The sequence below is a fragment of the Micropterus salmoides genome, unplaced genomic scaffold, assembly GCF_014851395.1.
Source record: "Micropterus salmoides isolate LMB-PRFRI ecotype aquatic unplaced genomic scaffold, ASM1485139v1 Ms_hic_scaffold_17, whole genome shotgun sequence".
Lineage (NCBI taxonomy): Eukaryota > Metazoa > Chordata > Actinopteri > Centrarchiformes > Centrarchidae > Micropterus > Micropterus salmoides.
The window spans coordinates 15,176,088-15,248,176 of record NW_024040817.1 but is presented as its reverse complement, the minus strand read 5'-3'; the positions used below and the strand labels follow the sequence as shown (position 1 = coordinate 15,248,176).

Below are 72,089 nucleotides of genomic sequence, written 5' to 3'. Positions count from 1 at the left end.
GCTGCAGGGCATTAACGCCCCTAACGGAGCGAGTGTGTTTAAACATCAGTTTACTTATTTGAACATGAAGAATCAATTTCTTTAGTAATCTGAAAGATTAGTCTAGGTTTTTAAAACTTATGTTTAAATGTGACTACATTTAGGCTAACAATGTCATAAATGAATAAAGACTTAAGCACTGTGCTCCACAAGTGTATTCCTGTCAGTGTGAAACACCTTTTAGACGCTCATGTCATTCATTGAACAGTTAACTGAATGAATAAAACATGAAAAAAATCCAAGTAATTAAAAAATGAATTTGGTTTCTCACAGTTTTCTTAGGGAGTGAGGGGTGTGTTAGCAGAACCTGACTTCAGTATTTTTTTCGGGCTACAGCCCTGTTGGTGATCCACCCTACTCTTCTGCCACTGGTATAGCAATTCAAAAGTATTAAGGATTAAAATTAAGGTCCAAAGCTTGATTATAATTTCTTCAGGAAAACAAAGCAAGAGAAATAAAGTGACTGTCTAAATGACTACCTTGTGAGTCAGTTAAGTTCACTTAACAACTGCCTCTGTGATGTCAAAAAATTTCCTTTAGCTGAACTCAAACAAAACAGAGATCCTTGACCTTGGGTCCCAGAGTCTAGCAAAACAAAGTCTGCCATCTGCTGTTTCCCGAGTGGATCATATGAAGCCTTTTGCAAGGAAAGTTGGCATCTGGCTTGACAGTAATTTAACCTATGACCGGCGCACCACAAAGCTTGTGCAATCATATTTTTACAATATTAGAAATATATCAAAAATATATCCATCTTTTACCATTTTACACACCTTCATCTCATTACGCCTGGATTATTGCAACAGCCTTTTTACGTGCCTGAACCAAAAATCTCTTTATCGATTCCAGAACTCAGCTGCCAGGCTTTTATCCAGAACCCAGGAACGGCGTCACATCACTCCTGTTTTAGCCTCCTTACTCTGGCTCCCAGAATGTCTTAGAATAGATCTAAAGATTTTACTGATTACTTAGGGCTGAAAAAAGGGGACAGAGTCTTTGCCATCAAGGTCCCGAGGTGCTGGAACAATCTACTCAAGGAAATCAGGTTGGCTGAGTCAGTGATCTCCTTTAAGTCAATTCTTAAAACATACTTTTATCGGAGAGAATTTCTTGAGTTTTAATTGCCTTTGAAGTGTCTTTTACTTGCTTAAATGTTTTTCTTGTTTTTTTATTATTTTCTTTTAAAAACAGATGGTTTTATGACTTATAATTATTATTATTATTATAAGGCTAAAAGCATGGACAACCCTGTTGTCATGCTGTGCACTTTTTGGTCCTGTGCTGTTTTCGTGGTTTGGGCCAGGCCTAGGCAAGATTACCAAATGTGTGCAACTTCCAGGACCCCAGACCCTTAGGGGCTGCAAAAGCCCCAGGTTTACTTCATCAACTGAAGAAGGGCTCACAGTTCATTTTTGCCCTGCAGCCCATTCTAAATTTATGGGGAAAAATGTCCTTTCCTGTTTCAACATGCCACTGTACACAAATCAAGGTCCATAAAGACATGATTTTGTGTTTGGTGTGGTAGAACTTGACTGGCCTGCACAGAGCCCTCATCTCAACCCATCAAACAACTTTGGGATGAATTGGACCATAGACTGCGAGCCAGGCCTTATTGCCCAACTTGTGGCCGACCTCACCAGTCCCTGCAGCCAAGTCCCTCAAAATCGTGTCCCAAAATCAGAGAAGTGGAGGCTGTTAAAGCAGCATATTAATACCTGTGGTTTTAGATTAAGGTGTCTAACAATCATGTAACGGTCTAATATTTGGGTTTCCACATATCTATAAAATTTGGATTTAAGCAGTTTGTGACAGATAGTTCGTATGCAGGGTAATGAGAATCTTACCTGATAATGGATAGATCTGTGCTGTATGTGGGAGAAAATGGGGGACTGTCAGATAATAACAATACTGAAAGAAATATACTTTTTCTACAATTGATTTGTGGCTATGAACTGTATGTTATAGATTTCTTTGTTTCCTGTTACTTTTCTCTTGCTTTATGCAACCTAGGTCACAGAGACTACAATTTAGCTGTGCTGTGTCTTTGAAGAAACTAAATTCAAGTGATTTCTACATATTTTGGGTTAATCTGACACTTTACTCTAACTGGCATCTCCAAAGCTGTGTGAAACAAATGTCTGAGCTAAGGGGGCAAAAGATCAAAGTTAGATAGCAGTGTCTTGTTCCAAACACTTCAAATTAATACCAAATTCAAACGGTCACAAAATCCTTCCTTCCCATTCAATTGTTTGACACTTAGCTTTGGGAAATAATAGGGTGTTTAACATTATGCTATACAAACGCTAGCCTAAAACTCATATTTAATTTGAAAACATGGATTACCAACTGGCAAAGTGGGCAACTGCCCTGGACCCCAGAAGTTACAGACTTATCCTGATTTGATTAAAATTGTGCCACAAAACCACATTGTTAACTCACATGCTAAGGGCTTTAAGGTGTGCCCCCCATACTGACCTTGAGGCCCTGTCTTGAAGAGTGTGTTTGTGTCAAATTTTATTGTAATACCTTCATTATCTTAATTTGGTGCTGTGCTAATATAGAGTCTCACAAAAGTTATTTTGAGGGGACAGCAAATTTACAAGGTACAAGGTAAACAAGCTGTACACGCACTACTTTACATTGTAGCAAACTGTAATTTCTTCAGTATTGTCACATGAAAATATATAACTCACTTTTGTGAGATACTGTATCTAAGCCCTGGTTTAGTATTTCAGCATAGAAAGCAGAAGAAATATTGTTAACGTGAATTCCTATCTCAGTCAAACAATTATCCTGCAAACCTCCAAAGAAATAGCTCAGTTATTGACTTCTTCCATAAAATTAGCGCTGTTTCATGATAAATATACCTTCAATGTGATGTTTTGGTCAACAGGGGCGCTAACTGTGCAGCTTCATCAGGTACTGGGGGCGCGTCTGCAAAGTGGGAAGCGGTTTTCAATTTCAAACCCAAACAGTCCGTGGAACGCGCCATTGGACTGTGGGATAACGTTCAAACCAAATAGTTACCGCGTTTAGTTGTAGAATTTGTAACGCAATTAAAACCGAAACCAGACCGGCATTACTGGCCGAGGTTACAATCCACAGAATCCGCGAAATAAGTCGCTCACCGCGTCTTCGCTCCAGTTTTCTGCGCCCGGTTAATTTGGATGACAAACCGACGCTTGGCTTGTTTGTTGCAGGTGTTTACTAATTCGCATACGGTAACTTACCACATTGAAACTAACACTGTGTTTTAGCTAACGTTACACATCTGACATAGCAAGCCATTTCTGCAAGAAACATGCCGAGGTCCAACAGGCAAAGAGAATACAAACCTGGAGATCTTGTATTTGCTAAAATGAAGGGGTATCCACACTGGCCTGCGAGGGTAAGCACCTGACGTTCAATATCTTGTTTCCAGCTTTAGATTTGGTATTCATTTCAGTCTGGCTTGCTCCTATCACTTGTTTACCTGTGAGGCCTAACAGCAGTTAGCGTTAGCTACCATGAGTTAGCCTAAATTGGTCGTGTTAGCTAACGTTAACGTCACCCAGCATCCAAACTCAGCTAACGTTAGCCAACTGTAGACAGTTTCACATTTCTTTCGGGTGATTCATCGAGAAAACAGACACCACAGCACCCCGGCTCGGTTAACTATTTATTAATGTTTTTGCTAGCTGCTCTTTGCCTCCGACGTTGCTATTCATGTGCCGCTTTAGTCTCCCGGGGGGCCTGTTAGGTTTGGCTAACGTTAACTTAAAGCTTTTCGGACCGTTAAAAATAGCAGTCGGGTAATTTCGGCTACAGATTATCGGTCATGTCGTACATAACGTCTGTCCAGAAGCATCTTGACGTTAACGTTGGGCTACCTGAGGACTCAGACACGAAGCCATGTTGTAAATTAAGTTAGCTAAGTTAACGCTACGTGGTGAAGTTTTTTTTTTTCTTTATGAACTGTTGCATTAACGCTACAGACTACATGGCTGCTTGTGTAGTAACGTTACAGCCATATGCTAAGTAAACAAATGCTTGCCTGCACACACTTGTTGCGTTACGTTAACAGTGTTTCAGTCCGTTATGTTTAAATACTTCCATTACGCTTAAATGTGGTCCAAGCAAATAAAAGAAGTGGTGTAAGACCACAACGTGATGTCTACCCAGTCCATAAACACACATTAGCGTAATATTTTTGTCAGCGTTTCCTAATCATTCAGCATGAGAGGAAAGGAGAACTTTTGGCTCCAACAGGTTCCGTTTCCCTCTAAAACGCGGCGTAACTCAGGGTTTTATAAGAATAAATTGGAGATAAAAATAACCAAAATAGGATTGCGCTTTACTACACTAGAGACAAAACAGAAAAATGTGGAAACAAGTAACCCCTAACCGCAACTAGCTTGCACAGTTCAAAAGGAAACACTGTATTGCTGTTTCTGTTACAAACCAATTTGTCTCAGTCTTATCAGCCATGCACCATGGCAGGCTGCAGGTCCTGCCCCACCTATCCTGACAGAGTGGCCCTATCTGGGAATGCCAAAAGGCCTGTCTGGTAGAGGCAAACGGACGCCACGCTCAGCCCTCAAAATAGTGCTTTCCTGTGTCTTGATGTGCTCTTTTTTTTTAAAAAAAACACAAGTTAGCGCCAAACTGCACTGCAAGGATGTTAAACATGAGAAATGACAAGTGGAGTGGCCCCTGTTCTCAGTGGGCTCATTAGGAGTTCAAATTGAAGTGCATTTTGCAGTAGCTGGTTAGTAAATACCTCAGGTGACTGTCCATTGCTATAAGCCTTATTTAGCAGTAAGACCCATACTGTTGAAACAGTTAATTCATTAGTCCATTCAGGGTTTTTTTAAATGAAGTAATTGACATTTATCAAGATAAATCTTTTCTGATTCAAGCCTCTAAAACATGAAGATATGCTGCTCTTTCATCATTGTAAATTAAGTATTTTTGTTTTTTTGAACTGTTGATCTGACTGAATGACTTGAATATGAGCAATCTGACCTTGAGACATTGTTAATAATGATGAAATTCAAAAATGGCTTGCACAGCTGCTGCTGATTGATCTGGTGTAAGATCTGTCTGTTTTAGAAAACATTCACATTGTCGCTATCTGTATGTATGTTCCTGCTCTGAATCTTTTGTTGTTGTTGGGTTGTAACTTTGATCTTGTGCTCCTGCGTTTGCTACTTCATAACAGAATTTGTTGCATGTATTTTCTGATAGCGTCCTTTCTTAAGAAGAGGTTTTATTAATTTGCAGATTGACGAGTTACCTGAAGGAGCTGTGAAGTCCCCCTCAAACAAGTACCAGGTGTTCTTTTTTGGGACTCATGAGACGTGAGTAATGTGTGTTAATCTTATTACTTAATAGTGGTAGAAGCTCAGAGCAATTGAGAATATTAAAACAAACATCCAAAGTGAATTAATTTCTGACAATTAGGAAATGCAAGTTTTTAATCAGTATTTATTTTTGGTTAATCACATAATTTAATGTAGTACATATAAATGTCCAGAAAAAGACCATGTGTATGCACAAATGACAAAGACCCGGCTAGAAAATGTAAACACCCAGCTTTTAAAGGGATAGCAAGTGATTGTAATCCAGTACACTTCTTGCGTATTTTTTCAGTCTACATACACTGTGGGTCCCCTTATATGGAAGTCGCGGTATTGCGCCGCCATGTTTCTACAGTAGGCTAAACAGACAACTGCTCTTCAGACCGCGTTTCGTCACTATGTTGAATACGTACGAAGAAGTAGTAGTAGTCGTCTGGTTTATTAGAAGTAAGAAGAGAAGTGAAATTTGTACAGCAGAGTACCACACATTATTTAGCACAAGAGCTTCTCCTCCGTGCTTGCAAAGGGAGCGGTGGCTGGAGTAGTATGTAGCTGCAATACCGGAGGCTGCAGATTCAAGACAGCAATCCTAGGACCGGAACTGCATTTGTAGGACTCTAGTTTACTTTGATACTGCCAGCTCTTGACAGCCCCCTGAAGCCAATTACCCTTACCATCACAGGGTGTGTGCCTAAACCTAAGTTATTGATTATATGCATGTCAACCGGTAAACCCTACAGCTGCGCACATGGCTGACGCGCTAGCAGACAGAGTTAACCTCCTTCATGTTGCTGTGCATTATCACCACCAATCCACTAGATGGCGCTGTCGCAAAAGAACTACAGTCCTAGAACTGCAGTCCCAGAATTGTGGGGGTCCTGAAATTGCAGCTATATAATATTGGATGGCTGAGGAGCAATTGTTGACCCCCACTACTAGATGCCACTAAAGCTTACACACTGAACCTTTAATAGACCATAATATTTAAAACCGTTCATTTTGAAATATAAAATAACGATTGATATGGGGGGGGGGGGGGGGATTATTGAAATGTAACAGTTTTGGTTTTCATTGTTTTATATTGAATTGGCCTCTAATGTGCCTTTTCTAGCTTCCACCTCAGACACAACTTTTTTCAGTTTCTTCAGTCGTGAAATTCGTTAGCTTTTTTTCCTTTAGTGGCCAGGGGCTGGTTTCGTGGAGTAGTGGCAGTATGCTGATTGCAAATGGCAGGCACGTGCCTGTCAATTTATGATCATGATTTACTGACATACGCATGGAGGTAATAACAAAATTGGCCACTGGGCAAGTGTCATGAATCCACTTATTTTATATGCAAAGTAAGAACATTCTACACACACATTAGTGAATGAGGCCAATTGTCCCCAGATGATGCATCATGAGGTGTTGGGTGACCTTTGACGACTTGTCACATAAATTTTAGTTTATGGCTACGTTCAGACTGAAGGCCAAAGTGACCTAAATCCGATTTATATTTTTTTTGCCCATATGTGACTCGGATCTGATCTTTTTATGACGATGTGAACAGGCCAAGTCACATGGAATCTGATCTTTTCCAGTTCGGAATTGGGCCACTTCCATATGTGGTCCAAATCTGATACAGATCGGATCTTTTTAAATGCGACCTGAGTGTGGACACTCAGATTCCCATTCTTACCCCTGAAATCCACCAGACCGCAAGCTCTCTTCTGAGTTATGTGCATGCTATTTGTCCGAGCGGACGCAGTGCGGGGGGAGAGAGAGAGAGTGTGAGATGTGGGGCAGTTGCCCAGCGCCAGAAACCGTAAAGAAAAGAACAGAAAGTTGTGAACTCCAGTCGGGAGAAATGTGACCCGTGAGGACAATGGAAAAACAGTAGTCTCCCGCGAGCTAACCAGATGTATGTTGCTCCTTGTTTACTTCTGTAGCCTGCTACAGCGTGCTGCGTGTGACGTCATGTTATTCTTTTGCGCATGCAGGTCACTTTCAGGCCACGGACAGTATACACTGGGGTCTGATATGGGCCACATTTAAACACTAATGTGAACTGTCAAACAAAAAAACAAAAATCGGATTTGGGGAAAAAACTCGGAATTGAACATTAAGGCCTGCAGTGTGAACGTAGCCTATGTGATATGTATCTGATCTATTGTCAAGCCAAAATTCGAATTTGCACACAAGAAATATCTAAGTCTAATTCAAGCTTTGCCTTTACGTACTCCACTGCTGGTAACGCTCTAAGAATACCAAAGGTCTGAGTATGCTGTTAGTCCTGTGAAACAAAAATAATTACAATAATTAATCTTGATTTTATCTTGATCTACTTGATAAAATTTGAGTTTCTGTTGATCAAGTAATTACGGAAATAGTAATTTCATAATTAGAATGTGTTGTCATTTATCAAAATGTCAAAATAGACACTGCTACTTCTCTTGGTGCTGCACAATAGTTGCCCACTACCCCAAATTAGGATGGGTTAAATGCAAAGACGAACAAATTTCCTGTCTGGGATCAATAACGTATAAGACACAAAAGATAATGCCACACTAACACCTCAGCTAGAAACAAATTATTAAATTGATATGTCAATGGATGTACACAACTTAGAGATATAGTTTATGTTAATATCTCTTATGTTTGCTCCCCACAGGGCATTCCTGGGGCCCAAGGATTTGTTCCCGTATGATGAACATAAGGAAAAGTTTGGAAAAGCAAACAAGAGGAAAGGCTTCGCTGAGGGACTGTGGGAGATTGAAAACAACCCCACTGTCACGCACGAAGGCTACGAGGTGTGTGTATTTCTAAGATGGTGGTTGGTTGGTTTTATTCCCAGGGGAGGTAAATGAAATAGGTGCACAAAAGAAACTGTAATGAAGTGATGCCAGAAATGGCAGCTACAGAAAACCTCTCTTGTTCTCAATTCAGCTTCTTTTGCTGAATTGCTTTTCAACAGGCAGCACAACTAATCACATGATATTTTAGACCAGTCATGCATTGTGGAAAAACTTAAAGCCATTTTCCCTACAAAAGTCCTCTTGTCTGTATCAACCTGGTGAAATTAGTTTCTGCACCAAATACGTTACTCTGAGTTTTCAACCTGATATTTTTGGCTTCGAAGTAACTGGCACCATCCTCTTGTAAGCATTCAACATTAGAATGGATGTTATGCTAAATAAGAAAGCTACCTTGTTTTACCAATTAAAGACAACATTTAGACTTTGGGGTGTGCACTGTGTGTGTTGTTACTCAAATAATTTTGTTGTCTCTCACTAATGTCTCCATATCTGCCTTTAGTCATCGAAGAAGGACAACGCGTCAGAGGGAGCAGGGGAAACGGGTAGTTCGGAGAAAGCAGATGCAGAGGGCAGCAGTGATGAGGATGAAGGGACCCTGGTCATTGACGAGAAGAACGAGAGGGGAGGAACTAAGCGAAAAGCAGAGGAGTCCACAGAGGTGAGATTTACCCGTCGAGTCTGTCAACAATAGTCAAGCGCTTCATAATTAGTTTATAGTAAACAGCATTGACACTTGTCAAACCTTTTTGTAAGGCATCTCCCAAGCGGCCGAAGGACACAGAGGCGGAAGGGGACTCTAAAGTAGACATCAACAAGTCCAACACAGAGGCCAAGCTCAATGATGTGGCTGGACCTAAGGCAACTGCTCCCTCCTCACAGAGCGAGTCAAAACCAGAGGCCCAGGAAAACGCTCCAACAGCAGAAAAGGTGAGACGTGCTCGTTAGTAGTGTTTGTTTTGGGTGGTTTTACCCGGGAAACATCCTATTTTGATTTAATATGAGTTTGGGCCATTCTGCTGTTTCTGCAGGTTTTAACCGCAAATATGCCTAATATGATTTGCAAAATATTCTGTTAAGTGTGGATATTTTGAGGACCATGCAAAAAGTAAATGGATAAAATAGTGTGTGTTTATATGTGTATGTATATGTATACATACATACATACATACATACATACATACATACATACATACATACATACATACATGTGTTGTCTGGAATAATTGCTCTCCACTCTACTTTTCTCTGCAGCCTGTGACAGACAGCGCTTAACGTCAACTCACAGAAGAAAACCAAGAACCTTTTGACGCTTTTCTCTGAAATTCAAGCATCACCATGATTACCTGCAGGATGCCAGATTTCAGCTGTTTAATAATAGAATTCAAAAAAAAAAAAAACCAACAAAAAAAAGCGTTTGTATTGAGAGACAAACAAATCCTCATTTGCCATTTTTGGGATATCATATATCCTAGAAACAAAAAGTTTGCTAATCTGATTTCAAACAATTGAAATGAGCACTTTAAGGCTCGTTTATAAATGGGATTTTGGTGTGTATATATTTTTTATTTCTAAGTGCAATTACATAATTACAAAGACTGAATGCTAGGTGTCAAACTTTTTTTTTTTTTCAGTTTAGAGGGATTAAACACTGAATATATATAGTAAATTAAAAAAAAAAAGGAGAATGTTTAAACCACACAAAAAAGATTAAAACTCCTATTTGATGGTTTTAAAACAGATATTGTACAGAAATAAGAACAAATTTTCACCCATGCTCTCAGCTGTAGTTTATAAAGTAAATGTTTTACTTCCATTTGTGTCACCTAGCTTCTCTGCCTCATCTTAAATCATATATTCATCCATTGGATACATGAGGAGTTGCACTTTCAGAATGTTTTTATTTTTTTTATTTTTTTTTGCCCCATTAATCATTGTCTAGTTCACTGTAAGACATTTTTATGCAACACAGGTTTTGTTGCTTTGGTGTAGTGTATGCTTCATTGCAGGTGACCAAATTACGTGATTTCATTTCACCAGACTAAATATGTAAAGCCCATTTCAGAACTATTTTAGGATCAAAACAGTTACTTGGTAAACCCCTCTGCAACTTTCTTTAGCTGACCACGCATTATAGAAAGTAGAAAGACATTCCTGATTGTTGTCAGAGCTCAGTCTTGAAACTTTGTCGGGCTGGAGCTGTGGCAATTATGGGGGTAAAAGTTTGTCACCACATTTTTTTGCATAAATTATCTGGCAAACTATCAAAAACATCAACTCTTAGTTTCCTGTTTATTATATTTTCTTAATTAGCTCACCTGATTGCTGCCATTGCTTGATACTGGAGATGTAATTGTGAAGCGTTCAGTAATTGGTTGTACCAAATATGTTTAATTTTTTCAGGTCTGAAATATATTGCTGACATTGTTAATGCCAACATCTATGATCTTAAGAAATTGAGAAGTGAAGTGAGGAGAATCTTCAAAGTAAACTCTCTACTGGAATATGATTCTGTTTTACTTTTAATAGTATTATTTTGGCTGTGAAACAAAGTTGTGATGTTTTTAAAGATGTGTTTTTGTTTAGACAACATGTTGTTCAAAATGTGGTGTTACTATTTTTCCACTGTAGGTAATTTTTAAGGTTCCAAGTTTTTACAAATGCTAGACCTGTCACCATGTTACTTGGATGTCATTGTCATCGCTTCAGTGTTCTTTCCTATACTTGGCAAAACGAGCCCACAGTTAATCAAATGACGAACCTAAGGGAAATCTCAGCTTTTAAAAAGTGAAAATAACTGCGACTGCTGCGTCTAAGTTGGCTTATAGCCACCTGCGCTGCACCACTGATTTCAAACTACAACGGTGGCCCACTCAAATCTTGAAGTCCATGGGTATAATTTGGCATTAAAGTGTGATTCTTGGTTTGGCTTTCTCTGTTGCTTTCGGAAGCTGTCATTCATCTTAATCTGCTGCTTAGTTTACTGTTGTAGTTGCCGGTCCATTTAATAAAAATGTTGAATACAAAAAAAAACTTGATTTTGTCATGTTTATATTCAGTAAACTCTACTTGTTTATAGTAGATTAGACACTTCCTCAGTCTGGAAAGCACCTCAACAATCTGATCTTAGTCATTGTGTTATTTTTAACCAACACACGTGTTATATTTTTTATATATATATATATATATATATAAACCATCCAACCAGACCTAATTAATCATTTCACATTAAATCTTTCACTGTTACAAATGTATGAAACTCACTATGGCACCTTTTTGTGTGTGTGTGTGTGCACTTCTCACAAATAATTCCATCCCAGAAGAGCCTCGCTGCACAGTTTGGGGCTTTAGGCTGTGATAGCTGAAGTAGTTGTGGTGTTATGTAACATGTCCTGACAGCTTTGAATTTGTCATGGGGTTTGATTGAGTATGTGTTCTTTAAATACGCTGTTTAGGAGGGGACATAATGTTTAAAGTCCACGTTCATTTGTCCTTTTCATAATATCCATGAGCTTCTGGACTAAAATGTTTTCAAAGTATTGATTTGTAAATGTTCTCTGTGGCTGCTGGAACATCTGGTTCATAAGATTAATGACTGCTTCAGCGTGCTTACATGTATGATTGCAGGTTTTCAGAAACCAGCCTCTTGTCTCGTGGTATATGGGTGCTATAAATATCTCTGAGCCTTGCCGCAGTATTACTACAGAATGGCTTGCAATAACTCACCCACTGTATCTGCTTTCATGGATGCTCATAACATGAAATAAGGGCCCATTTCAACAGTCAACCATTGAACTGTAGTGGTAAACACATTTAGTTTTGAAAATAGTTTTACTCAGCACTTTTCCATAACATCTTAAATCCAGACAGAATGTCACAGTTGCAAATGAGCATGAAAATCTATATTTTTGCTAAAAATATATTTCCATTATATTTATCATCAAAACCAGAAAAAGAAAAAATTGGTTGAACAAGTAATTTTGCAAAGGGTGGCACGGTGGTGCAGTGGTTAGCACTGTCACCTCACAGCAAGAAGGTTGCGGGTTCACACCCCCAGTTGCCCCGGCCTTTCTGTTCAGCTGGGATTGGCTCCAGCCCCCCTATACGCAGGATAAGTGGTAATTAGAAATGAGGTTGCAATACTGGTTGGACACATGCCATAGACTCTCCGCCCCTCACTGCCCCATTTCCATAAACAGCCAACCAGTAGAAATTGTTGACAGTTTCAGGTACCTATGGACAATAAACTTTTTGTTTTGATCACCGCTTCTCCTGTATCGTAGCATTACTACCTGCTATTTCACCATGCTCTCTCTCACCAATAGGAATAAGTTTCTTAAAATCACTAACACTTCCTGCAAAATAATAGGTCTTTCCACTCCCAACCTGCCAGGCCTCATTAATACTGCCACTGCTCTCAGAGCAACTACCATAGTACAAAATCCAGCCACCCTCTTAACTCATGCTTCACCCTTCTCCCATCTGGCTGTAGATACAGACAGCTGCTCTACAAAAAGGCACGCTTTGGGGAAAGTTTTGTACCCTACGCTATAAGAGCGTTAAACTTACAGACAAGTTAATGATGTCACTCCTGTGTTATATGTGTAGGTATGTGTATACATTGTTTGTATATGTGTGCTATGGGTAGTTTGTGTGTGTAGTATTCATGTTGAAGGTGCTCTTTGTACAGACTGAAAACACATTTCCTCCACTGAGAACAATAAAGAATGAATCTGAATCTGAATACAGCTCACCTGGGTGATATTAAATGAAGGACAAATGTTACTCCTGTAAACACATGATTCATTGATTCAGTAATCTGTACATTGTTAATCAATGAAATCTGAGCTGATACGAAGTGGTTATATTGTACCTTGTATTAAAGGACAGTGTTTTGTTTTTAAAGGTAAGAATTTCGCAAGACAGACCTAAATTCCATTCATTTTCCCATTGATGCTATACGTGTTATTAGCTTTTCCTAGTAATTATTGCTGCCCTTACTAATATGCATTGTCAGTTGTCAATCTCATGCTGTATTGAGGCTTTCTTGATGCTTTAATGTTGTCCTCAAATGTAAGTCGCTTTGGATAAAAGCGTCTGCCAAATGAGTAAATGTAAATGTAAATTCCAAAATAATGTATCTTTGGCATGATCTTACTAAGACCCCTCTTATTTCATTTTGACTCAATGATATGTAGACTTACTATAAATCATTTGTGCTTTGAATACACTGAAGTACACAGATAAAACAGAGAGGTCATCTTGCAGTCAATGCCAGCATCCTGCCCTGAAAAGCAATAAATGCGCATGCGTGCAGCTAGGCCACACCCTCCTGTCCACTAGGGGGCACTGCTTGCTGATGTTGGTGTCGGTGCTATTACATGTGACATTGACAACAGAGGGTAGGAATTTTTCTGCATGATATGTTCTTAACTCGTTTTTTTGTTAAACATAAAAACTTCAGCTACGGTTTACTTGACAAGAGAGATAGTAATAAGATTTTGTTGTGTTAAACGTTAGCATGTGTTGAGACAGAGTAGTGTCATGAAGGGAGACTAGCCACCTTTTAAGCTAATATGCTAACCTTGATCAATTTTGTCCCTGCAGCACAATGAGGCTGACCGCTCTCCTGTCGATGGCAGCCAGGGTTGTGGTGCCCAAAGATTTCCGCTACGGCACCAACAGACCGTGGACTCCTGCTTCTAAGAGACTGAATCCTCCGGGGAAGAAGAGGAGAAAGGTGTTTGTGGAGCCTTTAGCACCAGAGGACTGGTGTTTGCTCAGAGGGGACACAGTGAGTAACTCTCACGACTTAGGAAATTCAGCTGAAGTCCCAAATCCTCATAAGCAAGTCAGTTGTGAGCATATGAATCGTTAAGGTCACGTAATGTTGACATTATAATGATAAAGGATTTGGGCATTTTTCCTTCAACGCTGTGGTAAAGGTTCAGTGTGTAAGTTTTAGTGGCATATAGTGGTAAGGATTGCGAATTGCAACAAATGGCTCACTGTGCATTCAGTTGCTCCTAGGATTAAATAAGTACTTTAAAAAACTGAACTTTGTTCTCCATGAGGTTCTACATTATATGAATTTAAGATCTAAATCCAACAACAAAAAGGCTGCGAAAACTGTCAACATATAGGTGTGGTGCTCTATTTGTCCAAATTTCACATCTTACTTCTAACTAACCAGACGACTACTACTACTACTACTACTACTTCTTCCATCTTGTTCGTATGTATTGAAGTAGGTTGAAGTTCAGGTAGTGATGAAACGTGCTCTGTAGAGTAGTTTGTCCATTTGGGCTACTGTAGAAACATGGGGGCGCAACATGTAAGTGGACCTGCGGTGTATGTAGATGGCTCATTCTAAGGTAATAAACAGTTCATTATGTAAGGTCTTTATACACCACTGGAAACAGTTATGGATATTATGTTGCATTTCTGTCAATAGAGCCTCAGAAATATTACACGCCGGACCTTCTAAGTGTTTTTACATAGCCGAGACCACATTTATTTACGGCATAGACCTTTTATAATTAAATATTTTGTGAATATGACAGCACTGTTCTGAGATTGGGCCATGTGTGTCTTTTAGTTTAAAGTCAAGTCTTTAGATGGTCAAACAGGTCTACAGTTCTGAGAACTTTTGTGACTCAGTATACCATTGAAACAAAACAGGATATCGGTTAAAATGCAGAGGTCAGAAGAACATAGTATATAAAGATCTTAGGCTAATTTTTCAGGAACTAATGGGACTTAGCCAGCTGTCAAACATTTTGTGAGACTTCCACTTGGACCAAGCACAACAGCTGAAAGGAATTGTTTTTGTTTTTTTGAAAAATTAGCACAGTACATACATTGACAAACTCACAATTGAACTTTAGTAAAGATGTAAATGCTGACCCAACTTTAATGGAATATTCTGAAAGAGTTTTTCCGCCATTGATAGCACAATAATTTTGGCAAATCCACAAGTATGCTAATATCCATCCAGCCATCGTCAACCACTTATCCTGCATACAGGGTCGCGGGGGTTCTGGAGCCAATCCCAGCTGACTATGCTAATATCATTAAAAGTACTATGTTTTCCATAAATGCTGCAAGACGATCACTCCTCCCTTTTTTAATGTGTTAGTACAACTTCAGTTATGTATCTGTTTGTCATGTTTTTCGTCAGGCTGAGATTCTCGCAGGGAAGGACAAAGGAAAGCAAGGAAAAGTGATCCAAGTCTTCAGACACAGGAACTGGGTTATGCTGGAGGGGCTGAACACAGTAAGGAAGTGATATTTCTCTAAGAGGAAACCAGATGGACATGCTTTTAGGACATTTTGTTATACATTTCATATACCTACTAATTCAATCATTTGACAAACTCACTGTTGTCTAAAAAGAAAATTATAAGCAGTTTCAACAGTTAGCAGTACATTACATCTGTTCTTTCTACGTAGAGTGCTGGTACTTCAACATACACTTAAACAAACTCTGGACATAGAGAGATAATGTTGCCAATCATCTAATTTCACCAAAAAGTTAACAGGGATGTTTTCATGGTCGTTAAATTGTGCCAGTGTAAAACACCATGAATATATACACTGCTCAAAAAATAATAAAGGGAACACTAAAATAACACATCCTAGATCTGAATGAATGAAATAATCTCATTAAATACTCCTTTCTTTACATAGTTGAATGTGCTGACAACAAAATCACACAAAAATTATCAATGGAAATCAAATTTATCAACCCATGGAGGTCTGGATTTGGAGTCACACTCAAAATCAAAGTGGAAAACCACACTACAGGCCGATCCAACTTTGATGTAATGTCCTTAAAACAAGTCAAAATATGGCTCAGTAGTGTGTGTGGCCTCCACGTGCCTGTATGACCTCCCTACAACACCTGGGCATGCACCTGATGAGGTGGCGGATGGTCTCCTGAGGGATCTCCTCCCAGACCTGGACTAAAGCATCCGCCAACTCCTGGACAGTCTGTGGTGCAACGTGGCGTTTGTGGATGGAGCGAGACATGATGTCTCAGATGTGCTCACTTGGATTCAGGTCTGGGGAACGGGCGGGCCAGTCCATAGCATCAATGCCTTCCTCTTGCAGGAACTGCTGACACACTCCAGCCACATGAGGTCTTGCATTGTGTTGCATTAGGAGGAACTCAGGGCAAACCGCACCAGCATATGGTCTTACAAGGGGTCTGAGGATCTCATCCCGGTACCTAATGGCAGTCAGGCTACCTCTGGCGAGCACATGGAGGGCTGTGCAGCCCCCCAAAGAAATGCCACCCCACACCATTACTGACCCACCGCCAAACCGGTCATGCTGGACGATGTTGCAGGCAGCAGAACGTTCTCCACGGCGTCTCCAGACTCTGTCACATGCTCACTGTGAACCTGCTTTCATCTGTGAAGAGCACAGGGCGCCAGTGGCAAATTTGCCAATCTTGGTGTTCTCTGGCAAATGCCAAACGTCCTGCACGGTGTTGGGCTGTAAGCACAACCCCCACCTGTGGACGTCGGGCCCTCATACCACCCTCCTGGAGTCTATTTTTGACCGTTTGAGCAGACACATGCACATTTGTGGCCTGCTGGAGGTCATTTTGCAGGGCTCTGGCAGTGCTCCTCCTGCTCCTCCTTGCACAAAGGCGGGGGTAGCGGTCCTGCTGCTGGGTTGTTGCCCTCCTACGGCCTCCTCCACGTCTCCTGATGTACTGGCCTGTCTCCTGGTAGCGCCTCCATGCTCTGGACACTACGCTGACAGACACAGCAAACCTTCTTGCCACAGCTCGCATTGATGTGCCATCCTGGATGAGCTGCACTACCTGAGCCACTTGTGTGGGTTGTAGACTCCGTCTCATGCTACCACTAGAGTGAAAGCACCGCCAGCATTCAAAAGTGACCAAAACATCAGTCAGGAAGCATAGGAACTGAGAAGTGGTCTGTGGTCACCACCTGCAGAACCACTCCTTTATTGGGGATGTCTTGCTAATTGCCTATAATTTCCATCTGTTGTCTATTCCATTTGCACAATAGCATATGAAATTGTTTGTCAATCATTGTTGCTTCCTAAGTGGCCAGTTTGATTTCACAGGAGTGTGAATGACTTGGAGTTACATTGTGTTGTTTAAGTGTTCCCTTTTATTTTTTTGAGCAGTGTATTTTAGCTCCACCAGATGGAGCCAGTGTCTCCGGTCAGGGTGCAAAGTTGCTGACGAAGAGCACCATAAAAAGCCATTTGGCCACCACCTGTTTGGTGTTTAAAGTCAGAGAACTGTGAACAATTGTTTTCTGTATTAGCATCACAGGTATGTTGGAAAAACCGGGGATTACCGTGGGACCTACATTGCCAGTGAGGCTCCTATTTTGCTCCGTGATGTCGCCCTCATTGACCCCTCAGACAGGTACAGTAAACCTGGCTAGTCTGCAAGATTAAAATTGTGGCTATGCATGGACCTTAACAATAGCTGAACCACAGGTTGGCAGTCATAACAAAGATCCTGGTGTTATTCTGAAAAATAAATTCTAATAAAAAACACTTAAGTGTGACCAACAGAGTTTTGTTTAAACAGTCTGCTTGGGAGATTAAAAAATGTTTAACCAAGTTAGCGAAGAAAATAATCTGTGTACTAAAACGCTTTATCAAATTTTATTGTAAATATTTGTGCTGATATTTACAACTGCATCTGTAATGATTGTTGCTCTAATTTATGTGTGGTTTTTATTCACACTACCTTTGGATATAAATGCCATAAAATAACAATCTTTAAACTACTACAGATATCACTCTGTAAAATAGTTATTAATTGAAGATAAATAGTTATTAATTGAAGATAAATGCAAATGATCTTTGGTTTCCTAGCAGACTAATTGTGAAATGCTGATATTGATCTTCTAGGAAGCCCACTGAGGTAGAGTGGAGATACACAGAGCAGGGCGAGAGAGTCCGAGTTTCTCTCAGGACTGGTCGAATCATCCCGAAACCTGTTGTGGAGCGACGAGATGGCATCGTGCCACAGCAGTGGAAAGGTGAGTGTGTCTTTGTGTTTTGATTTGAGGATGATTCTTTTCAGTATTCAGTTTATTTCATGTGTAGCTGAGTCAGCACATTAAACTGTCTGCCATTCATTTTTCCACCCTGTGCAGATTCAGTGATGCGCTTTGATTGTTTCACAGTGGAAGAAACACATTGCTTTCTCAGCTAGAAGACACGTGGGAAGTGCAAACATTTACCAATGCTGAACAACCTTCCAACTTAACTGTGCTCCCTAAAATAGCTAGATGTACGACATGGTGTCCGACCACATCTGAGGGCAAAGGAGTTGATAGTTTTTTCAAACGCCACACTCATAGAGAGGGGCGAGACATGATTAATTGTTCAAATAGGGAAAATGGTGCACACTTTTGGTTTCTCAAAAAGTGACTGAAATTGTCAAAAAAAATTAAAACAAAACTTGAGGCAGAAGTTTAAAATATTTTTGCGAATTAGGAAAAATTTGTTTCGGACTGATTTGGTTTGATTGTATTACAGAGGAAGAAACATTGTGGATTGCTTACACATCATTCCTGTTTTATGTTAAATATTTTCCTTTATGTTGAGAGTTAAGATATTTCCCGATGATTTGTGGCCCGTCCAACATGGTCGTTGCCTAAAGCAGATACATAGTCATTGTTAAAATTGTCTAATGGTATGGTGCCTGTTCAAATTTATGCTGTTTCATGTTTATACTATTCAAGTTGTATACATTTATGCACGTGCTTCACTTTTACGTCTGACCTCACAGATGGTCCCAAAGACACCAGTCCAGAAGACACTCTAGAAAAGACCTATGTACCATCTCTGAAAACCCTGGAGGAGGAAGTCATGGAGAAACTGGGTATACAGGAGAACAAGAGGCACCGAAGGTCCTACTGGTACTGAGAAGGGAAATCGGAGACACTCGGGCCCAATTGTGCTATCCGGTTTTCACAGGGATTCTGAAGACACCATGGTGGGATGGGAGTCCAGCTGAATGACAAATCAAAAAGAGACTGTGTGAGGATGGCATGAGTTTGGCTTATGGACTGTAAAATACTGGTGCAACATGCATATTACTAAGAAACATTTATTTTTTATTGCAAACATGTCAAGGCGGGGAAACAGATGTGCAACAAAGCTGATAACAGACCTGCAACTTAAATGTTTCCTGAATGGATGCAGATTCAGTTATTTTCTGTTTATTTGTAATTTTGTGAATAAATGTCACTAGTAAACAAATACAATGGCTTATATTTTGTTGTCTACTGGAGTGTAAGTTCATATTACAGTAGAGGAACTTGATATTCTCGACAGTACTGTTAAACCACAGGGTATGAGATAAAACTGGTCTTATCAATATTTTTATATTAATAAATGAGAAGACCATATGTAATGTGAAAGGGGTTCCTTGTACTGATATCCCCCCCAGAGAATTATTATCTGACTGTGCACTTCAGTTCAACTGAGCGGTTTAGCCTCTTCTTAGCTTGTTATTGTTATTGTAATTTGTTATTATTGCACTTAGAAACATCAGGTGGCCACAAACACAACTCCAAATGAATTATAATGTTGGCCTTTGTCTGCTTGATGCTACTGTTTGCTAACATGTTTCCCATATCAAGTGGCCAAAAAAAATCAATTAATGCAGGTTTAGGTTTCCAAAACTTAGGGTTTGGCTTTGATGTATTAGCATCAACATACAGTAACTTGGGACGTGAAAATCAAATTCTCCAGACATTTCCCACACCAAGCAAATACTTGAAAAAACACTCACTGAGCAGGAATGAAACATCAAGTAGATAAGAAGCTACGGAAAGCAGCATTTCAGCTAAGATAACCATATGAAGTAAGCTTGTATTTGGGCAAACACGAGAACAGTAATGACTGCCATAAATTACTTGAAACATGCTTGGAAAGATATCATTATTCTTGGTATTGGCAGGGTTAATAATAGTAATCATTGCAGCCTGTTTGGATTATTCATAAGGCTGAAAATAGTCGTATTATTTTACAGAAGCCCAGACATCCTGCTCTCAAAACCCTAAACCCTTTAGACAAATTAGACTTTCTTTCCTATGTGTCTGGGATAGTGGGGAGGGAAATTGGGAGGAGATGACACAGACTGGATAGTTTCAACAAAGTTCTCACTCACCTCATTTGACTTTTTATTCACTGGCAGGGCGTGTTAGTCAGGTGACGTGGGACTGTTTTTGGATTAGGTTTTAAATATGACCTCACCAATGAATTTATGATCGAGTTAGTTCATCTTTATGATATAAAGTTACAAAAATATCATACAGTCAATTCAAAACAAACTCGTAGTATATTTAGTTAGATATCAAAGTGATATCTGACTAAATATACTATGAGTGTATTCCCCAGTTTCTTCTCATCTTTACATTACCATCTTTTGGAATCAGTTGTGATCAAAATGCTCTTCAAATAGTTACCTACACTACTTCTTGCTTAGGTGCATAGCTCTCCTGTAAGTGACCTACAGGGCCAGTTCATTCTCCCAAAATCAATCCCAGTTGTAACCAAAGCAAAAAATTTCATTTTCAGATCATTTTAATAGAAAACACATGCCTTTCTCCTGTAAGGTAAATTGTGAGGGTGAAATTAAGATTAGATTTAAAGGTTCAGTGTTTAAAATTTAAGACGTCCTATTGACAGAAATGCAATATAATATACATAACTATGTTTTCCGTGGTGTATAAGGACCTGATGTAATGAACCGTTATGTTTTTATTACCTTAGAATAAGCCATTTCTATCTACATACACCGCGGGTCCTCTTAGCCATGTTTCTACTGCAGCTCGAATGGACAAACTGCTCTTCAGAGCACGTTTCGTCACTACGTTAAATACATACGACGATTATTATTATTTAGCACAAGAGCAGACAGAGCGTGTCGGACACCGTAGCTTCTCCTGCGCACTTGGAATAATCAGAATCTTTTTTTCCTCCTTAAATCTTTATTGCAATTAGAGAAATAACGTGTACATGGGTATATAGAAGAAAGAAGTATATAGAACTTTGATTTGTGCAGACTCACATATTGCATATACATATTTTGCAAACATGTTGGTTTAATATGGTTATAACAGTTAGTTTGCTGTCCATGTAGGGGGAACTAGATGTCTGCGTGTTGTTTATATGCTCTGATGATGCTAATCCAACACATCTGTGTAGTAGCGTCCATGTTGATTCCACATTCCGACTTTAGAGCACATGAACACACACTGAAGTCGGAAGAACGACTTGTCAACTCGGGAAATGGGACCATCTGAGGAGCATGTGAATTCACCGTGAGCTGCTGGTTGCAATTCGTAACCCTCACCACTAGATGCCACTAAAACTTACACACTGAACCTTTAAATTATATTAATTAATTAATATGTTCATACTCACTTTTGGAAATATAGGTATATTGAACAGAGCCATTGTTAATATTTTTAGTTACAGCTGACCTTTTCCTGCTAAAACAAAAAATCTAAATGTCTGCTGTGAAAAAAGTCTGTTGAAATGTTAAGCGACATTTTTATATTCACGTAAGTCACTCTCTCCAGCTGGTCTCTTAAGTTTTCCTCACTTGTCCCCCGACATCTTAAAATTGCATTGTCTTGCCATGGTGTATGACTTTTGACAGTAAACTGTCTTCAACAACCTCACCTTGCTAGCTGAGTTTGGCTGTTCCTCACCCAGTTTTATTACTCCTACAACACTGTTTCAGTGATTGTGTTTCAATCTACATGTTGAATTGGTGATATGTGTTATAGTTGTTTACTTGACGATATGCCTGCAAAATCCCTTACTTTGTGCAAGTGAACCTGGAATAATTTATGCTGTTTTGAAGGCAAAGGGTTGATTAAGATATTTCTGATATTTCACTCACTTTGCATTTTGTTAACTGATAAATATAATCTATAGTCATCAATTTTAAAGCATTCTTACTTTACAGCATTTTTCCTCACTTTTGCACAGTACTGTACATATGCAGGGTTTTGTGGCCCTCAAAACACCTTCACACAAACTAACATGATCCCCTGGTACCTGATATGAACTGCAACGGTGTTCAGTTGGGAGGACACCAAGGTTAAAATATGTTTTATTAGCTTCAGTAATTTACTGCAATGACCATAGTGCTAGTACCTAAAATATTAACAAAAAGTAGTGCTTTATTAGTCACAAAATTGCATGGCAGGGTTAATGTGACCATAAATAATTTGTCAGGCACAGGCTTTTTTCACGGCAGACATTTTGACTTGTCATAGCAGGGAAAGCACAGGTGTTCCTAATAACATTAACACTGGCTCTGTTGTATTCAAGTGTCTGAGTAAGACATGGCAGTGTGACAGTGAGACAGCATGCACAATGTCAAGCAGCTAAATGGAATTCAGCCATCATTAATGTATTATTTCGACCTGGGCTTTACCTACTGTGTCAAAATTTCCTCTGTGAAAAAGGCCTATTTGGAGCCGCACGTCGCCTTTATTTTGCCTCGGGGGTTTGGAGACTTTAACAACCTGAGGAGCATTTGTATTCTGTAATTACAGAACATATATGACTTCAAATATAATGGATAGATCAGTATCAGAATTATATCCTGAGTGGGGTGTAGAGAAGGTTTTTAAACCACATTTATTACATCATGTAGGGAGATGAAATGTACTGAAAATATAAATAATCAGTTACATCTCAAATAATACAGAAATATTTTACAGTCTTTTCTTTTTTTGTGTGATTGGTCAATCATTTCTTTGACAAACTGTGTTGCAGTGGGGGATTTGGACTTGTGACCTCAGTACTTCTAAAATCCTGGCTGTAGCCTTGATTACATTGTATTTTTCACTTTTAAGAGTTGCCATAGCAACACTCCAATTAAAAAAAAACTTATGAAAGCCCTTTGTAGCTATGAATATCATGTTTGATCTGTATCTATCAAATGAATGCTCAGTCTTCTTTAAGCTCACCCTCAGCTGTGCATCTATCTGCGATATTGGAGGGAGGCGGCCTATGAAGCGAATAAAATCAAATTTTCCTGGCTGGTTAACCACGAGTATGGATTTACCGAAAGAGCAGGTTCACTAGTTGCCAGATCTCCAGCTGCAGAAGCAACTAACTTTGTTGCCAGGCAGTGACAAAAAAAAAGATGTGTCACAGATAACATAATTGCGTCAAAATTTCACAGTGGCTCTCCATACCCTAATTTCTGGTCAGTGCAGTATAGCATCATGCAGAAAGCATGGCAAGTCGTCGGTTTGGCCGGTGAGTGGATGAGTGCTGCAGTTTTCCCAGACACGTCCCTTCTGAACCAGTTAGCCTCTGCCACTTTGCATCCAAGAGGGAATAAAAGCAGCCAGTCAGCGGAAACATGGTTTTGAGGTTTTGCTTTTATGGGAGGAAAAATTATTCAAAGGCTGCTCGTCTATCCTGTCGTTGCATGAGTGTTGTATGGATTTCAGTCTGGGATTACAGCAAGGTAAAGTGTAATGTTGGTGAAGTGGAACCTTTGTATTGCTACATTTTTTTGCCATTTACACACACAAAGAACAGATTTATGGCCTTCTTATAACTTGTGACGGGTAGATGAGTTTTAAGAATGCCCATCTTTTAATTTCTACTTTGTGGTAAGTTGACAGCAATTCTGGTAACCCAGTTAAATGTAACCACTGAGCATGACTCAGGCAGAATTAAGAATGCATAAAAATAAACTGCAGGCTCTGTATTATAGCTGAGTCACATTGGCTTCTCTGCCAAAAACTAATGAATCTCACCCGGTGGTGCTGGTTGCATGTGTCAGAGTCAAGTTCACCAACAAAAGATTTTTGTTTGTTAATCTAAAGTCATATTACAGCATCCTTTAAAAGCCACTTAATTTGTGTTATTAATTAATGTGTTAACAATTAATTAATTGTTTATAAATGAAGACTTCAGAAGCTCCCTCCTGCTTCACTGACATTATAATCCCCTACACAGAAACAGAGGGATTTGTGATGGCTCGAACATCTCCAGAACATCTGAAGACACTTTTAAACTAAATTTGAGTGTTGCTCTTGACTCACTTGATGATCTAAGCTCAGCTACAATATAATGATAGTGTCTAATTATAGGCTGGTTGTTTGAAGGCTGCTGGAAAATGTAACGTTAGCTTGTACGCAGGTCTGAGGCATGGCTTGCATGCATGTTTGACTGTGTTTGGTCTAATTTAGTCGCTCTCAGTACATTCTTGCATATGACCTCAATACATTATGCTTAGGAGCTGAAAAGGAAGGCAGAACACTTTTCTTTTTGGACTGTAATTCCCTCATCTAGACTTGATTTATGGTTTTTATGTTCAGTTTAATTAATTCACTTCATTTGCAGACCCAAAATACTCAATTCAGAGGGGACATGAGAAATAGATGTTTACATTGCCAGAGCAAGTGTAGAAAAAAAACATGTACATAAACAGAGGAATTGTACTATAAAAAATAAAATAAAATACTCTATGTGTAGCATATAGTCTAAGGTATTGTATAAGATATTTCAAAAATGTCATTAGCTGTAGCTCTCACACTTTAGTTGTCTTTGCTCTTTATTAGTAGCGTGAATGCTGTGAAGCAGCATTTACGCTATTGTTATTCAGATCTTCATTATTCTGAATTCTTCTTCCGTACGTTTTTTGAGTGCTAACTACTTCTGCATACTTTGTGCTACAAAAACCATTCAACTATTAAAATGTTCAGCTTTTAAAGGACATTTATGCTATTACATAACTTTTTTATACCTTTTACACTTTTTAAACTATTAAGCTTTTTATGCAATTTTATAAATAAAAAATAAAATAAAATAAAAATTAAATAAATAAATGAAACAGTAACGTGTGTGTGTTTATATTTTAATAGACAAATACTTAAAAAAAAAAAAAGAAATCAGTATCAAATGTAAGAACAAAACAATTACTAAAATATCAAACGATCAAAATAATAATAATTTGAAAATCTGTACAATTATTTGAGGTTCCACTGGTTGTCTTCACTTCATGGCATGAGGAGACATATTTTGCAGCAATTATTTCACATTTGGGCATTTCTCACAGTAAATAGGGGAGTTGCTGCTCTCTGTTAGTAAGCACAGAGAACACACACACACACACACACACACACACTTGGTCCTGTGTTCTGATTGGTAGACAGTCATTGAGCTATTTTCTAGTAGTCTAGTAGTTACTACAACAGCTGCTAATACTCCTACCACTAATATTACTTCTTGTACTACTACCACCACCACTACTGCACTCACTAGTACTACTACTACTACTACTACCACTACTACTACTACTACTACTACTACCACTACTACTACTACTACCACTACTACTACTACTACTACTACCTGGTACTACTACTACCACTATTAGTACTATTAGTAATGTAGTAGTTACTACAACTACTAATACTCCTACGACTAATAATACTTCTTGTACTACTACCACCATACAACTGCACTCACTAGTACTACTACTAATAATACTACCACTACTACAACTACTACTACTAATAATAATAATACTTCCTTAGAATGTAGGCACTCAGCTGATTGAGATGATGTAATCAGGTCAGTTTGATTGACAGACACACAAACACACACAGACACAGGCACACATGCACACACAAACGTACACACACACACACACACACACACACACACAAACACCCACACAGAAACACACACTTTCACACACACAAGGACGCACACAGAAATTACAAAATAAAATCCCTATTGTGTTAATCTTAGTCAGGTTGAGAAAGGCTTCTCAATAGTTCTCCGGACCAAAATTCTTCCAAATTAAAACCACAGACAGTTAATGCATCTTAACAGGGAATTCAGGATGAGGCTGATTTTTCAAGATAAGACAAGATGTCCTATTGTTTGTCCTAATGTTTCAAACTAAAAGCCCAAACACAGAACCTTTCACTGCAGGATGTGACACCCAGCTTCTTGAGCCTTCTTGACCTTATTGAACCTTAAAAGGCTCAACAGTTTTGATACATAATAGGCAGTATTCAACTTTTACATATCACAGACTTACTGTCCAACGGCAAGTGGCAAGTGAAGCTGGGAAAACATGTTTCTGACTCCTGGACTGTCAGCACTGGTTCCCCTCTGCTCTCCTCTCTGTACAACGACAGCTGTACCTCCAGTCACCAGACCACCAAGGTCCAGAAGTGTGCAGGATCAGGAGGAGATCTATCTATCTGTCCATTCATCTGTCTTTCTGTCCATCTGTCTGTCTCTCCCTTAACATAATTTCTATCTTTCTATCTGTCTCTCTGTCTCAACTTGTCTGTCTGTCTGCCTGTCTCCCCCTTAACTTACTATCTAGCTATCTATCAAGCTATCAAGCTATCTAGCTAGCTTCGTATCTATCTTTTTTCTTTTGACTGACTCATTTCAACTTCTATTTATGACAGTATAACTTTCATCATTTTAGCAACTTATTTTAGCTCTGTTCAACTTCCAAGTTCTTATTCAGTGACTTGCAACACCATTGAGCTTCTTAATGCTTCATTATGCATTTTATTTAATCTCTTCTGCATTTTCTGCAATCTTTTGCAGGTTTCTTTGTGCATTTCATCTTCTTCATGCATTTGAATTAAGCTCTTTTGCAATGAAGTTAAGTGTACAACCACTACTACTTCACTAATTACTACTACTACTACCTGGTACTACAACTAACACACACACACAGACACAAACAGACACACACACACACACTGTTCATTGGAAACAGTTGGGTCTCACAGTCTTATAGTCCACCTGTCTCTCTGTCTCACAGTCCATTTCACAGTCTCACAGTCTTAAAGCTACTAATACTATGACGACAACTACTACCACCACCAGTTATACTGCTTGTACTAATACCACCACTACTACTGCTAGTACAGCTGCTAGTTATCTTTTCTGTAACTACAGATGTTTCTACTACTACTTCTACTATTACCACTATTACTACTACATAATACCAGTATCACTATTTCTACCACAGCTAGTTATCACATCTAGTACTACAGTCTTTGTTACTACTGGTACTACTACTTCTACAATTACCACTACTACTACTACGTAGTACCTCCTCATCTCCCCTCACCTCTTTTCTCCTCCCCTCCTCTCCTCCTTCTCTTCTGCTGAATACTCACACTCTCTTCTCCTCCTCCCCTCCCCACCTCCTCTTCTCCCCTCACCTTGTCCTCTCTTCTTCTCCCCTCCTGTCCTCCTCCTCTTCTGCTCTCTACTCCCACTCTCTTCTCCTCCTTCCATCCTCTACTCCTCCTGTCCTCCCCACCTCCTCCCTGTGCATTTCATCTTCTTCTTGACTTAAGCTCTTTTGCATTTTCTACAATGTTTTGCATTTCAGCTTCTTTGAGCATTTGAATTAAGCTCTTTTGTTATTATTTATTCTGCCGTTTTTTGGCATCTATCTTCTCCTGTATCGTTTGTCCTACAAACTTGGTTTCAACTTCAAATTGTACATCTTCTTCATGAGATGGGTGCTATTACCTGTGTAGCTGATATCTGTAATGGTTTATTTTATATTAATATTTTTATGCATTTTAAAATGAATGGGTTCCTATGGGACTCCTCATCCAACCTAGCGGGGCGGAGCTAGACTCCGATGATGCATGGCAGTGAAGAAAGTTTTGTTAAAATTTGCTAATATGTCTCCTATTTGTTTGAAATACAAAACAAATACTTTGTGATTTATGTATTTGTTAAATGTGTCTGCTTAGAAAATTGTCATTCTTGTGGGGGGTTTACTATTGAAACCAGGAGTGAAGTGCCTGTTTCATTAGATAAAAATGGCTGCATTGATAGCTAGCCCATAGTCAAGTTTGAGTGGACTCTGGTAGTAATTTCTGTCTTCTTTGCTCCCCAATTCTTCAACTTGCATTATCTATCTCTGTAATTGTTTTGCAGACACATGCATTATATTTTCATGCTAAGCTGCTCTAGCTGTAACAAAAAAAACAACTGACAAAATGTTTTTTAAGGCAAATGCGCTTTACCATTAGCTATACTTCAAAAAGCCTTGTTATCCAATAGCGTAGTGGTAAAGAGACAGTCCTCAGAGTACCAATTCATGCGCCAGACATTGATTCGATTCACAATATTAATATATTATAGCGTGTGAATTTACACAGCTTTTTCTTGTTTGAACTTTATGCTAACAAAATGTGGAGTCATTACTGACTTGCAGTGGTTACTTTCAAAATTCTATGTTGTCAGTCTTTCTAAATGCAATCACTGTGTACTTGAAATTCAGTCTTTCACAGCACAATTCTTTGACTGTTTATTTTATTCTTCGATAGCGCTCTTATCAAATGAAACAGGCACTTCACTCCTGGTTTCAATAGTAAACCACCACAAGAATGACAATTACCAACAAAACCACTATATTCCAAGCAGACATGATTAACAAAATATAAATCACAAAGTAACTTTTGTGTTTCAAGCAAATAGGAGAGTTTTAGCAAATTTTAACAAAACTTTCTTCACCGCCATGTATCATGGAAATTCTGAGGGACGGGGTGACATAGAGCAGCCTAAGTGGGAGACAGAAGGGCCCTGGCTAAACTGATAGCTATGCTGGACCATGAGTCACACCCCCTGCACTACACCCTGTCAGCCCTGGAGTGCAGTTTCAGTGACAGGCTGCTCCACCCCCGCTGTGTGAAGGAGAGATTCTGCAGATCTTTCCTTCCAGCGGCCGTCAGACTGTACAATAAACATTTTCATTTGTGCAATTTTCGTAAGTGCAATTTTACTGATTCATGTGCAATTATTGTTTAGTCTTATTTAATGTATAGTAACTTTGTTTTTATTTACTGTAAGTACGATACTTCTTTGTTTGACACTTGTTTATGCTACTTGTACACTTATCTATCTCTGCTCTTGTCTTTGCTGTTGCAAACCGCAATTTCCCCACTGTGGGACAAATAAAGGTATTTCTTATCTTATCTTAAGTCCATCCCTCAAAATTCATGGAAATTTTGAGGGATGGAAATCTGTTGCATGCGTTGTTATTGTTATCAACCATTTTGGAGAGGAAGCTCCGTTGACATCAGTGGTTGAAAGTGTAAATACATCCTGTAGGCTACCTAGGAAAAAGCAACCATACAACAGGAGACTAGAAGTATAAGTGTAGCTAAAGTACATCAAAATTGTACTGAAGTACATGTATTGAGTAAATGTACTTGGCTACTTTCCACCACTGTATAAAACATACCCTAAATACTTCAGATCAGCACTGTCTGCTTTCTGTAAAAGAAACGACCTGTAAGAACCTTCTCAAATTAAAAAGCTATTATAAATATTCTCTTGAGAAAAAAATCTCATTGCATCTCAGTAGCTGTTCTGGAGCTTTCAGTCATATCACATCTAGATCAGCAAATGGGGTTTGCCCAGTTGTCAAGAAATTGTAAATGTTCAAACTTTCTTTTTTTCCCCCGTAGACTTCTCATCCAAGATGGCCCAAAGTGAGATTATGTAACTTTGGCTAAAGCAGCGGCCGGTATGGCCACAAGAGGTAATTACAGGATGACAGCACGGTGAATTTCCTTTCCTTAACATTCTCAAGTCAGTTGCTATAAAGACATCACAGGTGACCTGAATGAGCTAAAATGTTGTGGCACAGAAGCACAAGTAGAGAGGAGCCAGCTGACACACACATGTCATTTACATAGAAATGTATTAGCTAAAGTATGTTAACGTTAGCTACCATAAGCTACTGGTCATACCAGGCCAAGCAGGGTTGCAGCAACAAAACCCCTGAGTATGTTGAACTGAGCTAGAATGTGTTTTATAGAAAGTCATGAGGTCATGTCCGGGCTATCCTCTTTTCCACTAACTTTCTATTACTCAATGCATTCTTGAAAAAGCAATGTGGTACTGTGGCAGAGTAACATGTTTCATCCATATGCATAAAACTCACCAACACTCGCCTGTAAAGTCATTCTTTTCCAATATTTTTTGTGTGTAATCTCTCTCTGTCCAGCTCTTATTACAAACATGTTATGGCAGAAAATTGTTTCCTCTTACATTTAATCTTTCATGCATGTTCTTTTATTATTATTATTATTATTATTATTATTATTTATTATTATTATAGATATATATGTATTGTGTTTTTTATCCTTAACCTTTCCTTCTTCCATACTCCTTATGTTAGTCATGCAGTCCACATTTACTAGGGTTTAGGTCAGAGCTGTGAGATTGTTTTGGTGTTTTTGTTTCTTGCTGTTCCTCTCCTCTGCTCTAATGTGCATTCAAGGATGGGAGAGGATCTCTGTTCTCCAAAACATAGAAATCTAGACCGTGTAAATGATTATGCATCCCTTTGCTCGGGGCCAGACGTTAGTGACAGACCAAGGAGACAGAACCTCTGGTCCAGCTGATTTGTGTTGTAGGACTTCTCTGGTTATTCTCTTTTATTAATAAATTTTTAAAAGACTTTGGTTTGTTGTGACTTAGTTACTCGCTTATGGACTCACCTATTTTGCCGAGCCATAACGTTTAACTGGCAAAAGTTGGAGGCGTCTGTGAAATATTTGTTAAAGAAATATTAACTAAACAATTATATTAGATTGTTTTTCAAAAAGCTAGTGTATCTAAAAAGGCTTTATTCTAAAGCAGGATTTTTAGTTATTAATGTTGCTTCAAAGGTCAGTGGGTTTTTGAATGAGGTGAATGAGGTCTTATGGAAGAAAATCCAGATGTTTTCAATTCGTTTCGGATGAATTCAACTTCATTTGTAAAAAGAAGACTGGTTATAAATTATTTTAAAAGTTACATCGTCTCACTTTGAAAGCTGAAGTTGTTCATTCTTGATCGTGAATGCCGCGGTTAAGAAAAAAAAATCTCACAACAAGGTATTCCACCAAGATATTCTCTTGTTTGCCCCGCTCTACAGTTTGGTCAAAGGTCAGATGTCGGGAGCAGCTGTGAAACGACACATTGAAGTTTCTGTTTTAAGGATGGCTTTCCTCTTCATTATACCGCCCTGCTGTTGAAGACAGCAGAGATGCCTGACGTCTTACAGTGAGCATAAAGCTGCTGACTGGACTTGATTCAGTCTGGGTCACTGTGGCAGTCAGTCAAAGCTGGAACATAAAGTTGGACTGAGTCACACCTCTGATCTTTGTCTGCTGTCTGAGCTTTGACATTTCCTTCCCAGACAGTCCTGCTGGTATCTGGGTGTCAGATTCCTCAGGTGTAAAGCACCAACCGTTGCTGCTGAGCCACAGGACAACCACTACAAAGCACCATTCACTCTGTCTGCAGCTGGCACAAGTAGCCTACAAACTTAGCTTGAACTTATTCATCCTCTGCATGTATAAACAGGTGGCAAGATACAGTAGTCAGCCAAGAAGATCCCTGAATACAAACTGTATAGAACTCTTAATAGGCACGGGTTCAGCTCAGCCATAAACCGTATGCATTACTGACTAAGATGACTGAGCAAAGCAGGCACCTGCTTCCCAGAGCGCCATCTGTCAATATGTTTTGAACAAAGTGCTTGTCAGATTGAGCAGCTTCTTAACTCACTTCCTGCAGCAGTTTGCCATGTGTGCAGAGGTGAGGATGGAATTAATTAATTTCTCTCTCAAGATCTTTGAGAACTATTTTTTCAAACTACTCCATCACTTTTTTTACCCCCATATGAATGATGGTCATCCCTCCTTCAACGTGGTCCATTTTGAACAACTATACACTTTTAAATGGTGCACATTACTAAATAAAATTGTGCTAAATTTGTTTATTAGATGAGAAGATGCATAATGCACAAAAAAAACGGGTGGGGGGAGTGGTGGAGGTGTGGTCAAAGGCTCCTCTTTGCTCAGGGCCCCCATGCAGGTTCATCTGGCTGTGGAGGGGACTGCAAATGTGTGCTTTATTGCTCTTCAGCTGCATTTAAATATAAACCTTTTGTGCTTGTTGGTTCATTCACAAAGAGACAAAAATAAATGTTTCTCTATAAATAAATATCTTTCTGACTTTTTTTTGACTACTACATTGGGTCATTCTGCCTTGAATTTATTGGTTTCAGATCAAAGGCTGGTATCAAATACACCCTTCTGACTGAACCACAGCAGCTGCTGCTGTGGTTTGTCACACAGGGACTTCTTCCTCTGCAGAATGCTGCAAACTACTAATTTCTTCAGTGCTGATACATTAAACGTTCTCCAAGGTGATCTAAGAAGACCAATAGTCCATTTAACTGATGTAGAGGAAATTATACTGTAAGCTCCCTTTTCAGTGGCATGGGTGACTGTACTGCAATATCAGTACCTGCAGCAGCATCCGCACCTGGCTCTGTCATGCTGCTGCGCTGACTCGCCCTGTTTTATCCAAATGACGGTGAATGCATTTGTCGTTTCCCTGCAGGAAAAATTACCTACACTTCATAGCGTATAACATTGGTTATGTTATCCCTCCCAATCCCCCTTGACAGGCGTGCGCCATCTCCATCCCGATTGTTGGGTTAAAAAAGTGGGCAGTTCAGGATTTTATATCTGGCTTCCCGTTCTCTCAACTCCCTCCTTTCTCTCCGAGCCTCGGAGTCGGTCGGACAGCAGTCCCAACTCCCTCATACCTGCGCAGATCATCCCCAACAGGACAGTCGCACTGCAGCAAGCTGAGAGGAGCTGACAGAAAATACTTTTTACAGCCAAGTCAAAGCATCCTGCATCAGCTGAAATGCTGCTGAGAAGAATCCGGTAGGTTTTTGTTTGGGGTGTTGTGTTAATGACACACAGTTGATGCGGTTTTATGTCGTTTCTTTTTAAGTTCTTTTAAATGCATAATGTCGTGGTAAATTATGGAGTCGTTTAAGAAAATGACAGTCTTTACCAGTTAATTGCATTACAGTATATGCTGTCCTCAGTGGAGGTCCTTAAATTGTGGTCAGTAGTCATTTTGAGGAACTACACTTAGTTAAGTATAACTTTTTATAATGGGCTATGTGTCCCCGCACACACCCGCACTGTATTTTAGAGGTGAATCGTTAATGTGTTTCTTAATTGCTTTTCCCTCTTCCACCATCTCACCCTCAGTCCTCCTGATTGTTAAATGATTGTGAATCATTGTTTTTCACACAGGTAAGAAAGAATATTGACAGCTAGCCTATTTAAAACTGACTTACTTATATTTATAGAAAAACAACCCTTTTGTGATCCAGACAACTTCTTTCTTTATTATTTAAATGCTGCTTTTTTCTCAGATTAAGGCAAATATGCTGCTGAAATGTTGTTCATGTGGCCTGCAGGAGCACAAGAGGATGCTTTTTGTCTTGAGTGCACATTTAGCCTCTTTCCTTCATTTTCTCCACCTCAGGGCTCAGGTGGAGGTCCTTAATGGACAGTTAGAGAGAGAGAGAGAGAGATACAGGAAAAACTGAATGATGAAATAGCAATGTCTCTCTGGTCTGACATTAGTCAGTAAAACTCAAAGCACTGATATGATTCTGTGGTCATTTCGGTCGTAATATTGACACTGGATGTCTGCAAATTTAACACGCTGTTGTATAAAGTTGTTTTTAAGTTCAGTCGACATTTTATTAATTGGCTGGGATGGTGTGCTACATGTTGCATAGTGGCATGGGGAGGAAGCTGGAGTAGAGTGGTTAAGCTGGAGTCGTTGTTAAGGATGAGTTGCGCTAAGATGTTCCAGAAATAGGTACATGCTTCTAGACTTCTACATTAGTTTAGTAATGCATATGTTCAATATGAATAATAAACAGCCTAACACGTAAGGCAAAACAATACAAATGTTAAATCAAATCTATGCAAAAGGAAAGTACAGATTATATCAGTCATTACACTGACTGTTTTCTAGTCCTTGGAACAGAACAGAAACGTATTAACCAAAAGCCTGCATGAACATGCAGTACACTGTGGATCCATCCATCCATCGTCAACTGCTTATCCTGTGTACAGGGTCGTGGGGGGCTGGAGCCTTTCCCAGCTGACATCGGGCGAAAGGTGGGGTACACCCTTGACAGGTCGCCAGTCCATCACAGGGCCACACAAACAAACAACCACTCACATTCACACCTAAGGACAATTTTAGAGACACCAATTAACCTAGTCTGTCTTTGGATGGTGGGAGGAAGCCAGAGCAGCCGGAGAGAACCCACGCAAACTCCACACAGAAAGGCCCAGGCCTTCTTGCTGTGAGGCGACAGTGCTAACCACTGCAACACCGCCCCGCCCCTTCACTGTGAATATGGACTTTAAAATAAATTCCATAATAAGCCAGGGTTAGGCCATTTATTTTTTCCAGGCAGCTTCTACTTGATGTGTTGTCTGACAAATGTCTTTTCATGGTCTATAAAGGCTAGCCATGGAATGTGGTCAGTCGAGAGCCTTTTTATAATTTCAGGTCGGATATTATCTGTTTGTCTGAAAAGTCCTTTGACTCTGTGTGCAGTTGAGATTTTGGTGGTGATCTTCTCCAGCGATTCAAAGTTTGGTTACCATGCATGTGTCATCAGCATACATGAATTTGTGGGATCAGGGCTTGTATTTGTCATGCTTCTCAAAGAGCCATTTTAGTCTTAATTAATGAAATTTAGTCCTACTTTCAAACTTAAGTACAAAAGCAAGTTATCAAATTTTTTAAAGCTAAGAATCAGTTATTTAAGACACTCGAGACGTCTCTCAAGCGGTTAGGAGTTGCCAGTAGTGGCATGTGATGGGACTAAGGAGACAGAGACATGCATGAATATTTAAGGGGAGGAAGAATGTTTTTGAATTGTTTGACTGTTCACATTTAATCAGAAGGTATCGTTTGGACACAGCAGGCATCATCTTTGTTAGAAAGTTGGTGAGGAATGTCCTCTCTCTGTGTTTTCAGCTGAATTCAAGGTGGTGATGACACTTTGTTTCCTTGCCACCGGAAAAATGCAGCAATGCAATGCTGATGACTTGGGGCCATCACAACCAACGGCATGCCAAATTGTCATGGAAACAATTATTGCATTCATTGTGGATCATTGCTCTTTGAAAGGCACTTTGTGCCGTTGGGTGTCATCTAATAGGGGATAAAGGATAATGTTCATGTAATGAATTCACCATGCAATGTGAATTTATCTGAGAATATTGTTAAATATATAAGGAAACCTATTCATGGATTGGTCCTTGCCTGTGTTGTCCTCCAAAAAAAGATGCTTGATATCTAACTTTTAAGCGCAGCTTTGAGGCAAGAATTGTTTTACTCTCAAGTCAATTCTTACAGCGGTTTTCTTATGAAAAATTCTGAGAAGCTTGATAAATATGAGCCCTGGTCATTTTGTTGTTGCATTTCTACAGAGATGAAGGAAGGAAGAATTGATCCCAGTGGTAGCCTTTTAATCTGTCATCTTAAATAATGTGTGCAAGGAGAATTCTTAACTTCTGGTTGTTCAATAGAAATTTGATTGTTACTACTTCAACTGCTCTTATCAAGCCATGGATTAAAACAAATAAGATATAAATACTTAAATCTGCAGGTTACTTGACAGATTACTGCACAATAAAGACCAATGGGCTATATATTAAATAAAAAATTACTTACACTTGATATTGCTTGCAACTGCGACTACCACAAGTTACATTAGTGGAGCCATTTTTGAAAATACCCAGGTTTTCACCAGCCATTCATAAATCCATCACATCCATCAAGTTTGCATGTTAAGTCCATCTGAAGTTCATAGTAACTACTGTACTATATCAAACTCAGGTTGCACTATTAAAACTTAATGTCTTAGATAGTAAAACATCACCCCAGATCCTGTCTTAAATCTCCTATTTGTCAGACCACCAGTTTGAACTACGACTTGGCTGACACACGGAAATACCTTTATATGGAAGTCTTTAATTTTAGATTAGAAAATGTCATCCAGCTATCAGATAAATTGTTAAAAGGTAAGTGTATTGGGATTAGAAAACTGGAGAAACTTTGAGTCGAATATAGCAGCAACACTCACATGGTGGATAGAAACGTGTGCTTGTAAGGTTTCTACCCTGTAAAAACTCAATTACTGTGTATTTTCAGATGTACTGCAGATATTGTAGACTCATTAGTGCCAAAGCCAGTTCCAGCTCAGCACTGCACAGAGCTTACATCAGTCAACCCGGTGTCTCTGCATGTTTGACCAGGCTAAGCTGGGATCAGCAGTCAGTCCTGCCTGTTACTAGCAGGTTTGCCTGAGTTGACCTTGATGCAGACTGCTGCAGGGGCCACCCACAAGATGTAGTGAGACAGCTTTTGCTGTCTGTGTAGCACCTACAGGGGTCTCAGCATCTGATTTAATGGTCCATCCATCCATCCATCGTTAACCGCTTATCCTGCGTACAGGGTCGTGGGGGGGCTGGAGCCAATCCCAGCTGACATCGGGCGCAAGGCGGGGTACACCCAGGACAGGTCGCCAGTTGATTTAATGGTCCTTGTTTACTATTATTTATTTCGTTAACAATTAAAGTTGTTCATTTCACCTGGATTTTTCTACTCCACTGATCTTCAACATGTTAGTCTGCAGTGGTTACTATACTTGTCTGTTTCTGCTGGAGGAGGAGACTGGGTAGGTTCTGCTTGTGGATAATGCATTGGCTGCAGTTTCTAAACATGTAAATGCAGTGGGTGGCATTGATTTTAGCTTGACTTGTCTTCTCATTAAAAAGAGCAGAGCCACAGAGTGCCTGGTGACAGTGTGGCCAAAGGCTTAAGTGAAAAATGAGCTCTAAAAAAGTCACAAAGTAATCAGCAGCCAAGCAGGATTTTCTCCTCTGTCATCAATCTGAATGCACAGACTCATATGTAAGCACACTCTCACAACAGTTATACAATCTGAAACAGTGTGCAGTGTCTTAATGTGGCCGTTCCTTTTCTACAAAGTCTGCTCCAGAACGATTCTTAGTGGTTTAAAACTTCCCTTTCCATCCGTGAAAAGAACGAGAGAAAGGAAAGAGAAAAAACAAGCAAGTGTGCCAGTGCCCCGTCCTTTAATTTTTCCCCAAGGCCTTTTGTAAGGGAGTTGGTATGAAGTGAAAGCACAGTGTGCAGCTGTCCTCCTGGCCCACTGCTCGCTTTTTGTGAGACGTTTTCTTGTCAAGAATACTAATAGTGATACCAGCCCTTGTGGAGTTGACCCAGCTGGCGAGGAAACAAACATCAATTATTCGGCCATCAAAGAAGGCCATTTAATTTGACATGTTAGTGAGCTGTGTTTGTGCCGACTCATACTCAAGGATGCGTTTGAGTCAACTTTATTAATGCTTGTTTAACTTTTGGCTCACTTCTGTCGTTTCGTTTTTCTTTGTTTACTGGATTCTTTACCACCTTGAGCACACGTATACTATATGTATGTCTGTGTGGATGAACACTTCATAATGCCTCATAATGAGGCTAAGTGAGAGATACTGCCATCTTATGTCTGTTTATCAAAACTTCATCTTGACAGAAGTGAATGAGGTTGGCGCACACACATACACACACACACACACAGTACCTCCTCTGTGCTTAGCTCTGGATTTCTCCTCTCTTTTCAACTTGAGCTTTATTGTAGGAGATTTGTTGTGTTGGTGGCATCATCAACAGTCAAACAATCTGGGACTTCTTTGTAAAGAGTTTTTCTCTACTAAAATCCCAATTTTACCCTATTGGTAGTATAAGAAAATACATTTACTGAATTACTGTACTTAAGTACAATTTTGAGATCCATTTGACTACTTTATAGTTCTACTAATACATTTTAAAAGGAAAGCAGTTTTTAGTTTACAAAATAAAACCACCCCAAAGTAGATAAACTAGTTATAATTAGCTCCACATCAACCAACTACTACACTGAAGTACAACTTGCATTTTATTGCATCAATGATAATGATAATGACACTGACAGGGGTCATTCTACATAAGGAACACTAACTTAAGTAAGTACATTTTGTTGTACCTTTACTTAAGTAAACGTTACTATATATATATATATATATATATATATATATATATATATATCTTCATTAGTTGATATTTCATCTGGACTCATTTGCTATGACCACTAGTCCATTGATTTCAGAAGGCGAGATTATATGTAATACCTTTGCAGTCAATGTTTCAGGTGAAAGAAATCCAGATTTTCTAATAAAAGAGTAAAGTTTGGATGATTGGGAGAAATAATATTTAGCAAATATTATATATTTTTATCAATCGAGTTATAGAGTTAAATACTGCATGTACTATACATACTAGCGTGGTACTAAGCAAGATCGTAAGAAAAATGTACTGAATTACCTGAGAAGGGAAAGAAACACCTAATTTCTGAATTCTAAAAGTACTTTTGACTCTGTCAACTCTGAAAAGTAATTTGGAACCGGGCCGCTGCTCTTTAATAATGAATGAACATTTGCAGCTTCATCATGGCTGCCTCAGGAGGTTGAGTGAGGTCACTGTGAGCGTCCTGCCATGCCTGCTGGGTTAATAACAGGGACAGACTGGTGACGGAGAGCTGGCAGGCTGCTACTGGGCTGAGACGCCGTGTCATTAGCTCCCGGAGGTGATGAATGGCTTGTGGTCAGGAGCCTGTGCTCCCAGCTTCCCTTTCAAAAACCAGAGAAGTTGCTCTTTTATACTTCACAGCTGTAGCTTTGAGATACATTTTTTTCAACTTGTGTGTTAATACAACAGCAATAAATCACATCTTTATCCAGTTTTTGTTGTTTTTTGATTCAACTTTACATTCATTTTTGAAGCTTTAGTCTCTGGTGCTCTTACATTTTACTGCAAGATATGTCGGCTTATTCTATTGTTAGGCTGCTTTTTTAAAAGTCTGAAACAGATCAAAATTAGACTTAACTTATTTAGGCTCATTTACAGTTCTTTTTTATGTTGATCAATGAGCAAATACTGTCAAATATACTAACCACCCTATTTTTATTAGTGAGCGAACACTAAATACGTACTACCTCTAAAGCTATTTTCTATCTTTATCTTTATTTTTTTCAATCTTTTCTATCTTTCTATTTTATATCATTATGTACATTAGAGGTATAGTCTTAAAAATATATATTTTTATTGTCCACCACTTTGGTCTAGACTGAAATAGAGAACTACAACTATCTGATATATTGCCATGAAGTATTGTAAAGACATGCATGATTTCCAGACGATGACTCCTCAGGACTTTGTTAATCCCCTGACTTTTCCTCTAGCGCCACCATGAGGTCATGTGGTTTTGAGTGAAATATCCCAACAACCATTAGATGGATAGCCATGAAGCTTGGTACAGATGTTTACATTCTCCTCAGTGCTTATTAGCATTTGTTAGCATGCTAACATGCTAAACTAAGATGGTTAGATGTGTTTTATGCCCCTTTTCTATGTTTTTGTTGTGTACATTAACCTGTGTAAAGCTTTTGATTGTTTCTTGTTGTTTCTGACAGCATGTATCAAATTTTTTGTAGTGGTATTTATAGCACTAAACATGGTGGTGATGGCGCAGCAGATAAAACACATGCCTTTGGTGTGGGAGACTTGGGTTTGATTCCCACTCTGATTCATCCACCATTGTATCCTTGAACAAGACACTTAAGACCTAGTTGATCCAGAGGTGTGCGACCACTGATATACATAGTCGGATAAGTCGCTTTGGATACAAGTGTTAGCTAAATGACTAATTATCCAATTAATTATAACATATACATAAAAACATGAATCATATCAAATGTAAATAATAAATGGCTAAAAATTAGAACATTACAGTCTAACATCTGAGTCTGCCTCTTCACCCAGCTGCATATCAATACATGTGCAAAGCTAAAACCACAGTATGTGGATGCTGTGGTGAAGGTAACACAAAGGTGTACAGGTTATGACCTGTAATATTAAAATTAATCAGTTTGGTGAGTGGAGCATGTCTCCTGACTAGCTGAACCAACAAAATACACGACTTCCAGTATCAGAAATCGCTCTGGCTATTAAAGGTTAAACATGTGTGAAATTGGAAACTAGGGAGGTAGGGAGAAATAATCACTCTCCTTTCTTTCCCTGTGTTTACAGGAATGCTTTATTATTAATCTTCATCTGTGATTAACTTTTACTGTGTTTTCCTTCTCCGTAGATATGTCCAAATACTTCCACTTCTCATTGCAGTGTGCCGTCTAACTCTGGCCTTCCCCACCCAAACACCATCTGCATTTGGTACGTCTACATTTAATCTCTTCATTCACATTCATTTATAAGAAACAAATACAAAGGTGCATTTAAAAGTAAGGCCATGATTGACTATTTGCATCAAATTTACAGAGCCTCTCTGTTCTCCATGCTCTGTATCCTTTATTGTTTTTTCTGTAGATGATGTCCAGCAGCTCCAGGTGAACATCCCTCACTCAGGTCCGATTTCCGCCCCACTGGGAAGCTCCATCTCTATCCCTTGTTTAGTATCTCTGTCATCCACATCCACCTCCTCCTCCTCTCCTGTTTTACCACGCGTCAAGTGGACTGTGGTGGCTGGTGGGGTGGAGACACATATCTTGGTGGCAAGTGGTCAAAGGGTGAAGGTCAACGAAGCCTACCGAGACCGTGCCGCCTGGCTCAACTACACTTCCTCCCCCGATGATCTGTCACTGTGGTTGGGAGATTTACGCCCCAGTGATTCTGGTTACTATCGTTGTGAGGTGCAGCAGGGCCTGGAGGATGCCAGCGACCTTGTACATCTCAAGGTCAAAGGTAACAAAATGAAATTTAAGTTTTTGAAAGATTTGGATGAAAATATTGGTGATAGGTTACAATGAGTAGTAACAAAGATAATATTGCTTACTTTGATTGTAATTTTCCTGTTCCAAAACAACTGATTAATTTTATTGTATTGATGGGCAGATTTTCCATACATACCATTACCATTTGCAGAAACTGGGAGTCTTTACAAATGATCTTATTAACAGGATTATTTGACAGTTTTAATTCCTTTTTTTGTTTAAGATATGACATTTGACTGTAACCTTATACAGTACTGGAATAACTCAAAATACATTTTGTGCTTGTGTGTGTGTGTGTGTGTGTGTGTGTGTGTGTGTGTGTGTTTATGTGCATGTTTGTGTGTTTAGGTGTTGTATTCCACTATAGAGATGCTTTGGGCCGCTATGCGTTTTCCTTCCATCAGGCCCAAAGGGCTTGTGAGGGCATTGGGGCACAGATCGCCACTCCTGACCAGCTGCTGGCAGCTTATTATGACGGCTACGAGCAATGTGATGCAGGCTGGCTGGCAGACCAGTCTGTCAGGTATCTCATCACCTCTGTATCTGCTTGTTCCAACATTATGTTAAAGCTGCATGGTGCTCATACATCAAGTTTACAAAGTTTAAGAGGTAAATCTTACGTGAGAAATGCTTATTGTTTTCCATTCTTGCAGGTACCCAATCCAAGTCCCCCGTCATGCCTGTTATGGAGACATGAACGGCCAACCAGGCGTGAGAAACTATGGGACAATGGATCCAGATGATCTATTTGATGTTTACTGTTATGTGGAGGAAATTGGCGGTATGTATAATAACACATATTTCTATAACTAAAGCTTAACTCATACTAGACATTTAGGTCACTTCTGATATAAATAGCTTAAAAAATTCAAATAAAAATATATCAGTTAGCATTTACTTATATTTTTAATTATAATTCCTTAAATTAAGTTATTGTAGAAGTGTGAGAAATGTGCGTAACCAAACATTTTACAGTTGAAAAATTAAGATAATGCCCTCTGGTGGACAATCTATGTAATGTTTTTCTGATTTATCTCAAACACAGGGTTGGCATTCCTGTACTGCAGTTTTTTGTTTCTTGTCAGCTAACATATATGCTGCTTATAGCGATTTATACAGATATATCTGTGATAAACTAAATGATGAATAATTACATATTGTACATACAGCAGAATGAAATAATGAAAAATTTAAAATATTTTGTGTTTGCAGGGAAAGTGTTTCATGACTCCGCCTCACAGCAGCTGTCTTTTGATGAAGCACAGTCATACTGCAGAGCAGCAGGAGCAGAGCTGGCTACAACAGCACAGCTGTACTTGGCATGGAGTGAAGGTCTGGACCACTGCAGCCCTGGCTGGCTGTCTGATGGCAGTGTGCGCTACCCCATCATAAACCCTAGAGAACGCTGCGGAGGGCCTCAGGCAGGCGTCAAAACACTCTACCGTTTCAGCAACCAAACTGGCTTCCCAGAGCCATCCAGCCTTCATGACGTTTATTGTTTCAGAGGTGAGTATTATGTGCCTCAAAAAGTTTGCTTGCATAAAATAGAATTCAAATTGTATTGGGTGTACATATTAACTGTTTATATTACTTCTCGTTTGGACAAAAATTGTAACCAGGATATTTCTATAAATACTATACACATACAGGAATGAATCCTTGCTTCACCTTTACTCTTTTCTTGTCATAATTAAAATACACCTCCAACTGATATTAGAAAAAAATGGACATTCAGATATATGTACGATGTATATGCATGTAATTAAACTTTAAGGAGGTGGGCATATTTGAAGTAAAGCAAAATAAATGTTTTTTTCTTAAATCTAATATTCACTTATCTGTCCTCTACAGATAATATAAATACTCATACCGACCCTCCCACGGAGTATGTGGCTACAGAACTGGAGGACATTGGACAGGATGTTGTTATTCTTATGGAAACCGATCAAGAGCTGCAACTGAACCAACATGCAAAACAGGTGGAGCTCAAAGCTCAAATGGTGCTGGAATCTTTTCCCTTTTTCTCTAGCCCCTCCACTGAGGAAAATCTGGTTGACACACACCCAACAGTTATATCAGACACAACAGAGTCTTCCCTCAACAGCACACCTACATTGGACCTCCTCCAGGCATTTGATGAAACGTCATCTCCTACAGAAATGAGCTACGACTCCCAGCACCCTACAGCACAGATGAACAGTACTATCAGTGCCACAGAAACCTACGATTCCCCACAAAACATGTCGTTACTGCCCGAGGTTTACAATGAGACAGATTCCCACCAAAACTTGAACTTCACCTATCACCAGACTGAGCCTGAAAGCACCATAGGGTTTCCTGAATCATCATATGAACCTCACACACATAACCAGACAGTTCCAGATACAAATCCCGAAGAAAATACGCAGCCTTCTGAGAGGCCAAAGGATTTTCAAGAAATACAAGAGACCAACTTGAAACTTTACAAATCACAAGCCAATTACAATGAGTCAGACAGCAATCATACTAAAGAGAAGAGTTTCTGGAAGGTGAAGATGGAGGAGGCAGAAGTAGAAGATCCTGTGTCTCTCTCAACTCAGGCCTCAAAAGAAGAAGAATTTGTTACACAGCCAGCCCAAACTACAAAATCTTCCAACAAGGAGCTTACCTCATTGTGGGACAGTCTGGATGGGTCTGGAGATATTTCTCAAGGTATGTCAAGCATACATTTTTATTTATTTACAGAAGAACAAACATCAATATCTTCAAGGAATCATTCAACATTTTGGGAAATAAACATATTCACATTCTTACTGGGATTCTGTACGGTCAATATGAAGCTACAACAGACAGTTAGCTTAGCTTAGCACAAAGACTGCTGACTATTCAGAGGTCAGAAAATCCACCTACCAGCACCTAAACCTAAAGCTCACAGACGCCTGTCTAAATCTGGCATATTTACACTGCTGCAAAACTAACATGTTTTTTAATATGCACTGTCCCCTTTTAAATAAATAAATAAATAAAGTAACATGATGGATCTCGTTTGATTAACCTATACGCCATGTTACAGGGGGTTTATGTGGTGGATTATTTCTTGTTGTGAGCAGTGACTTCCAGGAATCTTGTCATCACTGAGAGGTTGGTCAGGTAAAAAGAGACTCCATAAGGTAACTGAGCCTGGCCAAGAAATGATCCAACACACAACCTCCTGTTGGACAGATTAAACAAACAGGATGTGTTTATTGGTGAACCTTAGAGGTGTTTTTTGTTAACTTTTGACAGAGACAGCCTAGCTCTCTGCGCTAAGCTATGTTAACCTACTGCTGCTGGTTGAAGCTTCATATTAACAGATATGAGAGTGGTCTTGATCTAACTATTGGCAAGAAAATTAATGAGCGTATTTCCCACAATGTACAATTATTCCTTTAGTAGCTGCATTTACAGCTCCAAAACTGTTTTATGTTCTTTTCTAGAAAGTGACCTTCATGTCGAAGCAGTCGGCTCTATCTCCATATCAGAGTCTTCTACTTCTAGCATCACCACTCACCCGTCACCTTTTGTGGCTACTGGCGCTCCAGCTGAGCCTTGGACTGCACTCCCCGATCTGACCCTCTCGTCTGAGTCACGCCATTCTGACAAACTGGGCTTGGATATCGTCTCCACAGCACCACAGTTGTGGGAGTCCTCCATTTCCAGTAAGGAGGGAAGTACAAGCTTAGAAATTGAAGACACAGTCAAAGTGGAAGGTGAAGAAAAAAAGCAGCAGCCAACAAAGTCTGAAGACAACCTTGTTTCTGAAGTAAGTTTAGCCACGACTGAGTCTCCAGAGAGGTTGAACACCTCTCAGTTGCCTACTGATTCCACAACAGTGCGGTTTCGTACATCGGGTTACAGAGTCTATTTGGACACTGCAACCACTGGGTATGAAGAGGCTAGTGGACATGAGCCTAATACAGTTACTGCAACCATTGAAGAGGAAAATAAAGTAAACCTTACTCTTGAAGAGGAATTTACCGTTACCCCAACCCTTGAAGAGAAAGCAAATGTTTCTTTTTTACTAGGAGAGGAAGTTAATGTTGCACCAAGCCTTGCCCTTGAAGATGAATCTAGCATTGTCCCAACCCTTGCCCTTGAAGATGAATCTAGCATTGTCCCAACCCTTGCCCTTGGAGATGAATCTACCATTGCCCCAACCCTTGCCCTTGAAGATGAATATAGCATTGCCCCAACCCTTGCCCTTGAAGATGAATCTAGCATTGTCCCAACCCTTGCCCTTGAAGATGAATCTACCATTGCCCCAACCCTTGCCCTTGAAGATGAATCTAGCATTGCCCCAACCCTTGCCCTTGAAGATGAATCTACCATTGCCCCAAGCCTTGCCCTTGGAGATGAATCTACCATTGCCCCAACCCTTGCCCTTGAAGATGAATATAGCATTGCCCCAACCCTTGCCCTTGAAGATGAATCTACCATTGCCCCAACCCTTGCCCTTGAAGATGAATCTACCATTACCCCAACCCTTGCCCTTGAAGAAGAAACTAACATTGCCCCAGTCCTTGAAGAAGAGGCTAATGTTTCCCTATCCCTTGAAGAAGAAGCTAATGTTACCCTAACCCCTGAAGAAGAGGCTAACATTGCTCTAACCTTTGAAGATGAATCTAGTAGTACCCCAACCCTTGCCGTTGACGTAGAACCAAAGTTCACCCCAACCCTTGAGGAAGAAGCTAGCATTGCCCCAATCCTTGAAAAAGAAGCTGATGTTGTCCCAACTTTTGAAGGAAAAGCTGAAGTTGTCCCAACCCATGTCGTTGAAGAAGAACCTAACATTGCCCCAATCCTTGAAGAAGAGGCTTCCCTATCCCTTGAAGAAGAAGCTGGCGTCGCCCCAGTGCTTGAACAAGAGATTAATGTTGCCCCAACCTTTGAAGAAGAAGCTAAAGTTGCCCCAACCCTTGTCATTGAAGAAGAAACTAATGTTTCCCCAACCCTTGAAGAAGAAGCTAGTGTTGCCCCAGCCTCTGAGGAGGATTTCACCATCTTTCCTATTGATTCACAAACATCTAACTGGGCTCTTCTGACCACCACAACTGGACCCCAAGAGTCTTTGAATGATCCAGATTACAGCAGAAAAACCTCCTCCATCACCTCCACAGCAGCTCCAGATTCCTCCTCAAGTACAAAACTCACTGATGCTACAACACAGAAGACTATCACCACTACCACGACCACCAAACACTGGTCAAGACGCACCTGGAGCCCGACCACCCCAACACCGAATGTTTTTCACAAGACAGCTGAGCCCCAGAAGGTGACAGCCTTCATACCACCAGTGGATCAAGGTCTGGTGGATGTTGAGTTTAGTCTCACCCCGCCGCCCACCCTGCTTATCTTGCCCAATGAGAGGGCCGCTGTAGGCGGTACAGGGAAAGTTTCAGGTAATGTTAAAGCCACACTCATCAGCCTAACTGTCCTCCTCTTGCTACTCGACGCAATGATGCACTAAAATCCCTGGTCTGTCCTCTGCCCCGACCTACCTTTGCTCCATTTTCTGTAAAACACCCCCCCCTTTTCAAATGACTTCTCACCTTCTTCACGTTAAAACTCTCCTCACTTCTGTCTTTGTGACCCCACCTCCCCTTCAAGATACTCACACTGGGACAGCTCCCATTTGACATTTGTCAACAGTCCAGTCTTGTTTTGCATGATGTTTTCTTCCTCATCCAAAGATCGACTTCCGTGAAGTACTGTTATATAATGATGTGTTTATGAATGAGTGTTTCAGTGCTTCATCTGCAGTGATTTTGTGCGAGAGTGGTGGATTTAGCATTGGTATATCTTTTCTCAGTATCTTGATCAAGTGGAATTTATTTGCAAATAATACATTTGGAAACCAGTGCAAAGTATTCCCTTCACCATCACTTTCTTCTCACTAACTGTCAAAACTCACAGTAATCTTGAAGTAACTCGATAAAGGGACTTGATCTTTAACTGGAATGTAACGGCGATTACAATGAATGCAACAGCACTGACCAGTGCAACAGCAATAATGTTTCATATTTAATCCATAACTGTCAGGTTATCAATTGTTAAAACTGTTCTCGTTCCTCAGATTTTTAGACTTATGTTGCTATATTTAGGCAGTCTAATACCAGAAGCACAGAATGTTATTATGTTTATAAGCACAAATATTGTTCAGTGGTAATTTGTTGCAAGTGGTAGTGTTTAGCAATATGTTTTTAAATGTCCTTTATATATGTTTCATTCTCATGTCATGTTCTATTGTTTAATAATGATATCCCAAGATTTGTACAGTTTTGTGTTTTTAGGTGTAAGAATGATAAAATCATCTAATATATGTTTGTTTCTCGTCTCAACATCAGTTGATAAATCTGTTATTTTGTTTTCCTTCAGTCTCAAATGTTTTAGTTTGCTGTAAAATGTTGTAAGTTCCTACTACTAAAAATGCCAGCTTCAGACAGTGGTGCAATGTATGGAAGCCAATTACTGCCAAGAAAAGCTTTGAAATGAAAAATTAGGCATGATAAAAATGTTAATTTTCATTGTAAGTCAAACTTTTGGCCTGCTAATTCAGAATTATGACTCACAATCTATTTGACTTAGTTTCTCATAATTTTTATTCATTATGAGTATTTAAAATTTTATTATGCAAATATTTTCATCTTTTTTTCCCTTGCAGAAATTGTCTTCCGTAGTTGTGGCATAAATGTGAGAAATTAGTTGTTGCCACTTTAGATTCCAGAGAAAAATCCAGTTACAAATCTAATAACAGAAAACAAGGCAGGTTTTATTTGTAGCACATTTTATTACAGAACAACTCTATGCACTTTACATTAAAAAACATACAGCAACAGAACACAGCTTAAAATGATGCAAAAACATTATTGTGCATAAACATACTAGAGTTCAAATGATCTCAAGTGTATTTCATCACAAAAGAGACTTGTCTTTACTGACAATCCTGTCTTATCAACTCCTTGACACATTCCAATCGGCCATATTTCAGGTAATTATTGACACTCCCTGTGCAATGGCTTACCTCACCACATTTGCACACGCACTTTTAGGACATGGTATCTAAAAATATGACAGAGCTTCTTCAAATGAAGTCTAGTAACAAATAGAGGATAGCAAAGGCAATATTCTTTTTATTGAACTAAAAATGACGGTATACAGTAGCAGCTGATACAACAAGTTTTTCATTTAATAGAGGACAAATTATTTTACTGTCTACATGGATGCTGTTAGTCATGTCACACTGAACCACATTTGCAACATGAGCTCACATTTAAACTCAAAACTACTTACAAGCTCCAGGTAATCTAAGGCTCTAGTTACATTTTTGTTTGCCACTGTTGTATACATATCACTATATATATAAACTGTTTTTTTTACTATCAGCATCATCATGGTGATGAAAAGCATCCACATCCAATCTGTGAAATATTCTAAATATTATTTACTGAGTCAAACCTTTTTTAAGTGTTCGAAAGCTTGTCTCAATAAATGAATATTGTACAGATTGGAGCATATAGGTGCATTTGTTATTTTTTCACATTTAATTTCAGCTTCAGCCCCTTTGTTAAGCCCTAATTTGTTGAGCAGTGATGTTTATATATTGGACATATTCATGTTGATAAAAGACAGGAGACTCGGGATCACCCAACAATATATCACCTACAAGTAATACATTGTTAGGTGATGTTTGAGAAAAAAAACACACAAACACATGGACATCATGCACACTTTTTGCAGAAAGCTGAGTTTGTAGGGAATAGCGTGTTGCTGTACAAACTTACAAAAATGCTGAAAAAAATGTTTTATATTTGATCATAGTTGTGTATTTTTCAGTAAAACTGAATGATGGTTTTACTTTTAGCACATGTGATTCTGATTTGACTCATGTAAAGCAGTTATTACCTTCCATATACACACTCTGACCTAAAGAGAGATCTCTGAAAAGAGTGTACAGTATAATGACAGACACCACAGAGTTCTTGTTTATAGGGTGTCAAAGGAAACAAATAAACAAGATCCACTTGTAAAATGTTTAGTTTTAGTTTGGACACACATGCCTTCAATTTGCCTTCTTTTACAAATTTAGAAAATTAATCTGGAACTCCAACCCCTCTTTTTCTTCAGGACTTTAAACAACAAGGGTACATTTACAGGGACACACTGCCCTAAAGGTCCAGTGTGTAAAACTTACCTAAATCTAATGGCAGAATATGTCAAAAATGGCACATTATATTCAGAAGGATGTTTTCATTAGTGTACAATCACCTAAAACGAATTGTGTGTTTTCGTTACCTTAGAATGAGCCCTTTATATCTACAGAGGGAGCCCGTCCTCTTCCATAGAGTCCACCATGTTGTACCACCATGTTTCTACACTAGCCCAGAATAGACAAACACTAGCTCTAGAGAGGGCCTTTCACATTTTTCACAAGTTTTGTGGCCAGCTGTAGGTTCTTCTACAAGCTTAGAAGGGGAGGGTGAGGCAAGGACTATTCACACGGGACCTTAAAGCTAAGGGATATTTCTCAGCTACAGTGTAATCATCCATGCAGGAGTTTGACAATATAAAGTATTGGTGAATGAAAATTCATTCTATTCTCTCTGTATATATACTCATGCATGAATTAATTTTAAAAAAAAGGGAACAAAAATGTTTTTCTCTCTATGGGTCTAGAGGGCTCCACACAAATGTTATGGGAAATTAATTTAACAATTAAATGAGCTGTCACATGATGGCACTACGTGACAGATTTCTCTTAAATTTCTCCCAAAATAACTAATTTAATGATTTTATGAACTCCTTGAAATAATCTGCAATTTGCAATTAAGTTATTTTCTTTAGTTCAGTATAGAAATTGTGAACTGTCCTGTGTGAGATTTTTTAACAGGAAGGAAGAAGTAGTAGTATATGTGAATTACAGTGTGAGGCAGTGAAATATGTGAAACATATGTTTATCATCAGAGTATTTTTAACAACAAAGACCTAACACCAGTGTTTTTATTATTATACACTGCTGCAAACTTGTATCTTCCTTAACAAGTTTGACATTCTGTAGTAATATTTAATAACCAAAGTTAGCAATTTCTTCCTTCTGCTCAGAAACAGACAGTATGCTTTAGTAGACAGTTATCCATACAGATCACAGCAAAGTCTGTTGATTATCATGTGTAACGTGTGTTCCCGATGGCATAGGGATAATGTGTTAATTTGTCTTTCTGATGAGCAGTTGGCACCTTAGCCTCTGTTCATCAGTGTGTGAATGTGATGTAAAGCTTTGAGTGGTCGAAAAGGCTAAAAAGGCTCTATACAAGTGCAGACCATTTACCATAACTCTGTTATTGCATTTGGAAATTAATGTTTGTGAGTTTTTATAAGTATAATGTTTAAGTATAATGTTTTGGCATGATAAACCCACAAAAAATTCCTTGTAATGTACTGGAGTAAACTTCAGTGAGTAGCGACAAACTGCTGCAAATCAAACTGAAACTATGTGGACAGACTTTACCAACTGGTTATGAGGGGAAAAAATGATGATGATGCGTTTCGGTAACCTGTCCCCATTAAGTCTTTTTTAAAAAGTATGACCCAGTCTCACAGTGTAATTGCATCTGGCTTCCTTAAGGCTCCACTTTACACTAGTATCATTTGAAATGTGTATTATCAATGAAGAGTGCAAGAAGAAGAAGAAGAAGAAGACAGAAAGAAAGAAAGAAGATCAGGAAACAATTAGAGATCCATTGAGGAAGACAGAAAAGCACCTGAGAAGTTTGACCATAATGTGCTAGTGACGTTTGTCTCTCTGCTGCCATCTGTTGGCTCACGTGCATCCTGATGCTTCAACATGTCCTTTAATCTGTAGATGTGTCCATTATTATCATTTGCACATCTTTATCTACATCTGTAAATGTGTATAATTCACTGGTATACATGCAGAGTTGCAATTAGTGCGTCACACAAATCAATATCCATCCTGATATGTATAGTTCAAATACAAGGAAACACGTAGCTTTTTATATAATAAATATTTGAATAATAAAATACACAGACTGCTGCCTCTGCTCTCATGTAGTTTCAGCAGCAGAATAATCTGAACTGGCCCTCTGTTTTGTTTCAGATGCCTGTGTGGACGACCCCTGTCTCAATGGAGGCACCTGCACTGAGCGAGACGGTCAGATTAAATGTCTCTGTTTGCCAACATACGGAGGAGACTTCTGTCAGACTGGTGAGCTCCTGTCTTTTTGTGCATGTGGAAATTGCTTCTGTAATGTATGTCAAACAAGCTGGTAATTGTAAATAAAGGGAATTCACACAGTTTATATCTGGAGCATAAAAAACTGTTGAGACATCCACAGACTCTTAGTTGTCTTGTCTCCTCCTCTGTGATGTTTTCAGACGTGGAGCAATGTGAACCGGGTTGGGATAAGTTCAACAGTTTCTGCTACAGACACTTTGGCCAGCGTCAGAGCTGGGAGGTTGCAGAGCAGCACTGTCGCATGCTGGGAGCTCATCTGGTGTCCATCATGACCCCTGAGGAACAGAGTTACATCAACAGTAGGTTCAGACCGTCATGCTTTATGGTGTATGAGGAATTTATGTATATTATTGTCTATTGATGACTGAATGTAATGCCTTATTGTCCTCACCAGGTAACTACAAAGAATACCAGTGGACTGGTTTGAATGATAAGACCATTGAGGATGATTTCCGCTGGTCTGATGGGAACCCGCTGGTGAGAAATATTAGAAACCATGAGTTTGGGTGGGCTGAGCTCCATAGAGGTGCCTGGAGATTTTCACATGAGAGAAACATCGCTGGAAAAAGCAGAATATGCAAATAATTATATAATTGAAAACAAAATGAGTACTTTAAAGGGGCATTCCACTGATTTTTCAAGATCAGTTTACCATGAGGATTACTTGTCAGCCTGTGAAAACGTTTGATTTCAGAGGAGCTTTGTCAAGTCAAAAAACAACTTGGACATCATCAGCTTTATCAAGACCTTACAGAGTTGCATTATGTATTATATATGATCCCCAAGTCTTTTGTCCAGTCCCATAACGTTTAAGGAATAGTCAAACACTGTGTGAAATATGCTCATTCACTTTCTTGCCAAGAGTTAGATGAGAAGATCAATACCACTCTCATGTCTGCACCTTAAATATGCGTCTACAGCCAGCAGCTGGTCAGCTTAGCTTAGCAAAGAGACAGCTAGCCTGTCTCAGTCTACAGCTTATTAAAGTTTTTATACTTTTTGTAGCCCAGATTTTTGTACAGATTAAACAAACAAACTATAATGTGTAGATTACTTACCCATGGATGGAGCCAGACTAGCTGTTTGCCTCTGTTTCCAGTCTTCATGCTAAGCGAAACATCTGCTGCCTCTAGTATATACTATCTACATAAGTGAAAAAATCCAAAATTTCCCAAAATGTCAGACTATTTCTTAAACAAAGTGCAATATTAAATCGCCGGATGTTCTCCTTGAAATTATTTGCTACTTTTATATGATACAACCTCATAAAAATATGGATATAAGTGGATAGAACATTATTATTAAAGTGGATACAGTTTACTTCTCCATGTTATGATTATTATTTCCTTACAGTACATGCAAATAGTTCAAATTCACCGACAGTATGTGTCTTCTCTCTATGTACACAGCTGTATGAGAACTGGTACAGAGGGCAGCCAGACAGCTATTTCCTGTCTGGCGAGGACTGCGTAGTGATGGTGTGGCACGATGACGGGCGCTGGAGTGATGTACCCTGCAACTATCATCTTGCATACACCTGCAAGAAAGGCACCTGTGAGTAACAGGAATTAGACTGAACAATGAAATCATCATGCGGCTGTTTGGGGCTGTCACATCATCATACATTAGTGATTACCTTTACTGTATGTAGCCGCAGTGAGGAGCTAACTTGTCCTAACTCTTCCAACAGCCTCGTGTGGTCCACCACCGAGGGTTCGGAACGCCTCCATATTTGGAAAAGTTCGACAGAGATACGAGACCAATGCAGTCGTGCGTTATCACTGCGCTCAAGGTTTCCAGCAGAGACTAAATCCTCTGATCAGGTGTCTGTCTGAAGGCAGATGGGAGAGACCCCAGATCCTGTGCATGCCTGGTAAGATAAGAGATTATCATAAATTCAAAAACAACAATGAATTTACCATATTAACAAGTCTTTTGCATTTTATTCCTCTGTGTCACAGAGCTCCACTTATGTCCAAAAAATACTGGAAGTGAGCCACACCAGTGCAATGGCATTTTCCTTCATTGGCATGTTTATTTTGACTCACTTAATCGCACATACACCGTCCTGCTGTCGTAATACTTATTAGAGCATTTTACACTACAAAAGTGTACATTTGTATACCTAAGAATCACACAGCCCACCTACAGACCAGTCCAATATACATTGCGTTTTATTACATATGTTTACTCCAATTATTATTACATTTCACTGAACATATTGCTTGAGTAGCCTATGTAACAAATAAAATCTTTTAATCTTGAAATGCGTATGAATCTGCAGCTAAAACTAGTCCCCAACAAAGGAACTCTTGTATTTACTCCTGATTGAGTAATGTCTGCTAATAACTACTGTGCCCAGCTGTATTAGGAAATAACCTAACCTTTTTCTTTCTTTTTTTAAAAAAAGTATATATTTGTGACCCATTTCTTAAGATTTACATCTTTAGTAGGAACTAGTGGGCTCTGGTCTGAGTGCCAAAGACCAGGCAGGGATGTCTGAAAGTATTGAGAGACAGACTAACACAAGAGAAAGAAAGAAACACAAAACAAAAATAGAGAATAACTCTTGAACATTGTTTCTGAATGACCTTTCAGAGGCCGGAGGTCCAACCCAACACCCTGAAGTGACGTCACAGACCAACAGCAACTTTGCCGCCATTGAAGATGGGTTTGAAGCCACTAAAGAGAGAGTGCAGTACTGGGACATCAAGTTTTAAAAGCCAGCCACGCTTTCCTTGTCTTCTTTTCTTTCAGTTCTGCTGTTGTAACATGACAAGGCGACAGGAATAAAACGCTTTTACCAATGAATACACAGGACAAAATGAACCACAGACGCATAAAGACACAAATCAAAGCTTCCTCTCAGCCAAGAAGCCTGAGTTCACATGGGCTTTGTTTTTTTTGAGGGAGTTAGACATTCCTATTTTTTAATGTCCTTTAGAGTATTTCAATTTTATAAGATTTTTAGAGTTTAATGTAGCAGCTAGCAGAGCGTAAAAGAGGTTAAAGTGATTGCCTGATGAGTCCTTTTCACTAGAAAGAAACTGTATAATATAGTATGTCAGCTCCAAATCTACATTAAATTGTTTTTGTGGTGTTTGTTATATCAAGAACCTTTTTACAGAATGGTGCTAATGTCTTCAAGACCTTTATATTCAACAGAGAATTTTGTTTTCAGTGTGATAGGAGTAGAAACATGTTCCTGCTTTTTCAAAGAACCTAACGACTCCAAAGCACAAAGTCAATCCTAACAAATAGTCAATAAACACTATATATATATATATATATATATATATATATATTAGTTTGCACAACTGTAATTGCTGTTGCATTTTTCTGTGAGAAACCTTTTATTTCCGGCAGACACAGTTTTGTTCGTCAGCTTTATGTTGTAATAAAGTTTTGTAGAACAGAGCAAAGAATAAACCATTCTCTTGTTTTACACTGAGTGCCATGTGTGGGCTTCATTTCCTATTTAAGTGGACATAGTGGCTAAAAGATGAAAAAAATAAGCTGACACCCAGACTGACAACAGAGCAGTTTTATTTTTTTTACTGATGGACAAAAAAGTATGTCTGTTTGGCCTTTATGGGTTCCACAATTCTGTATTTTGTGTGAAACTCTTAAATGTAGCCTAGTAAAATCAATGGGACAGATGAACTAGACCTTTCCTTATGCAAGAACACCTGCATGAAATCTGAGGCTGCAACCATTTGATCAGGTGACATCCTATGACATAAGTGGTAACTATAATTACCTTCTAGTTGGTTAATTAATTTATGAATGCCTTTAAGGTCATGCTATTTGTATCAACAACTTTAGTGAAAATTCCTGTTCCATGACAATGGAAGAAATACTGCTTACCTCATTCAAAAACAAACAAAAAAGTCAATGAATAAACAGACTGATAAATACACTACCAGAAAGTTTGTTTTTCTAGAAAGCAGTGAAAAATAGTAAAAGTAAATACAAACGGATCAGTTCGCACCTAGATAGAAAATAACAATCAAAGACAAACTGTGTGTGTCTTGAATAACGATTTTCTAAGGAAGTTTCAACGTATTGGCTACAATACGACCAAAACGCAATTAAAAGTCATGTGACCAACGTGCATGTGCACCTACACCTATCCATAAGCGGCACAAATGTTACGTCACCGTTTGTGATTGAAGGGAAACAAGAGAAACACAAAGTGGAAGTAAGTATATTCATGCTGGTGAATATGTGCTTGTAGCATCAGGTTAAAGTTATCAAGTTATCCGTGAAATATTCAGCGGTAAGGAAGACAACCAGTTGTAAATGCAAACTTATTTTGTGTGAACTAGCCTACCTGCCGCAGGTGACTTGAGCTAGCGTTTAATGATCCTCTCTCACCCCAAACCGTTTATTTTATTCCACAAACAAGTTGTTTAATATGCAAAAATGTAAGTTTTATCGGGGGCCTGGTTATCTCTGTATGTAATTAACAGTTTAAATGTTAATCAGCCCACAACGTCCTGGTAGTTTGCACAGGTTTCCCTGCATATCGTCTGTGAAACAGCAGCCACAGTTATTCCGCCACCAGATGGCGGTATTGATCCATGGTGTGTTGGAACTGTAGGAAACAACACAATGGTAAAATGTCAATGCTTGAGTCCATACAAAATATTTTGATCGCTATCATATTATCAATAAAAAGCCTGAAACAAACAAAGCTGCTGCCAAGATGATTGCTTGGTGTGATGCATGATGGGAAACACTTAATCAGTTACAAGAATTTTAGGAGGATACATGTTTGTTTTCTATGTTGTGTAGATACTTCAGCTTTAACATGTCATTTCATCTTACTGGCTGCATGTAACGTTGCTGTAAAGTTTGTTAATGTTCTATTAAATTAAGTCACATTATTATATTACTGTCAAACACTTTGCATTACACACATTTACCCTCCTCAAAGTATCAATGTACACTTGAATGTGCTGCTATTCTGTGTTGTGTAAGACATGAGGCATAAATACTGTAGAGTACTTTTTCGTTTTTACCAGATTTTGTAGGTGAAGAAAGTGAATGAGATAGTTTGCAGCTGTATGAGAGGAATCCCTCAAACCAAATCACATCTACAACTTACTATAGTACTTCAGACAGCTGTGCATTTTAATAGATACAGCGTAAATCATTAAAGTTACCTTTAGTATACAGTATGTTATTATTTTCTGTTATTTTGTCAACAATGATTTTCAGTTCCTTTGTAATTCCTACGTATAAATGCATTTAATTGAGTACAAACTGACAAATGTAAACTTGAGGTAAAGTTGAGCAGAAGTTGAAGTAGGAATCAGGAAAGTCTAACTTCACAGGTGACAAAATGTGTATTTGATGCATGTTAAGTCATGACCCAATTTGTGTTTAAGCAAATAATCAATTCATCTAAGTCACTTAGTAGTAAATAATCTATTTATTATAATGGCTTAATCTTTACATCCACTGATTTTATCTGTTGTGATTGTAATTTGAATATTTTTGGATTGTACGTCCAACTAAACAAGACATCTCATTGGGCTCTGAGAAATTGTGATTCAAAAGGTTAACACACAACTGCATTCTTAACCTTGAAATTTCAGTGTGTTTAGAAATTTCAGTGCCCCCCCCCCCCTCCAGGGAAACAATAATACATTTTCAGATTAATGATCATCAATCCATCAACAAATAAACTAGTAACTAAAGTTTAGTGCAGTAAAAAGTACAAAACATTTTATCCAGATTGTAGTGGAGTACGAGCATAAAGTTGCATAAAATGGAAATACTCGAGGAAAGTACAAGTACACTACCTCAAAATTGTACTTAAGTGCAATTATTGAGTAGATCCACCACAGGTTTAGTGTGATATTGTAATCACTTAATAGTAAGTTTAGGATCGGAATGATGGACCAAAAACTCTCTTTCCATCATTATTATTTTGTATGTGCACTGGTTGTTATGCAGAATACAAAATGAGAGCTGTTTCATATGAAGGTAAATGTGAAGCACTTTTCCCTCCCAGCAATGTGCAATTGAGCAAAGCGTTTCCCCCTCGAAACAGATCCATATTAGTGCTGCTCAGTGACCAAAAATACAGGATTATAGTTGCCCTAGGCAGCTCTCCCGGTGTGCAGTACGTGTGCAGGCTTTCTTCTTTTTGTTCCAGCTCAGTTAGAAAAGACAGATCCACATTATCAGACCTGATCAGAGGGCGACATTGAATTTCCTAAAGCTGGGTGGTTGTTAAGATAGTTGTCTCTGTTGGAGCTGGACCGCTGTTCTCAGGCCTTCAATAGCGTCACGTAGCTCGGCCTGAATGCAGAGGGTTGCTGTCCATCCCCTTCGTCATAGAGCCGATAACACAGCTCCAGATGGGAGTGTATTGTGGCCTGTGACCCTGAGGTCATGAGGTCAGAGCAGAGTGAACAGAGGCCAGTCGTTAAGGACTCCTCATGGAGTTCCTCTTTCTTCCAAAGGACGCGTGGCTCGCTAATTGAGGGCCCACCTCCCCTAAACCCCAAGTGCAAGGTCCTTTACACCCGAAAATGACCGCTGGTGTGAACTGCAGGGGGAGGAGAGAGGTGTAGGGAATGAAAAGGAGTGAGTTATTATTATTATTTCAGATGTGTTGCCAGAGCTGCAGCTAATGATGTATGTCATTATGGATGATTGTAATGGTTATAATTTAGATTTTTAGATTATATTTTAGCATAAAAAATGCTGTAAAAAAAAAACTACAAGTTCATGGAACCTGAAGTGACTTCTTCAGATTGTTTCATTCGACCAACAGTCCAACCACCTAATAGATTCAATAAAAATGACATAAAACAGCAAACCCTCACCTTTAAGAAGCTGTAACCAGTGAATGTTTAGAGCTTGTACTTGATAAATGGCCTAAATTATTATTTTATTATATCAAAATTGTTTCTGTCGATCGACTAATTGATTGATTGACTAATGGTTTCACTCCTGTGTTGCCCTGTTCATTGCTAATGGCCAACACGAGATCATCTTTTTGTTCAAAAGAGGCTGCTAGAAATATCCAGAGTATGTGTTCCTCCCCAAAAAGGAGTGAAAATCTCATCAGCTGCAAAAACCCACACTTGTGTGTGTCGCACAGTTTCAGTTGATGTGAGGCGAATGATTTTTGGAGGATACAGAAAATTATTTTTTAATGAACATATCAGTAATAATTGGACAATAGTGCAAAACTTCACAACACAAGATCTGTTAGTCTGTGCAATGAAAGGACAGAAGGGTGAGGGGAAGTTGAAAAGGCGTGCTAAGTTGGCTGGGAACCTTGGCAGTAAGCTTTACCCACAACCCTTCACCCCACCATCGCTGCTCACTGGGATACAAACAACCTTTGTGGCTTCTCTGTCTCTCTCCCGAGTTCCAACTTGGACAAATGCAAGTGTTTTGTGTTTTGGGGGTCTGAGCGGCGTCCCCTTCCTCCTCTGGTCTCATTACTACAATATGCCGGTACATATTCAAAATGTGTGTGTGTGTGTGTGTGTGTGTGTGTGTGTGTGTGTGTGTGTGTGTGTGTGTGTGTGTGTGTGTGTGTGCGCGTAGCTCAGCTTTATCAATATAACACAGAGTAGAGTAAATCTCCTATCAGTGAAAGGCTCTAGCATTAAGATTAACTGTGTGTGAATCAGTGGAATGATCATGAGATGCACAACATTTTATTCCCCTCACAAAGATCTTTACTTAACTTTAAAAAACTAGATTTCTACTATACTACTTCTATAAAAATCTACCATGACAATTTTAACACATTTTCCTTAATAAGCTATAACCAGTATTTTAAAACAAAGGACTATAATCTATATTTTTTTCTCGTATTGTAATAACTTAAACCCGACTTCGGGATCGAATTATATTCTTTTATGAAAGCATATGTTTACTACGAAGCTTTGGGATAAACATGAGTTGTAGCAGAATCCTCTCATATTTAAGAACTGCTCATTATAATCTTTTTTTTATGAGAAATGTATTGATTACCATTTATGGAGGCAGAAGCTATGGTATTTGATAACCAACTTATCCACAAAAATACAAACAAAACATGTAGAATAGATAACAAACACTAATATGGTGTAGCACTAGTGCATACATACTGTATATTTCTCTCATTTTCTGATTGTGAATCTTGTCATTAACTGTCTGTTGTGTTGAAACTTCTTTTGCTACTTCATATTTTTGTTTACTGTGTGTTTTTCCTGAAACTACAACATTCACCAGGATCAGTCTGTCACACACTCTAGTATCTGTGACCAACACAAGATTGCTATTTTAGACTGTTGACAAGGATCCCTTCAATTTGTTTTTAAAGAATTGTGATGACAACCTGAACTGAATGGGCCCTAACTCTGCAATGACAACACTGTTTCTAACTACCTCAAACATTTCTGTATGGTGATTTCCTGTGATTTACCAGCCGTCTTGTACATTATATGTAATAAGCTAATGGTTGGGCTCTGCAGCCAATACAGCAATACAATAATGGGGTACAGTTTTACAGTTAAGGTGTTCAATTAATCAATCAGACCAGTTTACACTGAGCAGGTAACATTTCATTCTCCCCACTTATTGGGCCATTCTGTTAAACCATCTCACAGTACCAGATATCTCATGTTATCCTGATGAAGTACGTTGTAATTACCAATAGGCTACAGATCATTGTATCCATTTCACACACACACTGTTTGTACTATTAGGAGCGCTGTGTGTAAAAAGTGAGTGCGTGTGGAAGCTGCAGCAGCTGTATCAGTTTCTCAGCGGGATAAAGTAAAAGTGTGGGCTGCCTGCAGTTAGCGACTCAGCTTTCCGATCAGCTCCACTGATATAATGTCTTCTTTAATCCGAGCCAATTAGACCCACAGGGCACAGGGAGTGGCTGTTTTCACACTGCACCAATTTGCGCTGGGGGTGGGAGGACTGATTGACAGGGGAGCCGTGTGAAAACAGAGAGACAAATGGGTTATAATTTGAACCCACAGAGAGGCAATATGGAGGACGTAGGCTGCATGGGAAACTGAAGAGATTTCTTCAGAAACCATCATTCAGGAACATTCAATCATAACATTGAAAATAATGAAACAACTTGGACTATACTGAAAAATGTGTTCCAACAACGCTGACAGTTTCTTGGTATTTTTTTTAAATTTTATTTAAATTTTGTAAAAAATAACAAAAGACTTGATCAAATCACATGTTGTTAATTTCCTCAACTCCCCATCTTTTTGTGTAGCGACCACTTAAAACAAAAGCAGTGATAACTTGCAACCCCTCATCTAAACGTACCCCTCAGGTACATTTATGAGCTGTAAGCAATGTGACATTTTTTTTCTTTTTAGATTGTTTTATATAAATATGTATTTTACAGGCATGACAAGATAAAACAATGCCTGATTCCACAAAAAAACTGAATTTTGTGTAGCAATATGTTGTTTTTCTTCCTCTTTATCGCTAGTAATTTCATTACACCTCAGATTCCCCTTTGCCTCAGGTTGGGACCCACCATTTTAATATATATTGAAAATAGGCAACAAGATGAATTTCTTAATATTACTCTTAAAAATACAATTAGATACTAGTAACAGGTCTTGGTTACTTGAATACTAATTTGCTGTTAAAGCAAAAAACAAGTCTCCTGTTTTCTGTTCAAGTAGAAAGCAAAAAACATTTTAACTACAAAAATTTTGATATCTGTTGACCACAGCATTTAATTAATCTGTGAAGCACAGTATCATGACTAGAACCAATTCCATCTCAAAACTGGCTGAAAATCTGCTTCAGGTTGAAAATCACACAGTCGTTTGGTCACAGCAGGTGATCTGAGGAAGGGTTGAACATCACAATGCTGCTGTCATACCCTCAGTTCCTGCAATGCTGCAAAACTCCAGCTGGGGGCACTCTGAGCTGAAGTTGTACCAATAAGACAACTGCGTTACCTCTTTTCAGTATTCAGCTTGGGGCAAAACTCCTGAGGATTATTGTTGAGTGTTTGTCATTCATGTTTTTATGAGACTGCCACGTTCTCACAGCTGTTCTCACTACAGTGACCACTGATTAGGCTACCAATCCAAGGTGTCTGTGTGTGTGTTTTGCTTATAATGTCACTACACACACATGATTACCATTTCATGGGAAAGATGGTGATCCTTGATTTACTATATGATGATAGGAAAGAGATCCTATTTGTGTGATATTTTTTATAGTTTATGGTGAAATGTTGATGTTTTTTGCATTATCCAGTGGACAGTGAAGACCTAGCATGGAAATCTGGGAGAGGAAGATGGAGTCTTAGGCACCGTCCACACTACTGCGTTTTAGAATTAAAACTGAGACCTTTTGCTACCTTTGTACCTCCCGTCCAGACTACAACGACGAAGACCTAAAACGGAAAGGTTTAGAAACGCTGCCGACCCCGTTTTGCGTTTCAAAACTCCGGAGGGGTTTTAGTGAAGACGGGCCAAAACGGAGGACTTCAGGAACGATGACGCAGCCGCTCACGCTCTCTGATTGGGTCTTAGAAGTCATGCAAAGCAGAAACACGATGCTACTAACCGGGTTATTAAAATATTATGTACCGTGCAAATAACACTTATCTGCCTACACTTACTGTGTATGTCGCCGGCTTTACTTTGCGACGACTCCCAGTCTGTTTTTCTGCCGCCACACTCCACAGTCCCATCTCCTTATTGGTGCATGCAAAAAAAAAAAAAAAAAATTCTTCCTCTGTATTTATTTTTTCTTTCGCCAAATCTTCTGTAACCAGGAAGAAACCATCTACTTCATGTTTACACCGGCACGCGCATGCCCAGTGTGCCTCAACGGCCAATAGATGTGCGTTTTCAGTCGTTTTAATGTTAGACGGAGATCAACTCCAAAACGCAGCTAAAACGCTGGTGTGGACGGAGATCGTATTCGTTTTAATTCTCCGTTTGTAAACTAAAACGGAGTAGTGTGGATGGGGCCTTAGTCAGACTTGAACCCGGGACGCTGTGATTACAGGTTCAGAGTCGTAAATACACTTAAAATCCAACGTGAGCAAGCTGCTCACTTGTCTCTATTGTTTTTGTGGGTTTTTTTTCAACAAGTGGAAAGAGGATACAATAAATGTGTATATATGAGAGGCAACACTAGTGCAATAAAAGAAATGAGACGACAGGACGTTGCAAATGCAATAATATTATGTAAAAACACTCAACAAAAATTCTTCTTTAGTAAAGATAATAAGAAGTAAATAAATGTAAATATTAAATGTGAGTATTATATCACAATATATCATATTAATGGATTGTTAATGCTGAGTCATTCATTTGTAAGCAGCATCTTGTAGCAGGTTGAGGTGGAGCTACATTTAATTATTTTACACAGTGTTGGGTGGTTTAATCGCTAACAATGATATATTTAGTTACTTTCCATCACTATATAAAACAGTGCAATCAGCTCCCAGATACCTCAATTATATAAAAATAGAATTTTTTTTGCAAAGCCAGATATGACTTAAAGTTTCTTCTGGTAACATTCTGGACACCGATGGTTCATTATAATTTTCTCTTCCAGCTCATTCATAATCCCTATTTTCACGTCATTTTGAAGGACATCCCAAATTTTTAACCTTTGGCAACCCAAAGTGTCACATCCACCAGTTAAGTAGACACATTCGATTGTGACACTTTTAAACAGTGTCCTGACAACATTATAAACACCTCTGTGTTTTTCCTGTGCAGCTCTGAAGCATTAACATGTGAAAGCCCTGAGTTCCTGTGAACTTATTTGACCTCTGACCTCTCCTCTGTGTCTCGCAGACAACAAATAGCTGCAGCTGCGATGGAGGGCTCCCAGTTGGTTCTCACCCACAGTCTCCAGTTCAGATTGACTGGGCCATGTCTGCTCAGAGGCAACAATGAGTGAGTACGAAGAAGTGATTATTAAAAGTGGCTTTGACTTGTTTAGGCCATTAATGACTTATTGAGACAGATTCTTCACCCTCTCTTATATACTCAACATAGTTTAAACCTGCTGGAGGCTAGACCGGTGTGAACAGACACATGCATACATACACAGTACAGATTAACGTTCAAACAGCAGATCGAAACCTTTGTAAGGCTGCAGATATTTCGTACCGGGAAGCAGTCGAATTATATTTAATAACCTGTAGAGGGTGCTGTGAAATGAGAGAAAAGATTTAACAACAAACTGAAGAGCGTGAAAAATCCATTTGAACGTCATGTTAGCTATATTGCCATTGCTGATGGATGTATAGGGTTAGTTATTGTCCCACATTCAAATTATTCACCATCTTAATGTGATAAATGATGATATTGTCAATATTAAAGAGCTATTTTGGTATTTTTTAAAACCTGGGCCCTATTAAAATCACCAGTAGGTATAAAAGGTTTTGGAATGCAGCCTCCAAAATCAAAATACATTCACAAGAAGTGCTTCTTTTGCCACCGATAGGCTCAGATTGTTATACCAGGTGTCTGACAACATCATGGAAGAAGTGACTCCCAGTGACCCCTTTGTTTTGAAACTGAAGTCTCGCTCAAGGACAGTTCTTGCTTTTAGGTGAGTTGTTGCAGGAAACGATGGTGGAAACGTGAGTCAGAGTTGGAGAGAGGAGTTTGTTGTGTTGGAGTAACATTAGGAAATAAAGTCCTGCTAGCAGTTTCTCTATGTACACAATAGACTCCTCTACCTCGTTTCCAACGTCATCTTCCTGCAAAAACTCGCCTTAAGAGATTTCAGAGCGAGACTTCTGTTTCTTATTAGAAACAAAGGGTGTCACCGGGAGTCACTAGTATAGATCCTTTCCATGATGGGGAAAAAAATTCATTTTAACGGGTGCAATGGCCACCGAAAAAATACATTGCAGCGACTGCAGACGGTTATTGCAGATGGTTATCTGCTGCACGGATTTCAAAACCTTTTGCGCCTATTCATTTAAACACCAAAATGTGTAAAAACAAGGCTTTAAAAATACAGAAATGATCCTTTAATGTAACTGTAATATAACAGTGCTATTGTATATTTTGAAATGTTAAAATCACGTGCATCCAAATAATCCACACCAGATCACAGGTGATCAACACTAGTTTAAATGACAATACAAAATTACTGTATACTGTAATTTGTTAATTTACCTCTAGGAATATTGTATGTTAATAATATCATGTATTACCTTTAAAAATATAGGTTTTACTTGCATTAGTTCAACAAAATGTAGTCTTATTTAGCTGTTTAATGATACAGTGGAGGGACTTTCTAATGAATGTTGTTAGTCGTGGTTCCCGAACTTTTTGGCTGGTGACCCCTCAAGATGAAGTGATGTGTACTTGCCACCTGTCGTCACTGGTTTCACACAGCGGATCTATTAGTTGTGACCAGTTTAACAAAAGAAAATAAGCAAAAAATAATTTCAAGTTCCTGCTTTCCCTCCATCTACTCCACCATGTGGGAGTCTTGACCTCCAAGTTGGTTGGGAGTTTTGGGGTTTATTTCTTGATCATTTGTGCACTTGAGTTTCAATGTAGCAATTTTTACCTTTTAAATGTATAATTTGTATGCATGATTTACGCCCCTTTTCTGTATATGCACGTCACGAAGGCTTCTGGTTTAGAGCAAAGGCGGATTTTTTTGTTCCAATTCAAAAAAATATGACAAAAGTGAAAAAAAACTAACACTGGACACGACCCAAGCCTTTATCACTCTCACAGATTTTGGTCTGTTTTTTTTGTTTGTTTGTTGTTTTTTATGGAGAGATACAATGTCTGCCTGCTAGAGAAACACAAAACATTTCAAACATGTTCACACACACACACACACACACACACACACACACACACACACACACGTGCCAGACAGACACATTCCTACACACAGTAAGATGCAGACCTGCACAACTGAGACTCAGACATGCAAACGACACTGTCCACACTTTCTCACAGCTCTATCCAGACACACACACACCCACAGTGTGACGCAGACAGTTGGAAGGGCCTCATCTCGCCGGCCTTTCTTTGCCTGTCTGCTCTGCGTGACCCAGCCCTTTTATATGTCTAATTAAGAAGTCAGACCCTCCAGTGTGCCATGACATACTCATGGCTGATTTCTAGCCATGTTTTGTGCCTGTGTCTTCGTCTGGATGGATTGGTTTTATATCGTAATCTATAAGATATTGTTTTCCCATCGAGCTCGCCGCCCCACTGTCAGTGGTCTGGGAGAGATGAGGGATAATTCACAAAATGTTCAATAGCACCCACTACACTGTTTTTGTGGGAAACCAGTGAGTGGATGACTTTTAGACAGAGACAGACACTGTGTTCATTTTAGTAGAGGGTTCAGCTGAGCATTCCCATGCTGATCTTTGTCACGCATTTATGAGCTACACAATATGTGTTAATGTGACAAAAAGGAAAGTGGAGATTCTCTTTAAAACCGTGCGATCAGTCTGTATTGTTTTTGCAGAAGTCTATGCGTGTGTTTTTTTAAATTTAGCCAATAGGTTTGAATGTGTCCGTCTGTACGCACGTGTGTAGAAATACATTTCCACGGCTTGCTGGGGATGGACAACACACTTCATCGTCCTGTCTGGCCGACCATGGAAGACGTCCCCTTAACCCCTCCCGACTGAGTCACGACCTCTGAGCTCTCATCAAAAAGGAGGCCAAGAGGTTAAACTCAGCAAACTAGCAGGTCAACAACCTCTTTATCTGACCTTGACCCCCCGCGCTGCTCCGCGGTTTTGGATTGAACTGAGGAGCCTGTCCCTGACATTTAACATTTCCAAAAACTTCCACAGTGGTGGAAAGTAACTAAGTACTTTTACTCAAGCACTTTACTTGCACTTTACATAAGTTTGTCTATTTTGTGCTACTATACTTATACTCCACTACAATTCAGAGGAAACATTGGACTTTTTACTTCACTACATTTATTACTGGTTACTTTTCAGATTAACACCTTACAATTAAAAAACATGTAATACACTTATATATTGTAATGCATTGTTAGTGATTCAAAGTGGTTTCCAGCCTTTTCAGCTTGTGACTCCTCATTAAAAGCAGCGTTTAGTTGGAGCTCCTTGTCCCATTTCAGATGGTAGCAGTTCCACCAAAGTGTGACTTACCCTCTGTTTAAGGCCCAACAACATTATCTATTTGATTATTCTAAATATTCAGTAAAAAGGAAACGATAAGAGAAAAGTCAAAAAAAAACTTAGTTATTTCTTCTTCTCTACCCCATTAATCATCTCACGACCCCTTAGATTTATCTTGTGACCCTTTGGAGGTGCCCGATTCCTAGGTTGAAAACACTGGACCAAACTGTATATAAAGAAGAAGAGTTAGCTCCACCTCAACCAGCTACATCTATAAAATGGTACTTACACATTCATGCACTATAGTAATGTCACATATGATATTAATTAAGTCACAGGGGAGTATTTTTTCTGCAGAACAGGTATTTTTACTTTTGATACACAAGTACACTTTGCTGATAATACTTCTGTACATTTACTTAAGTTGGATTTTAAGCACAGGGCTTTAACTTACAATGGGGTCTGTCTATACTGTGTTTTTGGTACCTTAACTTAAGCAAACGATCTAAATACTTCTTCTACCGCTGATTGTAATTGTTTGCAACAATTAACGGTATAAGATCAGGAGGGTGTGACTCTATAAACACTAACTAGCAGGATGTTATAGGTGTCTTTATGAGAAATCCCAGAGGGTACAGAACAACAGCCAAAGGGATCAAAGGTCAAGCAACTTGTGGATTTAAAAGGCCATCGAACAGGGTCACACAGAGCAACCTCCTCCACACACACACGCAAATTCAAATCATCAATTGTGTGTAGAGAGGTGGCGAATTAGGGAGGAAGTGACCATTGTCCGTCTGCCCTAAGGTCAGATCTCTTCATGTCACACTTCATTTCTGACCTTTTCATAGGTCAAGAATCATAATTTATTCAGTGTTTTAACATGTTTATTTTCCACAATATGTTACTTTGATATAGATGGCGGATACTTTACATTGTATAGAGAAATAGTAAATAGTGATTAAGATTTAGGCAATTACCAATAAAATGAAAAAAAATAAAATAATAGATAGCATATGTTTTTTTACAGTAACATCGCTTTACTTTTAACAAAAAAATTGGATACTTCCTGCCAGTCGGCATCTTTTAAATCCAGTCATGGTTACATAGGTTTTGAGAATTTCCAGTTTTTCATGCTCGATGTTTGTGTTTGCTTTTTACTGTAAGAAATGCTGTACATTCACATAAGGGCAAGGTATCGTTCGTAGGTAACTCTAATGTGGATATAATACCCAAGTTTTGGTACCAAGACTAAAACAATTTAAACAGGTTTACTTAGAGACTTATTAACTATGTTTTTCTAAACCCCTTTACATGGTAAATCCAGTTTAAAAACAAACATCTTTACTATAACTTGCATACCAAAATAAGATAAGTCTAAAATTGGCAAGTTTTAATTTAAATCAAACACTATTTAATTAAAAGAATATGAGTGCAAAATGTACGTGCCTTTAGGCTTTGCTTTCACTGAATTGCTTTCATATCAAACACAATTTGTAGAGATTGAGAGATGAAGCAGAAACATTGTCATTTCTGCTAAGTGCTTCTCTTGCCATTTGTGCCTTGACAAAATAGTCTAAAAGTAATAACCTTGCAAACTTTATTCAGATAATGTCTGTTTTAGATAATAAGTAAAGAAGAGCGCAAATCTGAACATTTGATGACAACTTGTAGTACTTGACAGACATGTATATTCTACAGTTATACCTGTGTTCGGATGGAACCAAAAAGGTATTGAGGTTCAAATTAGCCTTATTTCCCACACATTCAATAACTTATTGTTACAATAAGAATGAATCTTAATCTCACTGCACCATCCGCTGCATTCAAATAAGGCTTAAATCAAATTTGACCTTCACACTTAAGATTCAGAGACACAACAGTAACAGGTAGATGTAGACAGAGAGAGGTGGTGGGAGTTAGACAGGACAGATTAATTTTGTCTTCATCATCTCATCATGCAGACGAGGATTTGCCGTTGAACTTGAACCTAGCTCCCTCCCACCGCCTGTTTTCATGAAGGCAGCCTAAAGCCCTCCAGCACCCCCACCCCCCCAGCGCTGTGCCTGTCTTTGTGAAGCTGTCTCCCTTGACTTTCCGCATCCCCCGTCTGGCCCTCTGCAACCTCTCTTCCATCTCAGCCCCCTCCCCTCCCGTGCAGCCATTCTTCACTTCTTGGTTGGGGGGCTCCAGGAGACGGCCTGCGGGGACTCGCAATACAGAATGCTAATCAGGCCCTCGGCGGCACTTCCCACGATTTTCCTCCCAGACATGAGCTTTTGTTTCGTTATTGATTCCATTATAATCAGACGGTTCCCGTAACTTTCCTGCTGTCTGGAGGCCGGTCTGCAGCGCTGACTGCAGCAGAGGGCCTACCTGTCATATGGCCCTTCTCTCATTCAGGATTTATGTTTTGTCTTAGTTAAACAATACAAATTCTCTTGTTTACAAAATCTGCAGTGGTTCTTACACTCACAATATTAGTGGGGTTTTGCCCTCTTTAAATACACTGCCAGTCAAAAAGGTTTAGACACCCTAAACGTTTAGCATTTTTGTTTAAATATGATTTTAAATGTACTGAAAATACCTTTAACTGAGAAATGTTCATATGTTTTTATCCTGTAGGAAATAAGCAAATGGTCCTGATCACTCTGTAATTAGGGTTCTGTTGTAGACAACCTACTGTATGATTTGTAGAGTGGATTCTAATACTGTGTGTTTTTCACACTAGGCGAGCTGCCAGATCTTTTTTAACCAGATTTTTTTCCAGTAACCACACGCAGTTTGATGCAACATTTTTCATGTTTAGTAATTTATCCTTTATTTATACAGTGTACAGGAGGTACAACAACATCATGTTAACAGTTTAGTAGAACAGCAAATACAAAATAACAACAAAAGCAGAGTCAATTAATAAAACAGAAATGTCAGACATGTCAGACATTTTGGTCGGCCATCATCAGGCTGTTGCGCAGTTGAAGCAGAGCCACGAAGTGGCAATCAGAGCATCTGAAAGTGCCACGGTGACACAAAGCTAGCTATCATGTTAATGATCTGTACAGTAAAACATAGCTAGATTACCTCTAATTTTCTCTGCAAAATGGAGAAACTATACTGTCCACGCCTTCCTAGCCACCTGCGAGTCCATATACGCCGGCATACAGAATGGCAGCATGTTTCTGCCTTGTTAGCATTATCGCTAGCAAACAATCTTCTACCTGCCTAAGAGGAAACAGGCGGCACAGTGTAAGAACATTAATAGTTAGCTTTGGCTTTACATCGCAGACAATTTATACAGTCTGTGCAATTTACTCGTACAGTAGGAGTTGGAATTAAACATAATTTCTAAAATTGTACAATGATTGCCCAGCTTTACAGAAGGGTAGGCTACATCTTTTGATTTCAGGTGACATTTTAGATTATTTCATGAGACTGCTGTACTAACAGGAAAGGCAGTCTTTCCTAGATCAGTTATATAATCATGTACAGTTTCTTTCTGGCAAGTTCTCATTAAGAACATCTTTCCTTCCTAAGAGTACCCACTAATTGTGAAATTTAAATTCTAGCTTACTAAAGGCAGGAACACGGGAGAGGCTGGCCAATTAAACCCATATTTGTTAAAACATATAGACAAAGTCTCCAGTGATACATGCAGGAGATTTCAAATAAATAAATGTATATTGTAAACAACAATTTACCCAGAAACATGGACGTAGTGTCTGTGATTTCACCCATAGTTTTGCCTGTCGCCATCTTGGCAGTGTCTGACTCTGCATAACTTCCAGCTAATGCAAAAATAGGCACATGGTTGGAGCATGGATGGAGCTAGCAGACAGCTAGCAGCTAGCCTCCTGTCACTCAAAGTGACCACGCCCTTAATTATGCATAACTTTAAGCCTTAATATAACTGAAACAGGTTAGTTGTATAAAAATTCACCCCCTGTACAGAGTGCATGAATGAAGAAATTAGCTATAAAATTCCAACTTATTACATTACATACATTACATTACACATTACACTTATTACATGAAGCAGCTGAAACATCAACGTCACTCCTGTAGTTGTGATTTCTGTCCCATATATAGTGAGCTGAAGGACAATGACGTCCACTTATAATGAACGATTTATATCTGTCATATTGTGCGTCAAACAGAAGCTTGGAAACCTTTTCCTAGATGAGATCTTTAGTCCCAGAGTGTTTGTGAGCTGAATGAGGAGCTCGTCCATCCAGATGTTTCCAGACTCTACATGGAGCACAGAAGCAGCTGGATCTTCTGGCCTGCGCCTCCTTAAGAGCAGCTGTGCCACGATGTCCCAGACGCAACACATCATCCAGATGTGACTCGGATCTTCCTCTGCAAGTGTACAGCGCGTGTAAACATTGATCAATGATTGTGTTTAGTGTTTATATGAGCGTGTTCTCTGTTGACTACTGGAGCATTTCCACCTCCAGACATTTCTAATGAGGTTTTTGTGAAATAAGTTGGTCAGTTACAGTTATATTACTTTCACTGTACAACCACGTCTTGATCCTGAATTTATAAATAGACAATAGAAGCCAATGAAGCCACCTCCATGTAACAGAATAGTTTCATCCAGATGGATCTATTCAACCTGAATCGTTTCTGAAACGTCATATTCTTTAAATTCACAGTAAGGCGGTTTCTCAAGGTGAGCTCATGTATTAATCATTAAATATACCAATGTAATGTGGTGTTAAACTTATGTGTAATGTTAAGGGAAATCATCTCACAAATCTGACTACTGGCAACATAAAAATCACAAAATACATCCTCTATCACAGACAACGCTGGTTGTTTTTAACAGAATTTAGGGAAATTGCTGTATTTCCGTATTAGAATGGTTTTTCCCAGCTACACTTCAGTTACTGTTAAAAACAAGTGTAAATCAAATGTGTGAGTGAATAAGAGTTGTTAATCTAGTCTCCACTGTTGGACCTTCTGGGTTATAGCTGGGTAGAGAGCAGGTTGTCTTTATGACAATCACTTGCATGCCATTGAGCAAGGCAGTGCACCACAAGCAGTTAAGCTTCTATGTGGCTGATGGTAAACGTAAAAGCCATCAGATGACAGCCATGACAGAAAGTATATAACTAACCTTATCGTTCATATTTATAAAAAACTAATAGTAAAAAATGAATAGAAATCGTTTTGAAAGCACACAGCTCAATGGTCATGTGCCCAGATAAAGCCCCATGATGCAGAGCATGCTGGAAATAAATCCATGTATCATCCAAAATTGGTATGGAATTCCTTTTTTGATGTGTATGACTTATTTTCTTAGGCTCTCTGTTGCAAAGTGGGAGCTGGAGTTTATTTCTAAGTTCTTTGTCTTCAGTGTGACTATTTACATGATTTTGGGCATTAAACAGGAACAGAACAGGCTCAGATATCCTGTTTTGTTTTGTTATCTGCTTGATACATAAAAATGGATTTTATGTGTATTTACATATGAATTAATTAAAAATAATAATTAAATGCTTCAGCTAATCATGGCTACATGGATAGTTCAGGTCAGGTTTGCAAAACATGCCCTGTTGTTGTTGTTTATTTAACGTTAGTATGTGGACGATGTACTGTAGCAGATATTGTAATATGGATGTAATTTGATGGTTCAGCAAATTGGTGAAATAACCGTTGTGTCATTGTTGATTCTACGCCTTTATCATTCTCATCACAGATAATATAACTTGTTTCACACACAAATGTAGACATAGT

The 72,089-nt window shown here is 39.0% G+C and overlaps 3 protein-coding genes and 1 long non-coding RNA gene across 4 annotated transcripts in view; 3 read left to right on the top strand and 1 right to left on the bottom strand.

The window, feature by feature from the left end:
* The first annotated feature begins 2,992 nt into the window (after positions 1–2,992).
* LOC119907304 (hepatoma-derived growth factor-like) lies at positions 2,993–9,594 on the top strand. The gene is made up of 6 exons (XM_038725082.1): positions 2,993–3,427; positions 5,302–5,378; positions 8,029–8,167; positions 8,673–8,831; positions 8,927–9,100; positions 9,425–9,594. Exons 1-6 carry the CDS (start codon positions 3,341–3,343, stop codon positions 9,443–9,445), a joined length of 657 nt encoding a protein of 218 aa, XP_038581010.1. The 5' UTR covers positions 2,993–3,340; the 3' UTR covers positions 9,446–9,594.
* A 3,888-nt stretch (positions 9,595–13,482) lies between these two features.
* On the top strand, positions 13,483–19,437 carry mrpl24 (mitochondrial ribosomal protein L24). Its single transcript, XM_038725404.1, has 6 exons — positions 13,483–13,572; positions 13,778–13,964; positions 15,351–15,446; positions 17,479–17,582; positions 18,077–18,207; positions 18,963–19,437. Exons 2-6 carry the CDS (start codon positions 13,782–13,784, stop codon positions 19,097–19,099), a joined length of 651 nt encoding a protein of 216 aa, XP_038581332.1. The 5' UTR covers positions 13,483–13,572; positions 13,778–13,781; the 3' UTR covers positions 19,100–19,437.
* Positions 19,438–32,793: 13,356 nt separating this feature from the next.
* Positions 32,794–54,659, top strand: LOC119908101 (brevican core protein-like). Its single transcript, XM_038725846.1, has 14 exons — positions 32,794–32,955; positions 40,329–40,408; positions 40,562–40,936; positions 41,314–41,488; positions 41,619–41,746; positions 42,178–42,471; positions 42,817–43,656; positions 44,421–46,382; positions 51,098–51,205; positions 51,376–51,534; positions 51,630–51,712; positions 52,645–52,789; positions 52,926–53,108; positions 53,834–54,659. Exons 1-14 carry the CDS (start codon positions 32,936–32,938, stop codon positions 53,953–53,955), a joined length of 4,674 nt encoding a protein of 1,557 aa, XP_038581774.1. The 5' UTR covers positions 32,794–32,935; the 3' UTR covers positions 53,956–54,659.
* A 17,387-nt stretch (positions 54,660–72,046) lies between these two features.
* LOC119906742 overlaps positions 72,047–72,089 on the bottom strand; it is a 14,317-nt gene continuing 14,274 nt past the window's right edge. The window contains exon 3 of the long non-coding RNA XR_005445019.1: positions 72,047–72,089. This exon is cut by the window's right edge and continues 1,655 nt beyond it. This is a non-coding gene — a long non-coding RNA (uncharacterized LOC119906742).

Bases quoted from the DNA above. Each gene is read 5' to 3' on its own strand.
- mrpl24 (XM_038725404.1), top strand. From the start codon at position 13,782: ATGAGGCTGACCGCTCTCCTGTCGATGGCAGCCAGGGTTGTGGTGCCC. The intron at 15,447-17,478 runs GTAAGGAAGTGA...TTTCTGTATTAG, and splicing joins TGCTGGAGGGGCTGAACACA to CATCACAGGTATGTTGGAAA. The intron at 18,208-18,962 runs GTGAGTGTGTCT...CTGACCTCACAG, and splicing joins CGTGCCACAGCAGTGGAAAG to ATGGTCCCAAAGACACCAGT.
- LOC119908101 (XM_038725846.1), top strand. From the start codon at position 32,936: ATGCTGCTGAGAAGAATCCG. The intron at 43,657-44,420 runs GTATGTCAAGCA...GTTCTTTTCTAG, and splicing joins GTCTGGAGATATTTCTCAAG to AAAGTGACCTTCATGTCGAA. The intron at 51,206-51,375 runs GTGAGCTCCTGT...TGATGTTTTCAG, and splicing joins AGGAGACTTCTGTCAGACTG to ACGTGGAGCAATGTGAACCG.
- LOC119907304 (XM_038725082.1), top strand. From the start codon at position 3,341: ATGCCGAGGTCCAACAGGCAAAGAGAATACAAACCTGGAGATCTTGTA. The intron at 5,379-8,028 runs GTGAGTAATGTG...TGCTCCCCACAG, and splicing joins TTTTTTGGGACTCATGAGAC to GGCATTCCTGGGGCCCAAGG. The intron at 8,832-8,926 runs GTGAGATTTACC...CCTTTTTGTAAG, and splicing joins AAGCAGAGGAGTCCACAGAG to GCATCTCCCAAGCGGCCGAA.